Source organism: Stomoxys calcitrans, chromosome 1, assembly GCF_963082655.1.
Source record: "Stomoxys calcitrans chromosome 1, idStoCalc2.1, whole genome shotgun sequence".
NCBI lineage: Eukaryota > Metazoa > Arthropoda > Insecta > Diptera > Muscidae > Stomoxys > Stomoxys calcitrans.
The window spans coordinates 109550148-109622236 of record NC_081552.1 but is presented as its reverse complement, the minus strand read 5'-3'; positions in this window follow the sequence as shown (position 1 = coordinate 109622236).

The following is a 72089-nucleotide window of genomic DNA, read 5'->3' as shown; positions in this document are numbered from 1 at the left end:
TTGCAAGCGTTGCTCGTTAGTAAGTCTATTCAAGATGAAATGTCAAAGCATACTGAACATCTTTCTCTTTGACACCATGTCTGAAATCCCACGTGATCTGTCAAATACTAATGCATGAAAATCCTAACCTCAAAAAAATCACCCTTTACAATCGTTTTTAACTCTTTGGTCATTCAACATCTTAACCGAAACTTTTCATGTTTTTATTTAATTTTTTAAAACACAATTCTCTTTCTCCACTGCTTCAATTTTTTTTTTATTATCAGCCACACTTCGTAAAAGTTCATCGAATTTATTTGACATAAACATCATAGAGACTTGCAATAGATGCGACGCTTTTTATTAGTCATACTTCAATGTGCCGATGTAAAAATATTCTTTCGTTTTTAGTTGTAGAGATTTTTAAGATATATAACTCGAATTATATCGAATTATTTTAATTTTTAAAAGGCCGTAAAGCGGACGAGGTGTTTTATTATTACTTCCAGCAACTGTACTGAGTATGGTTGAAATCGGTCCATAACCTGATGTTGCTGCCATATAAATCGATCTGGGGTCTTGACTTCTTGAGCCGCTAGAGGGCACAACTCTTATCCGATTTGGCTGAAATTTTGGCATGCAATGTTTATTGCATGATATATTTTGTTATGACTTCCAACAACTGTATTAACAATGGTTCATAACCCGATATAGCTGCCATATAAACCGATCTGGGATCTTGATTCCTTGAGCCGCTAGAGGGCACAATTCTTATCCGATTTGGCTGAAATTTTGCATGAGGTGTTTTGCTATGGCTTCCAACAACTGTGCTGAGTATGGTTGAAATCGGTCTATAACCTGATATAGCTGCCATATAAACCGATCAGGGGTCTGGGCTTCTTGAGCCTCTACAGGTAGAAATTCTTATCCGATTTGGCTGAAATATTGCATTATGTGTTTTGTTATGACTTCCAACAACTGTATTGAAAATAGTTTAAATTGGCCCATAACCTGATATAGCTGCCATATAAACCGATCTGGGGTCTTGACTTCTTGAGCCACTAGAGGGCGCAATTATTATCCGATTTAGCTGATAATTTGCATGAGGTGTTTTGTTATGACTTTTAACAACCGTGCTACGAATAGTTCAAATCGGTCTATAACCTGATATAGCTGCCATATAAACCGATCTGGGGTCTGGACTTCTAACACCTTTACAGGTAGAAATTCTTATCCGATTTGGCTGAAATATTGCATGATGTGTTTTGTTATGACTTTCAATAACTGTGCTAAAAATAGTTCAAATCGGTCCATGAACTGATATAGCTGCCATATAAACCGCTCTCGGTCTTGACTTCTTGAGCAACTAGAGGGCGCAAGTATTACCCGATTTGGCTAAAATTTTGTACAACGGCTTCTGTCATGACCTTTAACATACGTGTCGAATATGACATGGATCGGTTTGTAGCCTCATACAGCTCCCCTATAAACCGATCTCCCTATTTTACTTTTTCAGCCCCTAAAGTGCCCAATTCTTGCTAGATTTGGCTGAAAATTTGCACAATGGTTTCTACTATGGTCTCCAATATTCAGTGCATATATATATCTTATATATAAAAATCAATTTGTGTTTGTTTCTTTGTTTGTATGTTTGTGTGTTCCTTATAGACTCAGAAACGGCTGAACCGAACCCGTGGTGAAAATAGGGTACTACATTTTTTGATATCTGAAGGGGGGGACGGACCCTCCCCCTTACCCTAATTTTCAGAAACGCCAGATCTAGGAGATGGGTGGTGCGACTTAAGCGAAGTGTTGTGTGCTTTCATATAGTACCAAATTTTTTTTTCTATTTTTCTACCATGCCAATATGTGGCTCAAATAAAAGGTATTTGAGGTTAGAAAACGAATTTGATAACCTATTTTGGGGCCATGTATTTGGGGGACGCCTCATTCTGTAAACTCCTCTTAAGCCAATGGCAATATGGGAGTTAAAAAATGGTATTTGAGAGAAGAGCACGATGCTGATCTTTTTTCAGGGCCAAGTATCTGGGTGATCACCTCTCCCCCGAAAACACCACTAAATCAGATATCATGAGAATATCGGTCTGAAATGAAGTATTTTAAGAATGGAGTACACCTTACATCCAAACTTAAATTCGTAGGCCAATAAAGATCATATGGGATTCAGATAAAGCCACTTATATTGTCAAACTGTTAGTCAAGTTAGCATGGTATTTCACTAAAAGATCTTTAATTGTCGAAAATAAATATTCCAAGGAAACTTTTGTTCCATATAAAGTAAAAGAAGGCGCAGCGGAGCGGGCCCGGGTCAGCTAGTATATATATAGAAATTTCTTTATCCAATTTTTAAAAATAATCTAAACATATATATATATATATATATATATATATATATATATATATATATATATATATATATATATATATATGTTGGGTTGCCCAAAAAGTAATTGCGGATTTTTTAAAAGAAAGTAAATGCATTTGTAATAAAACTTAGAATGAACTTTAATCAAATATACTATTTTTACACTTTTTTTCTAAAGCAAGCTTAAAGCTAGAATGCAATTACAGAGTCACAAGCTGTGAAAAAATTTGTCAACGCCGACTATATGAAAAATCCTTTTTGGTCTCCAATATTCAGTGCATATATATATCTTATATATAAAAATCAATTTGTGTTTGTTTGTTTGTTTGTATGTTTGTGTGTTCCTTATAGACTCAGAAAAGACTGAACCGATTTTCTTGAAATTTTCACAGATGGTGCATAATGACCCCGTGGTGAAAATAGGGTACTACATTTTTTGATATCTGAAGGGGGGGACGGACCCTCCCCCTTACCCTAATTTTCAGAAACGCCAGATCTCGGAGATGGATGGTGCGACTTAAGGGAAGTGTTGTGTGCTTTCATATAGTACCCTAAAAATAAAAATTTGGTATCCAAATTTTGGAAGGGTGGGGCAGACCTAGGGGGGCCTACCAAACATATATTTAGACTAATCACGACAATATGGAACTCAAATGAATGGTATTTAGAAAAAGAAAGGGTATCTGATGTCCAATTGTCGGACCAACTGCTAGAGGGACCACCCCAAGCCCCAAAACACCCCTAAATCGGACATATTTACCGACCATGGCAATATGGGACTCAAATGAAAGGTATTTGCGAGTAGAATACGATTCTGATATCCAAATTAGGGACAAAGTTTCTGGGGGCTTACCGCCTTCCCAAAACAACTCCCAAACTGGACTTATTTAGTGACCATGGGGCTTAAATAAAAGGTATTTGAATGTAGAATACGAATGTGATATCCAAATATGGGATCAAGTGCTTTGGGGGCCGCCTCTCACCAAAAACATCCCCCAAACAAATTTACGTCCATAGAAATATGGGGCTTAAATGAAAGGTCTTTGAGAGTAAAGCACGAATTTGATATCAATATTCAGGAAAAGTGTCTATGAGGTCACGCCATCCCCACAACGCCATCCAAATAGTAAGTATTATCTGACTATTGCAATATGAGGCTCAAATAAGAGGGTCTTTAAAGTGGAACACGAATCCGATATATATTTTCAAGGCCAACTCACTGAGTGGCCGCCCATTCCCCAAACCACCACACAAGCCGTTCATTTTTGCCGACTGTGGAAATATGAGGCTCAAATTAAAGGTATGTGGGAGTACACCACGTATCTGATATCAAAATTAGGGGTCAACTGTCTAGCGGACGTCCCACCACCATAACAACCCCCAAACAAGAAGTATTTGCTCACCAACACAATTTGGGTCTAAAAGAGAGTGGAACTAAATATTCATAGTTTTTGTGGCTAATACCCCAAACCGGACATATTTTCTGACTTTTGCAATAAGGAGTTTAAATGAGATTAGAAAACGAATTTAATATCTAATTTTGAGGGCAATGGGGTTCAAATAAATGATATATGAGAATAGAGCACGTTGCTGATATATTTTCCGGGCTTAGTGTTTGGGGAGACCACTCCAATCCCCAAAACACCCCTAAATCGGGCATATTTACCGACCATGTTAATGTGGAGCTTAAACTAAAGGTATTGGGGGGTAGAGCAAGAATTGATACCCATTTTCGGGACTAATTTTCTGGGGGTCTACTCCTTTCCCAAAATACCCCACAAACTGCAATTTTTTAGTGACCATCGCAATATGGAATATCAAATTTGATATCCAAATGTAGGACCATGTACTTAGGGCATCACCCCTTTTCCAAAACACCCGCAAAGGGAAAAAATTTTTCTACCATGCCAATATGTGGCTCAAATAAAAGGTATTTGAGGTTAGAAAACGAATTTGATAACCTATTTTGGGGCCATGTATTTGGGGGACGCCTCATTCTGTAAACTCCTCTTAAGCCAATGGCAATATGAGATTTAAATAAATGGTATTTGAGAGAAGAGCACGATGCTGATCTTTTTTAGGGCCAAGTATCTGGGTGATCACCTCTCCCCCGAAAACACCACTAAATCAGATATTATGAGAATATCGGGCTGAAATGAAGTATTTTAAGAATGGAGTACACCTTACATCCAAACTTAAATTCGTAGACCAAAAAAGATCATTTGGGATTCAGATAAGGGCACTTACATTGTTAAACTGTTAGTCAAGTTAGCATGGTATTTCACTAAAAGATCTTTAATTGTCGAAAATAAATATTCCAAGGAAACTTTTGTTCCATATAAAGTAAAAGAAGGCGCAGCGGAGCGGGCCCGGGTCAGCTAGTATATATATAGAAATTTCTTTATCCAATTTTTAAAAATAATCTAAACATATATATATATATATATATATATATATATATATATATATATATATATATATATATATATATATATATATATATATATGTTGGGTTGCCCAAAAAGTAATTGCGGATTTTTTAAAAGAAAGTAAATGCATTTTTAATAAAACTTATAATGAACTTTAATCAAATATACTTTTTTTACACTTTTTTTCTAAAGCAAGCTAAAAGCTATAATGCAATTACAGAGTCACAAGCTGTGAAAAAATTTATATATATATATATTTATATTTATATATATATTTATAAATATAAAGATAATATACAAACATTAATTTATAAATAATTTATATATTAATAGATAAATATATAAATATTACGATATTTTTAAATAGAGAGATATAGGGACATTAAAGAATTCTCCGGACTAATAACCTTAACATAATTGTTGTAATTTTTTTTTGCTCTCGATTAATAGATAAATGTTGATTAATTAAATATTTATATATATATATATATATATATATCTCTATTAATTATATATTGGTATATCTATTTAAGTTTGCAAAATTGGATACCCCTAATTTTTGTAAAATTCTATATATTTTTAATATAAAAAAATTACTAAAATTAATGTAATTAAAAAAAAATCCAGGATATTTCAAATTTTTATTAATTTATGGTCCGAAATTAACTATTACTTGATATTGTTCCAATAACATAGCAATGCTTTTCTTTTATCCTTCGTTTGCCTAAAAGAGATACCGTGGCAAGAGCTCGACAATTGCGATTCATGGTGGAGGGCATATAAGATTCGGCCCGCCGAACTTAGCACGCTTTTACTTGTTTCAATATAAATTTATTTTTATAGCCTCCACCATAAGATAGGAGTATACTGCCAACATAGGATAGGGGAATACCTTTAATTATTCGTCTAAGAACCCATAAATTATATATTTTCTTGCTCATCATGATCAAGCCATGTCTGCCCGTCTGTTTGTTGAAAGCACGCTAACTTTCGAAGGAGTAAAGCTAGCTGCTTGAAATTTTGTACAACTACTTCCTAGGCATATTAATATACATCTTTATGAGTCAATTAACTGTCATTGAATTTCGCAACATATTGAGGTATTTCATTTCTCACCCCACAAATTGTACATTCACAAAGTTTGTACATATATGGTCATAAAATTCTAAAACAACAATCTTTAAAAAATAAGCTCTCGAGTAGAAACATTGCATAGAACAGTATTTTATTGATAGACATGTGAACGCAGAATAGTATAAGCACCCTCCAATTCTAAACACTGCGTTGCACAATGAGATGGAATCGCAGCGAGACAGCTACATATGCTCTGATGGAAAAAATATGCAAGGGCAAGATTCATATCGCCATAATTCAGGAGTCAAAGCCTCTGGACCGAACCATATCAACAACCAATTATTCTATGCTGTAACTGGTGCTCGGCCGAGGACCTGCGTTATTTGTCATAAAAATTTAAATTATATATTGTCAACGTCGGATGCAACAGTCATGAGACATTTTTTCGAAGACTTATCATTGCAGAATTTATGGTAAAGGAAGCCTTGAAGAGCTTTTAACCATTTAAGTCACCCGGACCAGATGGATTATTTCCGGCGTTACAACAGTAGGAGCCCGGCTATCTGTCGGTCCATCTGTCCACTATTTTCACAGCGTGCCTGCCAAAAGCCTGGCAGGAGTCAGGGGTGGTATTTATATTCAAGCAAAGCAAGGCAAGTTATGCGACACCAAAGGCCTAAAAACCTATTAGCCTTACGTTCACTCTACTCAAATCCATGGACCGTATTGTGGATACCAAGATAAATAGTAGTAGGATAATTGGAAGGAATGGAAGAGGATTCCAATCGGATACCTGAGAAGAGGTCGGGTGCGAGGCACTGCGGCACCTTTCGATTGAGTCCCATATTATCATTATTGGTTTATATTCCATTTGGCTGGTTGCTTTGGAGTTGGGGCGGCCCCCTAGATATCCCACCCATCTTTGCCACTACCGAAAATCACATTGGAGCTACATATTACTATAGTCGGTATATATGTGTGGGTTAGGGGGAGTTTATGAGGTGAGGCGACCCTGAAATACTTGGCCATGGAACAGATTCAGATTTGAGCCCCTTTTTGCCAAAATTCACAAATCTGTGAGGTTATGAGGGGTACGCAGGTGGGGCGGCCAACCACGTACTAACAAACAAACAACAAATTTCGCCCATGAACATTCCACTAAGGAAAAGGGGCAAACTTCTCACATATCAATGAGTGCAGTGGGTTGAAGTTTTAAGCTCAATGATAAGGGGCCACCTTTTTATAGCCGAGTCCGAACGGCGTGCCGAAGTGTGACACCTCTTTGGAGAGAAGTTTTACATGGCATAGTATCTCACAAATGTTGCCAGCATTAGCCCGTACTTAGCCCTCAAAAAAAATCAGGATCGTGCTCTACTCTCAAATTTCTTTAATTTGAGCCCCAATTGCAATTGGTTTAGGGGGAATTCATGGGTTGGCACGACCCCCAAACATTTGGCCTCACACTTGGATATCAAATTCGTTTTCTACTACCAAATACCTATTGGGTTGCCCAAAAAGTAATTGCGGATTTTTATACTTTTTTTCTAAAGCAAGCTAAAAGTAACAGCTGATAACTGACAGAAGAAAGAATGCAATTACAGAGTCACAAGCTGTGTAAAAATTTGTCAACGACGACAATATGAAAAATCCGCAATTACTTTTTGGGCAACCCAATATTATATATCGCCATAGTGGGCAATCATGACCGGTTTGAAGGGAGTTTAGAATCGGACTCTGAAGAAATTTCACACTAATTAATTTTTTTGTATTGGTTATCTACATTTAAAATCATATTTCAAAGCCACGACTTGGGATACTACATTCTTAAAGATCCGCAGGTCCTCCTGTGTCCATCCCAATTTGAGGGTAAAATGTGTACTCTACTACCAGACACCTTTTATTTCTGTCCTATTCTATCCTGATCAGCCTTCATATATTTTTTCTTATTCCTTGTATATTATTTTTATACCCTCAACCATAAGATGGGGGGTATACTTATTTCGTCATTCTGTTTGTAACTACTCGAAATGTTCGTCTGAGACCCCATAAAGTATATATATTCTTGATCGTCGTGACATTTTATGTCGATCTAGCCATGTCCGTCCGTCTGTCCGTCCGTCCGTCTGTCTGTTGAAAGCACGCTAACTTCCGAAGGAGTAGAGCTAGCCGCTTGAAATTTTGCACAAATACTTCGTATTAGTGTAGGTCGGTTGGTATTGTAAATGGGCCATATCGGTCCATGTTTTGATATAGCTGTCATATAAACCGATCTCGGGTCTTGACTTCTTGAGCCTCTAGAGTACGCAATTCTTATCCGATTGGAATGAAATTTCGCACGACGTGTTTTGTCATGATATCCAACAACTGTGCCAAGAATAGTTCAAATCGGTCTATAACCTGATATAGCTGTCATATAAACCGATCTTGGGTCTTGACTTCTTGAGCCTCTAGAGGGCGCAGTTCTTGTCCGATTTAAATGAATTTTGGCAGGACGTGTTTTGTTATGATATCCAACAACTGTGCCAAGTATGGTTCAAATCGGTTCATAACCTGATATAGCTGTCATATAAACCGATCTGAGATCTTGACTTCTTGAGCCTCTAGAGGTCGCAATTATTATCCGATTTGCCTGAAATTTTGTACAACGGATCCTCTCATGACCATCAACATACGTGTTTATTATGGTCTGAATCGGTCTATAGCCCGATACAGCTTCCATATAAATCGATCTCTCTATTTTACTTCTTGAGCCCCCAAAGGGCGCAATTCTTATTCGAATTGGCTGACATTTTACACAGGTCTCCAACATATAATTTAATTGTGGTCCAAACCGGACCATATCTTGATACCGCTCTAATAGCAGAGCAAATCTTTTCTTATATCCTGTTTTGCCAAAGAGGAGATGCCGGGAAAAGAACTCGACAAGTGCGATTCATGGTGGAGGGTATACAAGATTCGGCCCGGCCGCACTTAGCACGCTCTTACTTGTTATTTTTTTTTTTTTTTTTGGTAGGATTGGGGGAGGGGATTGCCCTCTGACATGTCCTTTCATTTGAGTACAATAAATTCTCGCTCATCCTACAAGACAGTTTGTCGTTGCATTTATGCTAAAAACCAAATGATGATAAGAACAATACGACAATTAATTTGAATCTTTAATTGTCGCGATATACTCTTCTACCGAACGGTAGGACGTGACCCAGATACTTGAATCCTTATACCAACATTACATTCGAAATATACTGTCTTAGACCTTTCTGTTAATTGACATATTATCCCGATCGAACTATTGAAGGGTATTTGGTAGATGGGTCGGTCCCAGACTCTGTCCTAATTGTGCATCCCCGATTCGTATTCAAGTCTCAAAGACCTTTCACTCGATATCCATTTTGTGACTTTGCACATTTATGCCCGTTTTGGGTTTTTATACCCGCCACCATAAGATGGGGGGTATACTAATTTCGTCATTCTGTTTGTAACTACTCGAAATATTCGTCTGAGACCCCATAAAGTATATATATTCTTGATCGTCGTGACATTTTATGTCGATCTAGCCATGTCCGTCCGTCTGTCCGTCCGTCCGTCCGTCCGTCCGTCTGTCTGTCGAAAGCACGCTAACTTCCGAAGGAGTAAAGCTAGCCGCTTGAAATTTTGCACAAATACTTCTTATTAGTGTAGGTCGGTTGGTATTGTAAATGGGCCATATCGGTCCATGTTTTGATATAGCTGTCATATAAACCGATCTCGGGTCTTGACTTCTTGAGCCTCTAGAGTGCGCAATTCTTATCCGATTGGAATGAAATTTTGCACGACGTGTTTTGCTATGATATCCAACAACTGTGCCAAGTATGGTTCAAATCGATTCATAACCTGATATAGCTGCCATATAAACCGATCTTGGGTCTTGACTTCTTGAGCCTCTATAGTGCGCAATTGTTATCCGCTTGGAATGAAATTTTGCACGACGTGTTTTGTTATGATATCCAACAACTATGCCATGTATGGTTCAAATCGGTCCATAACCTGATGTAGCTGTCATATAAACCGATCTTGGGTCTTGACTTCTTGAGCCTCTAGAGGGCACAATTCTTATCCGATGTGAATGAATTTTTGCACGAAGTATTTCGTTATGATATCCAACAACTGTGCCAAGTATGGTTGAAATCGGTCCATAACCTGATATAGCTGTCATATAAACATATCTGGGAATATGACTTCTTGAGCTTCTAGAGGGAGCAATTCCTATCCGATTTGGCTGAAATTTTTCATGACATATTTTTTTTTTACTTTCAACAACTGTGCCACCTGCCATATAAACCGATCTTGGGTCTTGACTTCTTGAGCCTCTAGAGACCGCAATTCTTATCCGATTGGAATGAAATTTTGCACGACGTGTTTTGCTATGATATCCAACAACTGTGCCAAGTATGGTTCAAATCGATTCATAACCTGATATAGCTGCCATATAAACCGATCTTGGGTCTTGACTTCTTGAGCCTCTATAGTGCGCAATTGTTATCCGCTTGGAATGAAATTTTGCACGACGTGTTTTGTTATGATATCCAACAACTATGCTATGTATGGTTCAAATCGGTCCATAACCTGATGTAGCTGTCATATAAACCGATCTTGGGTCTTGACTTCTTGAGCCTCTAGAGGGCACAATTCTTATCCGATGTGAATGAATTTTTGCACGAAGTATTTCGTTATGATATCCAACAACTGTGCCAAGTATGGTTGAAATCGGTCCATAACCTGATATAGCTGTCATATAAACATATCTGGGGATTTGACTTCTTGAGCTTCTAGAGGGAGCAATTCCTATCCGATTTGGCTGAAATTTTGCATGACATATTTTTTTTTTACTTTCAACAACTGTGTCAAATAAGATTCAAATCGGTTCATAACCTGATATAGCTGCCATATAAACCGATCTGGGATCTTGACTTCTTGACCCCTAGAGGTCGCACTTATTATCCGATATGCCTAAAACTTTGTACGACGGATCCTCTCATGACCATCAACAAACGTGTTTATTATGGTCTGAATCGGTCTATAGCCCGATACAGTTCCCACATAAATCGTTCTCTCTATTTTACTTCGTGAGCCCCCAATGGGCGCAATTCTTATACGAATTGGCTGAAATTTTACACAGGTCTCCAACATATAATTTAATTGTAGTCCGAACCGGACCATATCTTGATATCGTTTTAATAGCAGATCAACTCTTTTCTTATATCCTTTTTTGCCTAAGAAGAGATGCCGGGAAAAGAACTCGACAAATGCGATCCATGGTGGAGGGTATATAAGATTCGGCCCGGCCGAACTTAGCACGCTTTTACTTGTTTTTTTTGGATTGGGAAGGCCCCGTAGACACCTTGGACAAAATTCTTATAACAGATGTGCATTCAGTTTCCAAATATCTTTCGTTTGAAACCCATATTGCCCCAATCGGTAAATTTGTCCTGCTGGGGGGTTTTGGCTGGTGGGGTGGGCCCTCAGACACCAAAATATAATTTTTTGTCTCTACTTTTGAATACATTTTATTTGATACCCATATTACACATAGTGGTTAAAGTGTCCTGTTAGGTGGTGTTTTTGGGGGTGGGGGCCTCCCGACACTTAGGGTAACATTTGAATGCCAAGTTCGTACTCTTTTGTCAAATACCTTTCTTTTGATACCCATGTTGCCCAAAGCGGTGAAAGTGTCCTCTTGGGGCTTTTTTGGGGGTGGATTACCTTCCATTTGATATCCATATTGACCCAATCAGTGCCCATGTACGTTCGGGTGGGTTTTGTGATGGAGCGTCCCCCCACATTATTTGACCCCAGAATGATTTTGGGGAGAGGTGTACAAAACACTTTGTCCAATATTTGGATATCAGATTAGAATTCTACACTCAAATACCTTTTATTTAAGCCCCATATTCCCATGGTCAGTAAATAAGTCCTGTTTAGGGTTTTTTTTGGGAATTTGGTCCCACATTTGGATATTAGATTCGTATTCAACTCGCAAATACCTTCCATTTGAGTCCTATATTGCCATGGTCGGTAAATATGTCCGATTTAGGGATGTTTTTAGGATTGGGGTGGTCCCCCTAACACTTGGTCAGACAATTGGATATCAGATTCGTTTTCTTATTCTTAATACCTCTCAGTTGCGTCCTATGTTATCGTGATTGGTCTAAATATATGTTTGGTAGGTTTTAGGGTGGGGCAGCCCTAGGGGGGCTGCCCCCTTGGGTACCATATGGGAGCACAAAAAATTTCGCTTAAATCGCACCACCCATCTCCGGGATCTGGCGTTTCTGAAAATTAGGGTAAGGTTGAGTGTCCGCCCTGCCTTCAGATATCAAAAAATTTAGTACCCTATTTCCACCACGGGATCATTATGCACCATCTGTGAAAATTTCAAGAAAATCGGTTCAGCCGTTTCTGAGTCTAGTAGGAACACACAAACTAACAAGCCTACACACAAACACAAATTGATTTTTATATATAAGATACTAGCTGAGCCCGGCCTGCTCTGCTGCGCCCGATAATGCTTTGCTGGAAAGGAGTACTCTAAATTTGGAAATGTCTGCTTAATTTCAGTTAAAAATGTACTAAAATTTTCCTGTGGATTTTTGTATTCTATTCTCAAATACCTGTAATTTAAGCCCCATATTGAAATGGTAAATAAATATGTCCGATCTGAAGGGTTTTATAGGGGTGAGGTGACCACGAAACACTTAGTATTACAATTGGATATCAGGTTCGCTTTCTACGCTCAAATATTTAATTTGATGCCCATATTGTAGTGATTAGTCTATAAATTCGTTTGGCGGGTTTAGGGAGTGGGTTATCCTCCTAGACACCCCACTTCAGATTCTAATAGGTTAATATAAATGTGCCAACAAAAATTCGCTTAAATCGCCTCACCGTACATAGCTCTCAAAAAAAATCAGGATCGTGCTCTACTCTCAAATTTCTTTAATTTGAGCCCCAATTGCAATTGGTTTAGGGGGAGTTCATGGGTTGGCACGACCCCCAAACATTTGGCCTCACATTTGGATATCAAATTCGTTTTCTACTACCAAATACCTATTGGGTTGCCCAAAAAGTAATTGCGGATTTTTTAAAAGAAAGTAAATGCATTTTTAATAAAACTTAGAATGAACTTTAATCAAATGAACTTTTTTTATACTTTTTTTCTAAAGCAAGCTAAAAGTAACAGCTGATAACTGACAGAAGAAAGAATGCAATTACAGAGTCACAAGCTGTGAAAAAATTTGTCAACGCCGACAATATGAAAAATCCGCAATTACTTTTTGGGCAACCCAATATTATCTATCGCCATAGTGGGCAATCATGACCGGTTTGAAGGGAGTTTATAATCGGACTCTGAAGAAATTTCAGACTAATTAATTTTTTTGTATTGGTTATCTACATTTAAAATCATATTTCAAAGCCACGACTTGGTATACTACATTCTTAAAGATCCCCAGGTCCTCCTGTGTCCATCCCAATTTGAGGGTAAAATGTGTACTCTACTACCAAAGACCTTTTATTTCTGTCCTATTCTATCCTGATCAGCCTTCATATATTTTTTCTTATTCCTCATATATTATTTTTATACCCTCCACCATAAGATGGGGGGTATACTTATTTCGTCATTCTGTTTGTAACTACTCGAAATATTCGTCTGAGACCCCATAAAGTATATATATTCTTGATCGTCGTGACATTTTATGTCGATCTAGCCATGTCCGTCCGTCTGTCCGTCCGTCCGTCCGTCTGTCTGTTGAAAGCACGCTAACTTCCGAAGGAGTTTAGCTAGCCGCTTGAAATTTTGCACAAATACTTCTTATGAGTGTAGGTCGGTTGGTATTGTAAATGGGCCATATCGGTCCATGTTTTGATATAGCTGTCATATAAACCGATCTTGGGTCTTGACTTCTTGAGCCTCTAGAGGGTGCAGTTCTTATCCGATTTAAATGAATTATGGCAGGACGTGTTTTGTTACGATATCCAACAACTGTGCCAAGTATGGTTCAAATCGGTTAATAACCTGATATAGCTGCCATATAAACCGATCTGGGATCTTGATTTCTTGAGCCTCTAGAGGTGGCAATTATTATCCGATTTGCCTGAAATTTTGTACGACTGATTTTTATTACGGTCTGAATCGGTCTATAGCCTGATACAGTTGCCATATAAATCGATCTCTCTATTGTAATTCTTAAGCCCCCAAAGGGCGCAATTCTTATTCGAATTGGCTGACAAGTTACACTGGTCTCCAACATATAATTTAATTGTGGTCCAAACCGGACCATATCTTGATATCGTTCTAACATCAGAGCAAATCTTTTCTTATATCCTTTTTTGCCTAAGAAGAGATGCCGGGAAAAGAACTCGACAAATGTGGAGAGTATATAAGATTCACGCTTTTACTTGTATAGTATTATCTTCGTCTGTCTAGAGGTGGCCTTGTTTCTAAACTGCTTACTTAGTCCAAAGTAGCATCTATTTGCCAGTATTATTCTTCGCTTAAACTCAAAACTGGAGTCATTCGTCGCGGTTACGGCGGTGCCAAGGTAGATAAAGTTACTGACTATCTCAAAGTTGTGGTTTTCAACTTTCTCCATTTTCTTTATCTGCTCGGTTGTGCAAGGCTTTTTGGGAGTTGAAACCAATATAATATAATATAATAATAATAATGAAACCAATATAATATAATAATCTATTGGAGGCGATTTTTGGAGGTAAAGCTCCACTTAGATTATTGGTCACAAAGTTTAATGTCATATTCGTAATCAACTCCCCAATACCTTTCATTTGAGTCTTATATAGATACGATCGAGTAAAATTCCCTTTTGGGGGTCGGGCGACCCGCAAATACTTACACATCATTTTTTATGTCATACTAGCTGAACCGGGCCCGCTCCGGTGCGCCTTCTTTTACTTTATATGGAACAAAAGTTTCCTTGGAATATTTATTTTCGAAAATTAAAGATCTTTTAGTGAAATACCATGCTAACTTGACTAACAGTTTAACAATATAAGTGCCTTTATCTGAATCCCATATGATCTTTATTGGCCTACGAATTTAAGTTTGGATGTAAGGTGTACTCCATTCTTAAAATACTTCATTTCAGCCCGATATTCTCATAATATCTGATTTAGTGGTGTTTTCGGGGGAGAGGTGGTCCCCCAGATACTTGGCCCTGAAAAAAGATCAGCATCGTGCTCTTCTCTCAAATACCATTTATTTAAATCCCATAATGGCATTGGCTTAAGAGGAGTTTACAGAATGAGGCGTTCCCCAAATACATGGCCCCAAAATAGGTTATCAAATTCGTTTTCTAACCTCAAATACCTTTCATTTGAGCCACATATTGGCATGGTCGAAAAATGTTTTCCCTTTGGGGGTGTTTTGGAAAAGGGGTGATGCCCTAAGTACATGGTCCTACATTTGGACATCAAATTCGTATTCTACTCCCAAATACCTTTATTTGAGCCCCATATTGCGATGGTCACTAAAAAATTGCTCTTGGTGGGGTATTTTGGGAAAGGAGTAGACCCCCAGAAAGTTGGTCATTTAAGCTCCACATTGACATGGTCGGTAAATATGCCCGATTTAGGGGTGTTTTGGGGATTGGAGTGGTCTCCCAAAACGCTAAGCCCAGAAAATATATCAGCAACGTGCTCTATTCTCATATTTCATTTATTTGAACCCCATTGGCCTCAAAATTGCATATCAAATTCGTTTTCTAATCTCATTTAAACTCCTAATTGCAAAAGTCAGCAAATATGTCCGGTTTGGTGTATTAGCCACAAAAGCTATGAATATTTAGTTCCACTCTCTTAATTGTCTTGTTGAGCAAATACTTCCTATTTGGGGGTTGTTATGGTGGTGGGACGTCCGCTAGACAGTTGGCCCCTAATTTTGATATCAGAAACGTGGTCTACTCCCACATACTTTTAATTTGAGCCCCATATTTCCACAGTCGGCAAACATGAACGGCTTGAGGGGTGGTTTGGAGAATGGGCGGCCACTCAGTGAGTTGGCCTTGAAAATATATATCGGATTCGTGTTCCACTTTAAGACCCTCTTATTTGAGCAATAGTCAGGAAATACTTACTATTTGGGTGGCGTTGTGGGGGTGGTTCCCCTAGCAGTTGGTCCGACAATTGGATATCAGATACGTTTTCTTATTCTAAATACCATTCATTTGAGTCCCATTTTGTCGTGATTAGTCTAAATATATGTTTGGTAGGTTTTAGGGTGGGGCAGCCCCCCTAGGAACCCCTTCCGAAATTTGGATACCAAATTTTTATTTTTAGGGTACTATATGAAAGCACACAAAATTTCGCTTAAATCGCACCACCCATCTCCGAGATCTGGCGTTTCTGAACATTAGGGTAAGGGGGAGGGTCCGCCCCCCTATCATATCAAAAAATGAAGTACCCTTTTTTCACCACGGGGTCATTATGCACCATCTGTGAAAATTTCAAGAAAATCGGTTCAGCCGTTTCTGAGTCTATAAGGAACACAAACAGTGTTCTGTTATCAGTTCCAACAACTGCGCTAAGTCTGGTTTAAGTCGGTCCATATTTTGATATAGCTGCCATATAACCGATCTGGGGTCTTGACTTCTTGAGCCTCTAGAGGGCGCAATTCTCATCCGATTTGGCTGAAATTTTGCATGTGGTGTTTTGTTATGACTTTCAATAACTGTGCTAAGTATGGCGTAAATCGATATAGAACCTGATATAGCTGCCATATAAACTGATCTGGGATCTTGAACCTCTAGAGGGCGCAATTCTCATCCGATTTGGCTGAAATTTTGTACAACAGTTTCCCCCATGACCTTCAACATACGTGTCTTGTATGCTCTGAATCGATCAATAGCTTGATACAGCTCCCATATAAACCTATCTCCCGATTTTGCTTTAGAGCCTCTACAAGGCGCAATTCATATTCGAATGAACTGAAATAATACACAATGACTTCTACAATGTTCAGCATTCATTTATGGTCCGAATCGGACTATAACTTGTTTGATATCACAAGGGGCGCACTTTACCCCTTAGCCCAAAAGTACCACCCAAAATTAAAAGTGGACCGATCGGGACTATATGGGACTTCAATAAAAGGTATTCAGGAGTAGAGTACGAATTTCCCAGATCGCCTCCAATAGGATATTTGACCCATTAAAACAAAGGGGAATCAAGTGATAGACTTTTTTGAGTAGAGTGCGTCATTAAAATTTTTGCTCAAGTTGCAGATGGGGTGCACAACCCTCATATAGCACCCTCCACCAAACGGCTGTATACACCAATCATGACAATATGGGGTTAAATAAAAGGTATAGAGTTGTGGACTGTGAATGTGATAATTTTATTCTGCTCATTTATCTAGCGGACCACCTCACCCCAAAACAGTAGATCAATCATAATGACCTAACAGGCCACTGTGCGATTTAGGCCGCCGTACCCCCAAAATTATTACGTTCATCGTGTAGCAGGAGTTGCAAACCTTAACATTAAGGTTGCAATCGTTTTTAGCTCATAAATAGACAAGACCAAACGACGGAAACACTTATTTGTTCGAAAGTTTAACTTGGTTATATAGTGAGGACTTTCGCCACCGCACCAAGTATATAGACTGGCAAATTAGTTCTTTACCACAGAAAAACATTTAATATGGCAATTTAATTTGATTTAGTCATATTGTCATTAATAGACAACCACCATATGATGATCCACTCAAAGCGAGTAGCACTAACATTTAGATTAGCGACATCTCGATGACTCTAATTTGGAGAACCCACCATGAACAGAGAGAGGGCAGAGTGGTAGAAATTACTCATGCAGCATTTATCTTTGTTATGACAACCTATCGGTCCTTTGAATAAAGAACAAGTAAAAGCGTGCTAAGTTCGGCCGGGCCGAATCTTATATACCCTCCACCATGGATCGCATTTGTCGAGTTGTTTTCCCGGCATCTCTTCTTAGGCTAAAAAGGTCCGGTTCGGACCACAATTAAATTATATGTTGGAGACCTGTGTAAAATTTCAGCCAATTCGTATAAGAATTGCGCCCATTGGGGCTCACGAAGTAAAATAGAGAGAACGATTTATATGGGATCTGTATCGGGCTATAGACCGATTCAGAATATAATAAACACGTTTGTTGATGGTCATGAGAGGATCCGTCGTACAAAATTTCAGGCATATCGGATAATAATTGCGACCTCTAGGGGTCAAGAAGTCATGATCCCAGATCGGTTTATATGGCAGCTATATCAGGTTATGAACCGATTTGAACCTTAATTGACACAGTTGTTGAAAGTAAAAAATCGATTTCAACCATACTTGGCACAGCTGTTGGATATCATGACGAAATACTTCGTGCAAAAACTCATTCAAATCGGATAAGAATTGTACCCTCTAGAGGCTCAAGAAGTCAAGACCCAAGATCGGTTTATATGGCAGCTATATCAAAACATGGACCGATTTGAACCATACTTGGCACAGTTCTTGGGTATCATAACAAAACACGTCGTACGAAATTCCATTCCAATCGGATAAGAATTGCGCCCTCTAGAGGCTCAAAAAGTCAAGACCCAAGATCGGTTTATATGGCAGCTATAGCAGGTTATGGACCGATTTGAACCATATTTGGAACAGTTGTTGGATATTATAACAAAACACGTCGTGCAAAATTTCATTTCAATCGGATAAGAATTGCGCACTCTAGAGGCTCAAGAAGTCAAGACCCAAGATCGGTTGATATGGCAGCTATATCAGGTTATGGACCTATTTAAACCATACTTGGCACAAATGTTGGATATCATAAGAAAACACGTCGTGCAAAATTTCATTCCAATCGGATAAGAATTGCGCACTCTAGAGGCTCAAGAAGTCAAGACCCAAGATCGGTTTATATGGCAGCTATATCAACACATCGACCGATATGGCCCATTTACAAACCGACCTACGCTAATAAGAAGTATTTGTACAAAATTTCAAGCGGCTAGCTTTACTCCTTCGGAAGTTAGCGTGCTGTCGACAGACAGACGGACGGACGGACGGACAGACGGACGGACATGGCTAGATCGACATAAAATGTCACGACGATCAAGAATATATATACTTTATGGGGTCTCAGACGAATATTTCGAGTAGTTACAAACAGAATGACGAAATTAGTATGCCCCCCATCTTATGGTGGAGGGTATAAAAATAAAATATAGGAATTTCATTGCGGTATTTCTTTTTAACGTTCCTTCCAAGACGGTGTTTAAGGTAGTTTAATATTTTTCGCGTGGTGAAAATGAAGATGCAGCGATAAAAATGGACTTTTGTTTGTTTGTTTGTCTATTAATTTGTTTGGTTAAGTGCTCCATATAGGCTCAAAAACGACAGGACCGATTTTCCTGAAATTTTAATAGAGCCGTAGTGAAAATAGGGTACTTCGTTTTCTGATATGTGAAGGGAGGGGGACCCTCCCCCTTACCATAATTGTCAAAAATACCAGATCTCGGAGATGGGTAAGGCCATTTAAGCCAAATTTTATTTGTACACTTACAGTAAGCTTAAACAAATTGGTATCAAAATCTGGAGTGGGGTGCCTAGGAGGGACGCCCACCCCCAAAACCCGCCAAGCGGATTTTCACTACAATATGGGATTCAAATAAAAGGTATTTGAGAGTAGAAAACGAACCTGATATCCAATTGTGGGACCAAGTGTTTCGTGAGTCACCCAATCCCCCAAAAACCTCTCAAATCGGACATATTTACCGACCATGGCAATAAGGACAGGTCTTTGGGAGTAGAGCACGAAATTGACTTTAACATTTGGGACAAGACGGTGGGGGTCCAACACACCCCAAGAAGGACTTTTACTATCCATTACAATGTGAGGTTTAAAATGAGCGATATTAGAGAACTCCCTTCCAACATTGCATTATCGGGCGCAGCAAAAATTTGGACTTTACGGGTAATCGCTTGTGTCAAGTTCCAAGTTCAACAGCCATATGGTAAAACTATATTAGAAAACTTGAAATGCCTTAAAGGGATGACAGTTCCCTGCGTGCATACTAAGGCACTGCTCTCCCTCTTGGTATGATTTTCAACAACTCTTAAGGTTATGGGTGTATTCCAAAGAAGCGGAAGGAATCTTACGTTGTTCCCTTATTCAAATCCGGCAATAGAATTTATGTTTCCAACTATAGAGGTATCTTAAAGCTATACCTAAACTAGTTAAGAAAATAATTACAGACACATTGTCATTCCAAATATCTTCATTATTATCGAGTGTCGCTGTTGTGCAGCACAACAGGTGGTAGTACGACGCACCTTTTTGCAATGGTTCAATTCAGCAAAATTACATCTTAAACTAAAATGGGCGCCCATTATATTACTTGAATAAAAAGTTTGCCATTGCTTAACGAATTAATTTGTGGTCTTTATTGCTAAATAATTCAATTAAATTTAGATGAGGGTTATAATGTAGGTTATTTTGGGTTAAATTGTTAAACACGCTACAACACGCCGCCCCTCTTGCTAGGTTGCAACAGTATTAAAGGTGGCACGCTCCGGATATCGTCCATCCAAAGATGGTGCTTTGTGCAATAGGCATAGATGACAAAGTCTGAATGAGGCCAGCGCGAACAATCAATGGATGTGATCATTGGCGAACAGTATTTCAATGGAGATCGGGTTGAAAAAATGCGGATCGGCCAGGTCAGGTACATGATTATATATAGTCACTAGTAGATTCTGGAAAGGTGGTATCTAGCTGGCTTCGAACTTTCCCAGTAATATGACCTTGGCCGTTTTGTCGTGATACGACAACAGATTGAGATTGCAAAAATGTCTATTTCTGTTTCTAGAGGTTGGCAGAGGTAGTCTCTTCAATAGATTGGCTAAAATGACCATCTGAGCTACTCCAGAGCTCATAATGATTATTGTCTTCACTTGATCTTCATAGGTCAACATTTTGACAAGCGCGGTGGGTATAAATACATACAGCGGTCAAAAAAAGTATTCATCATTAGCAAAATTGATAATAAATTCACTTATTTTGGGTAATTGAAGAAAATTTAAAGTAAACAAATAATGCAGTTTTATGCAATAGTTTATTTTTCGTAATATGTTTTAAAATAAATTAAAAAAATAAATTTAATTAGCGCAAAAAATGCAATTTTATATAATAACACCAAAAACAGAACAAAAAAAGTATTCATCATTGATGTGCTATCATCAAAGTCAAATTCAAATATTATTTGGGAATCCCCCTTTTCTGTTTTATTTAGTAAAGGAGGCTTTGCCCTTGACAGCAAATATTTAATTTCATTGAAAATATAGTTTTTGTCAAAATGGGTCGTAAGCAAAACGAGGTTTCTGATGAGGTAAAAGTTTTGATAATAAAACATCACAGGAATGGTTTAACTCAAAAAACTATCAGTGAAATATTAAATAGACCACGATCTACTATACAATCCATCATCAGAAAGTGGACAGAAACGAAAACTGTTGACAATAAACCAAGATCTGGTCGACCAAAAGCACTTTCAGTTGGAGATGTGCGTTGGCTAGTGCGGCAAGTTCAGAAAACTCCGAAGACAAATGCGACCATTCTTCGTAAAAACACTATGGAATATTTAGGGAAGGAAGTTACTACACAAACAATTCGAAATACACTCAAAAGGCATAGTTACAGAGGAAGAACTGCACGTAAGAAGCCCTTTATAAATAAAATAAACCGAGTGAAAAGGCTAAACTTCGCAAAAATGTATGTAAAACAGCCCGAATCATTTTGGAAAACAGTCATTTTTGCAGACGAGAGCAAGTTTAATCTTTTTGGGTGCGATGGAAAGGTCATAGTGTACAGAAAACCAAATACAGAGCTTGAAGAACGAAACACAGTTGCTACTGTAAAACATGGTGGAGGTGGTTTAATGGTTTGGGGGTGTATGGCGGCTTCAGGAGCGGGAAATCTTGAAATTATTAATGGAGTAATGGATCATAAGTATTACATTGACATTTTAAAGAGGAATTTAAAAGATAGTGCTGTAAAACTTGGGCTTGGTAATAACTTTCAATATTATCAAGATAATGACCCCAAACATTCTGCTTTAAATACCAAGATGTGGATGCTGTATAACTGCCCCAAAGTCATTAAAACTCCTCCTCAAAGTCCCGACTTGAACCCAATTGATCATCTTTGGGAACATCTCGAACGCAAATTGAGAACGCGCAATTTTTCGAGCAAGAGTCATTTTTTTGTTTTTTTGCAATGATGAATACTTTTTTTGTTTAATTTTTTGTGTTCAGCTGTAAAATGGCCCTTTTTGTTCCAATAAATACTATTTTTTTCTTTAAAAACAATGAAATTGTGTACATATATATCACACAAGCACTACTGCATCATTAGTTTAATATGTTTTTATTCCAATTGTCTTTTGTAGACTTATTAAAAAAACAACATTGAATGATGAATACTTTTTTTGACCGCTGTAGGTTCGGTTACGTGAACTCAGACGGTCGTTAACAAACTTGGGTTGCTTATTTTTACTATGGGATTTTACTCCTCGTGTTATCTCACTTCGTCGAATCTCTGTTCGTTGGATGCCACTGCGATTTGTCTTCGCGTTGCGACCTGTGGATTGAGACCGACAGCTTCTCGTGCGCTTCTTCGGGGAACGGCCGCTCGCCACCATCTGTATGTAGCATAGTGTGGTGATTGCGGTTCCACACCACGCTTGTCCTCTGGGATGGACACCATTCTCGCATGTGAGAGGCACACAAACACTTGAAGCAGCAGCCCTTAGCTCTAGTAACTTCCCTTCGTTATCCAACCATTATCGCTGCAAATTTTACCCAATCCTTCAGGAAATGTCGTTCTTGACACACCATGCATATAGGTAGACTGGAAGCAATGTTGAAAGGAAAACTTTATATGGAAGGAGTGAACAATGAACAAATGGTTAATTATTGGGTAAAATACACAGTTTTACTAATGGTCAAATGAGAACCCCGTTTTGGGTTCGGATTTCAGCAATACCAACTTGCGAGTCGTTGCCTTAAATACTCGTATAACGCGACCAAGACGCCATGCGGTAGGCGGCAAATTATCCTCCTTAACGACTCAAAATCATCTTGTTGCAAATTCTTCTGCCAAGTTCGCAAATATATATTATATAACACTCGTATAACGCGGCCAAGACGCCATGCGGTAGGCGGCAAAACATCCTCCTTAACGACTCAAAATAATCTTGTTGCAAATTCTTCTGCCAAGTTCGCAAATATATTCATTTTTCCATCGTCTGGCCAAATGTAACTGAATAAGTTTAAGTCTTTGCCACCGATTAATCAAAGATAGATTGTCAGATACTTCTTCAGGTGTAGCTGTCAAAGGAACTAGTTCAGACGGGTCTTCACTGATTGAAGAAAAGGGTCGGGACTTCAGAATGCTTTCGATTCTGACAAATAATGTTGAGAATTCCTCAAATGTGAATTTATAGCCTCCAGCGACTTTTTAAGGTGAACCTTCATGCTCTTCACTCCGGCCTCCATTATGCGGAGCATGTGGTGGAATAAAATGCCAAGTGTATCCATGGAGGATATATTTATTCACCAACAATTGTTCAGCAGGAATCGTTTGAAGTCCTGGGTAAGAACTCGGTTAGCGGCAACGAAGTTGGTACCATTATCAGAAAAAACTTTTCTCGGAAAGCCTACGAATCGATTGAAAGTGGCAAGGAAAGCCTCGGTTGATAGATCTAAGAATACCTTCAAATGAATAGCTTGCGTCTACAAGCAGACTAATATAGCAGCGAAACCCTTCTGATGTTTCGCATTCCGAAGTCGGGAAGTATTTAGCTCGTAAGGCCCAGCAAAGTCAAAACCTGTCTTCGTGAACGGTAACGATAAAGTACAACTCTCGACAGAGTGAGCAGCCATTAATTGCAATTGTTTTGCACTTCCGATTGCAATGTCGAACTGCGCTCTTCAATCGAATAACTTAAAATTCTTGGCGTATTGGACGTAGCATTACTTCGTCCTCAGCATTCAAAGAAATTTTATGCGTGAAGTCTAGTAGTAGTAGCTGATATCCCAATTAGCCAAACGACCATGCAGTCGAAGCAGTTAATCTCCATCAAGAAACGGATTCAGCATCAATAATCGACTTTTATGACCGACTAGCTGACCCGGGCCCGCTCCGCTGCGCTTTCTTTTACTTTATATGGAACAAAAGTTTCCTTGGAATATTTATTTTCGACAATTAAAGATCTTTTAGTGAAATACCATGCTACGAAAATAGTATATCTCTTGACTAACAGTTTAACAATATAAATGCCTTTATCTGAATCCCATATGATATTTATTGGTCTACGAATTTAAGTTTAGATGTAAGGTGTACTCCATTCTTAAAATTCTTCAAAATACTGGGGTGGTCCCCCAGATACTTGGTCCTGAAAAAATATCAGCATAGTGCTCTTCTCTCAAATACCATTTATTTAAACCCCATATTGCCATTGGCTGAAGAAGAGTTTATAGGATGAGGCATCCCCCAAACACATGGCCCCAAAATAGGTTATGAAATTCGTTTTCTAATCTCAAATACCTTTCATTTGAGCCACATTTTGGCATGGTCGCAAAATTTTTTTCTTTGGGGGTGTTTTCGGAAAGGGGTGATGCCCTAAATATATGGTCCTTCATTTGTATTCGTATTCGTATTCTACTCCCAAATACCTTTATTTGAGCCTCATACTGCGATGGTCACTAAAAAATTGCTCTTGGTGGGGTATTTTGGGAAAGTGGTAGACCCCCAGAAAATTGGTCCCGAAAATGGGTATCAATTCTTGCTCTGCCCCCCAATATCTTTCATTTAAGCTCCACATTGACATGGTCGGTAAATATGCCCGATTTTGGGGTGTTTTGGGGATTGGAGTGGTCTCCCTAAACACTAAGCCCGGAAAATATATCAGCAACGTGCTCAATTCTTATATATCGATATATCATTTATTTGAACCCCATATTGCCATTGCCCTCAAAATTGGATATCAAATTCGTTTTCTAATCTCATTTAAACTCCTAATTGCAAAAGTCAGCAAATATGTCCGGTTTGGTGTATTAGCCACAAAAGCTATGAATATTTAGTTTCACTCTCTTAAGACCCAAATTGTCTTGTTGAGCAAATACTTCCTATTTGGAGGTTGTTATGGTGGTGGGACATTCGCTAGACAGTTGGCCCCTAATGTTGATATCAGATACGTGGTCTTCTCCCACATACCTTTAATTTGAGCCCCATATTTCCATAGTCGGCAAACTTGACCGGCTTGGGGGGTGTTTTGGTGGATGGACGGCCACTCAGTGAGTTGGCCTTGCAAATATATATCGGATTCGTGTTCTACTCTAAAAACCTTCTTATTGGGTGGTGTTGTGGGGGTGGTGTGACCCCATAGACTTTTTTCCCGAATATTGATATCAAATTCGTGCTTTACTCCCAAAAACCTTTCATTTGAGCCCCATATTGCCATGGTCGTAAATTTGTCCCCTTTGGGGGATGTTTTTGGTGAGAGGCGGCCCACCATACACTTGATCCCATATTTGGATATCACATTCGTATTCTACATTCAAATACCTTTTATTTAAGCCCCATATTCCCATGGTCAGTAAATAAGTCCTGTTTGGGGGGTGTTTTGGGGAAGGGGTGGACCCCCCAGAAACGTGGTCCCACATTTGGATATCAGATTCGTATTCCACTCGCAAATACCTTTCATTTGCGTCCGATATTGCCATGGTTGGTAAATATGTCCGATTTAGGGGTGCTTTGGGGCGTGGGGTTGTTCCCCTCGCAGTTGGTCCGACAATTCGATATCAGATACGTTTTCTTATTCTAAATACCATTCATTTGAGTCCCATATTGTCGTGATTAGCCTAAATATATGTTTGGTAGGTTTTAGGGTTGAGCAGCCCCCCTAGGTACCCCTTCCGAAATTTGGATACCAAATTTTTAATTTTTCTGTACTATATGAAAGCACACATAATTTCGCTTAAATCGCACCACTCATCTCCGAAATCTGGTGTTTCTGAAAATTAGGGTAAGGGGGAGGGTCCGCCCCCCTTCAGATATCAAATACGCGTAAGCAGATAATAGTATAGACTTATCTTATATATAAAAATCAATTTGTGTTTGTTTGTTTGTATGTTTGTGTGTTCCTTATAGACTCAGAAACGGCTGAACCGATTTTCTTGAAATTTTCACAGATAGTGCATAATATTCCCGTGGTGAAAATAGGGTACTACATTTTTTGATATCTGAAGGGGGGGGGGCGGACCCTCCCCCTTACCCTAATTTTCAGAAACGCCAGATCTCGGAGATGGGTGGTGCGATTTAAGCGAAATGTTGTGCGCTTTTATATAGTACAGTAAAAATAAAAATTTGGTATCCAAATTTCGGAAGGGGTACCTAGGGGGGCTGCTCCACCCTAAAACCTACCAAACATATATTTAGACTAATCACGACAATATGGGACTCAAATGGATGGTATTTAGAATAAGAAAGCGTATCTGATATCGAATTGTCGGACCAACTGCTAGGGGAACCACCCCAAGCCCCAAAACACCCCTAAATCGGACATATTTACCGACCATGGCAATATGGGACTCAAATGAAAGGTATTTGCGAGTGGAATACGAATCTGATATCCAAATGTGGGACCACGTTTCTGGGGGTCCACCCCATCCCCAAAACACCCCCCAAACCTGGACTTATTTAGTGACCATGGGAATATGGGGCTTAAATAAAAGGTATTTGAATGTAGAATACGAATGTGATATCCAAATATGGGACCATGTGTATGGTGGGCCGCCTCTCACCAAAAACATCCCCCAAATGGGACAAATTTACGACCATAGCAATATGGGGCTCAAATGAAAGGTCTTTGGGAGTAAAGCACGAATTTGATATCAATATTCGGGAAAAGTGTCTATGAGGTCACACCACCCCCAAAACTCCACCCAAATAGTAAGTTTTTTCTGACTATTGCAATATGAGGCTCAAATAAGAGGGTCTTTAAAGTGGAACACGAATCCGATATATATTTTCAAGGCCAACACACTGAGTGGCCGCCCATTCCCCAAACCACCCCCCAAGCCGATCATGTTTGCCGACTGTGGAAATATGGGGATCAAATTAAAGGTATGTGGGAGTACACCACGTATCTGATATCACAATTAGGGGCCAACTGTCTAGCGGACGTCCCACCACCATAACAACCCCCAAATAGGAAGTATTTGCTCTCCAGGACAATTTGGATCTTAAAGAGAGTGGAACTAAATATTCATAGTTTTTGTGGCTAATACCCCAAACCAGACATATTTTCTAACTTTTGCAATAAGGAGTTTAAATGAGATTAGAAAACTAATTTGATATCCAATTTTGAGGGCAATGGGGTTCAAATAAATGATATATGAGAATAGAGCACGTTGCTGATATATTTTCCTGGCTTAGTGTTTGGGGAGACCACTCCAATCCCCAAAACACCCCTAAATCGGGCATATTTACCGATCATGTCAATGTGGAGCTTAAATGAAAGGTATTGGGGGGTAGAGCAAGAATTGATACCCATTTTCGGGACCAATTTTCTGGGGGTCTACTCCTTTCCCAAAATACCCCACAAACAGCAATTTTTTAGTGACCATCGCAATATGGGGCTCAAATAAAGGTATTTGGGAGTAGAATACGAATTTGATGTCCAAATGTAGGACCATGTACTTAGGGCATCACCCCTTTTCCAAAACACCCCCAAAGGGAAAACATTTTTCGACCATGCCAATATGTGGCTCAAATGAAAGGTATTTGAGGTTAGAAAACGAATTTGATAACCTATTTTGGGACCATATATTTGGGGACGCCTCATTCTGTAAACTCCTCTTAAGCCAATGGCAATATGGGATTTAAATAAATGGTATTTGAGAGAAGAGCACGATGCTGATATATTTTCAGGGCCAAGTATCTGAGGGACCACCTCTCCCCCGAAAACACCACTAAATTAGATATCATGAGAATATTGGGCTGAATTCGTAGACCAATATAGATCATATGGGATTCAGATAAAGGCACTTATATTGTTAAACTGTTAGTCAAGTTAGCATGGTATTTCACTAAAAGATCTTTAATTTTCGAAAATAAATATTCCAAGGAAACTGTTGTTCCATATAAAGTAAAAGAAGGCGCAACGGAGCGGGCCCGGGTCAGCTTGTACGTTCATAAAAGAAAGACTTATTTCATTAAGTTAGGCTTTCTATGAGGTCATCCATTTTTAGCTTCAAACATGTTGCAATCATCTGGATTGTATGAATGTAAATATTTATTTTGCCATTTTGCTTTGATATTTACATGGGTTTAAAACATAAGATTTTTGAAAAGAATTGAAGGTCTGTTTGAGTCTATGAGATCTGCATTTTATTTTAAACTATTTTTCGTGTCTAAGAACAAAAAAATAAATTTGTGCCACCGTGGTACATTTCACTTTGTCGATCGATATTTCTATATACATTCATAAATGTTCGAAGAATTGCCCAGGAATTATTACCTTCAATCTTTTTTTCTGAAAAAGATAATTGTATGTTGTTATTTTGATACCATTTGCTGGTCTGTGCCTTAGGAGGTCTCTCTGCTTTTTCAACAGGGACTTTGGGATTTGGCTTTTTATACCTGTAAGTATGTCGAGACCCCAGTAATGTCGAGAGTCGAAAAAAAAATCCTAAAAACCATTAACAAATGACCATTTTATTGCATTATTACTGAAAATCGGACGAATATGGGAGCCATATCCAGATCTGAACCGATTTTTTCCAATTTCAATAGGCTTCTTCTCTAGGCCGAAAAACATGCCGATTTCTTTCATATTTTCACAGATTGTGGGTAGTGGTCCGGAAGGAGCAATAGGCTACATAATTTTTTGATATCTCAAGGCGGACGGGCCCTCCTCCTTACCCCAAAAGTACCACCCACAAATAAAAGTGGACCAATCAGGGCAATATGGACGGACCCTCCCCCGTTACCCCAATAACACCATCCATAATCAAGGTTGACCGGGACAATATGGGTATCAAATGAAAGTTATTCGAGAGTAGAATATGAATGTATTAAAAGTTGGGTCAAAGAAACTCAGGGGCCACTCCAACCCCAAAAGTTCCCCATACAATCATATTGGCCATGCATATCAATATGGGATTCAAATGAAAGGTTTTCCGGAGATGATTACGAATATGACATAAAAAATTATGCCTAATAATTTACAGGTCGCCCCAGCCCCAAAAGGCCCCACAAATGGAAATTTTACTCGATCATAGCTATATGAAACTCAAATGAAAGGTAGTTAGGAGTTGATTACGAATATGATATTAAAATTTGAGTCCAAGAATCTGAGTGGCGCTTTACCTCCAAAAATCGCCTCCAAACGATAAATATTTTTGAGTAAAATGCGTCATTTACGCATGTGCTCAAGTGGCAGATGGAGTGTGGCGCATAACCCTCATATAGACGCCCTCCACCAAACGGATGTATACACCACACCAATCATGACAATATTGGGTTAAATTAAAGATATAAGGTTGTGAACAGCGAATCTGATATTTCAATTCAGTACCCAAAAGCAGTCGATCAATCATAATGACCAAACAGAACACTATGTGATTTATTTAATGTGTGTGGACACAAATAAATGTTGGCTGCCATACCCCAAAAATTATGACGTTCAGAGTGATAGGAGGAGTTGCAAACATTAACGTTAAGAATGCAACCTTTTTAGCTCATCGATAGAAAAGTCCAAACGACGGGCTTCTGGGCAACACTTTTTTGTTTAAAAGTTTTATATGCCACCGCACCAAATATATAGACTGGCAATTTAGTTCATTATCACAGAAAATCGTTTAATATGGCAATTTGATTCGATTTAAAAAAAGACTAAATGCTGACTATTTAATAGAAAGTCATACAGTCATTTATAGACAACTACCAGATGATGATCAATGTTATAGGCGTTAAGATACTCCAAGCGAGCAACAGCACTAACAGTTAAGTTAGCGCCATCTCTTAGATGTTTTCAAAATAATACCGTGGTTGTCTAAGGCGGGCCTTAACAATAACTTTCAAAAGCACCAGATTTCGAAAATGGGTAGGGCGATTTAAGCGAAATTTTGTTGGCACACTTACATTAACCTAAAATCAAGAATTTGGTATCAGAATTTAAGGCGGGGTGCATAGGAGTCCCGCCCACACCCAAAACCAGCCAAACGGATTAACAGACCAATCACTACAATATGGGAATCAAATTAAAGTTATTTGAGAGTAGAAAAGGAATCTGATATCCAATTGTGGGACTAAGTGTTTCGTGAGTGACTCAACACAAAAAAAAAAAACCCAAATCGGCCATATTTACTGACCATGGCAGTATGGATCTCATATGAAAGGTCTTTGGGAGTAGAGCACGAAATTGACTTCCACTTTTGAGACCAAGTCTCTGGGGATCCTCCATACCATTAAACAGGACTTTTACTTATTGGGGTTTTTGGGTATTTGACAGTAGAAAAATCCACTGGATAATTGGAATATATTTTCAACTGAAATTAGGCAGACATTTCCAAATTTAGAGTACTCCTTTCCAACATATCGTTATCGGGCGAAGCAGATCGGGCCGGGCTAGTCTTCTTCTTTTTTTTCTGTTATATAAAAATTAAATTGTTGCGCTTTTCTTGTTTGTTTATTTGTTTGTTTGTTAGTTTGTTTGTTTGTCTGTTCCGTATAGACTCAAAAACGGCTGAACCGATTTGCATGAAATTTTCACAGATGGTGGAGTTTGGGCCTCCGGTGAAATTAGGGTACTAAATTTTTTGATATCCGAAGGAGTGGGGGGGTCGGACTTCCCCTATACCCCAACTTTCAAAAACGCCCGATCTCGGAAATGCGTGCACCGATGTAAGCGACATTTTATACGACACCTTATGGTACCTCAAAAACACGAAATTGGTAAAAAATTCTAGGGGACGCCCCATCCTAAAACCCACCCGAATGGACATGTGTAGCAAATGAAAGATAATTAACAGTAGAGTACGAATTTAGTACACACATGTCACATTTAGTGTCGGGGGGTCCTCCACCCCCAATAAAACCCCAAGAGGACACTTTCACCGCTTCCGGCAATATGGGTATCAAATGAAAGGTTTTTGAAAATAGAGTACGAAATTGGCATTAAAATGTTATACTAAATGTCGCGGCGCCCCCACTCCCAAAAACACCACCCAACAGGACACTTTAACCGCTTTGAGTAATATGGGGTATAAAAGGTATTGAAAATTAGAATACAAATCTGAAACAAAAAATTATTTTTTTGGGGTCTGAGGGCCCACCCCACCAGCCAAAACCACCCAGCAGGATAAATTTACCGATTGGGACAATATGAATATCAAACGAAAGATATTTGGAAGCTGAGTACACATCTATTATAAGAATTTTGTTCAAGGTGTCTAGGGGGCCTTCCCAATCCAAAAAAAAAAAAAAAAAACCAAAACGGGCATAAATATCCGACGTCACAAAATGGGTATCGAATGAAAGGTCTTTGGGACTTGACTACGAATCTGCGATGCACAATTAGGACAGAAACTGCGACCGGCCCACTGACTAAATACCCTTCAATAGTTCGATCGGGATAATATGTCAAAATTAAAAGAAAAATCCATGGTAGTATGTTTCGAATGTAATGTTGGTATAAGGATTCAGGTATCTAGGCCGACCCTCTCCTCCCAATAAATGCAACGCCAAACTGTCATGTAGGATGACCGAGAATATATTGTACTCAAATTATAGGACATGTTAGAGGGCAACCCCCCTCCCCCAATCCTACTACAAAAAAAGGAATTAAGAATAATATATGAATAATATATGAATAATATATGAAGGCCAATCAGGATAGAATAGGACAGAAATAAAAGGTCTTTGGTAGTAGAGTACACATTTTACCCTCAAATTGGGATGGACAGAGGAGGACCTGCGGATCTTTAAGAATGTAGTATCCCAAGTGGTCGCTTTGAAATATGATTTTAAATGTAGATAACCAATACAAAAAAATTAATTAGTGTGAATCTGAATATTTCGATAGCCTCTTTCAAAATGCTTGACAAAATCGTGCTCTAGCACGATGCTGATATTACTTCAGAGTCCGCCTCTAAACTCCCTTCAAACCTTCAAATGGTTATGATTGCCTACTATGGCGATAAATAATAGGTATTTGATAGTAGAAAACGAATATGATATCCAAGTTTGAAGCCAAATGTTTGGGGGTCGTGCCAACCCATAAACTCTCCCTCAACCAATGGCAATTGGGGCTCAAATTAAAGAAATTTGAGAGTAGAGCACAAAGCTGATATTTTTTCAGGGCTAAGTACGGGCTAATGCTGGCAACATTTGTGAGATACTATGCCATCTAAAACTTCTCTCCAAAGAGGTGTCGCACTGCAGCACGCCGTTCGGACTCGGCTATAAAAAGGCGGCCCATATCAATGAGCTAAAAACTTGAAACCACTGCACTCATTGATATGTGAGAAGTTTGCCCCTTTTCCTTAGTGGAATGTTCATGGGCGAAGTTTGTTATTTGTAAGTAAGTGGGTGGCCGCCCCACCCTGCGTACCCCTCAAAACTGGACATATTTGTGAATTTTGACCAAAAGGGGCTCAAATCTGAATCTGTTTCATGGCCAAGTATTTCAGGGTCGCCTCATCTCATGAACACCCCCTAAACCACACATATATACCGACTATAGCAATATGTAGCTCCAATGTGATTTTCAGAAGTGGCAAAGATGGCTGGGATATCTAGGGGGCCGCCTCACCTCCAAAGCCACCAGCCAAATGGAATATGGGACTCAATCGGTATTTCAGAACAGAGCACGAATCTGATATATGGGGATCCGCCTCACTCTCAAAACCACTCCCATACCGGGCGTTTTTACCGACCATAGCAATATGAAAGGTATTTGGGAGAAGAGCACCAATATAATATCAACATTGGCGCCAGAAGAGGTTGTCACTGATATACATTCGTCGAATTTTATGGGGGAAATTGTGTCTGAATCTTAACTCCATTGGGCGATAAGTCGCTAGGTCCTGATGGTTGAATTACAAGCTGTGCCCGGCAGCCTGGCCTCTTGGCTTGGGGAGTTTTACTCTGCTTGTATCAGCATGTGGTATTTACCTGGGGAATGCAGGGATACAAAGGTAATTTTCATTCCAAAATCAGGAAAACCTTATCACACAAAGACGAAAGATTTATGTCCAGTATGCCATTCTTTATGAAGAAGACTCTAGAGAGGTTGATAGAAATATATTTTAGACCAAAGATTCCAGGATATCACCTATCTCGGCAACACATTGCAGATAGTAAGAACAAGTCCACTGAAACAGTCCTTCACGACCTAAATAGCTGATAAAGAATACACATTGGTAGCATTTCTTGACATTGAAGAAGCTTTCAAAAACGTAAAACCGATTATTGTCGTCGGAGCTTGAGTTACTAGGTATCAACACTACCGCAAGAAAGTTTGTAAATAATTTACCTACTAAAAGACGAATTACGGCAGGCTTGGGATCTAAAAAGATGGGTCACCAGAGGATCCAAAGCATGGCTTGTTTGTGCCTCACAGCCGCACTGAGGGCGACACCATCTAATGCACTGAATTTATTGCAACACCTTATGGCCCTGGGCATTGCTGCGACCAATACTGTGAGGCAAAGGAAGATTTCTCTTTTGTCAAGTGGCGGCTACGGACTCTGTGGTATCCTTGATACAATGTGCGACATCCCAGGCAGTGTGAAATACGCACTTTTGATAAAAAGTACTGTACCACTTTTCCGTAAAAGAACGTTTTGAAACTATTGGGTTGCCTAAAAAGTAATTGCGGATTTTTCAAAAGAAAGTAAATGCATTTTTAATAAAACTTAGAATGAACTTTAATCAAATATATATTTGCCATTTTGTTCGATAACCTTTTGCCATCTTCCTGGCAAATTTAGTATTCCACGCTCATAGAACTTCTGGCCTTTATCTGCAAAAAACTGAACCAAGTACGATTTTATAGCCTCATCATTGCCGAAAGTTTTACCATTTAAGGAGTTCTGCAAAGATCGAAATAAATGGCACTCTGATGGTGAAAGGTCAGGGCTATATGGTGGATGCATCAAAAGTTCCCAGCCAAGCTCACTCAGTTGTTGGCGAGTGACCAAAGATGTGTGCTGTCTAGCGTTGTCCTGGTGGAATATGACACCTTTACGATTAACCAATTCTGGTCGCTTCTCTTTGATGGCTGTATTCAATTTGTCCAACTGTTGACAGTAATCATCCGAATTAATCGTTTGGTTCCTTGGAAGCAGCTCAAAATATACCACACCCTTCCAATCCCACCAAACAGACAGCATAACCTTCTTTTGGTGGATATCAGCCTTTGAAGTGGTTTGAGCTGGTTCACTATGCTTGGACCATGATCATTTTCGACTAACGTTGTTGTAAACAATCCATTTTTCATCTCCAGTTATGATTCGTTTTAAAAACGGATCGAATTCATTGCGTTTAAGGTGCATATCACAAGCGTTGATTCGATTTGTTAAATGAATTTCTTTCAATACATGTGGTACCCATATTAAAATTGACGCCAAACAAACAAATGTAAACAAAATTTCGCGCACTTTTTTTCTAAAGCAAGCTAAAAGTGACAGCTGATAACTGACAGAAGAAAGAATGCAATTATAGAGTCACAAGCCGTTGAAAAAATTTGTCAACGCCGACTATATTACCGACAATTACTTTTTGGGCAACCCAATATGATATTCCTGATAATAGAAGTAACATAGACTTCTATACGAATGGTTCTAAACTGAACGACCAGGTGGGCTTTGGGGTGTACTCTAAAGATCTAGAACTGGTCATATCGAAAAGGATACCTGACCACTGAAGTGCGTATCAAGCAAAGATCCGTGCAATTTAGAAAGTGGTTGCATCGCTAAGATACGATTGGCATCAATATCTTCTCAGACAGTCAGACAGCCATTAAATCTCTGAAAACGTATATCTGAACACAAAAACCGCCCTCGACTGTCATAGATCTCTCAACGAAATGGCTGAACAATCCAAAATTCACCTGTTCTGGGTGCCGGGCCACAGAGATATCCCAGGGAATTATAAAGCGGATGAGCTTGCGAGACTACGAACTACCCTACACTTTCCAGCGATACTGGAATCTATGGGAATGCCTCTAGCGACATGTATGCTAAGTTTCCAGGATCAGGCCCGAAGGACAGCGAATGATAGATGGTCACAAAGAGGGGGCTGAGGGCATTCCAAAACTCTAGATTTGCAGATGTCTACCGCTTTGCTATCAGTGATGTTCTTGCCACTGACAGACTAGACATTGTATATTTGAATGGCCAATAAACAAATAAAATGAAAGCTGAAAATAAGCAATAAGCAAAATTGGCTCAATCCAAAAACCAGATTATGACAAATATATATTATTACATTTAAGTTTATTCATAGCAAAAATTTCAATCATTTTATTTCAACAAATAATTTAATATGAGTTCAAATTGTCGATCTCGACACTTTAACCAAATGTACAGAATGAAGGCAACATTAATTTGATCAAATTATTGTAATTTTTACCAGAAGTTCTTATGAATTCGCTATTTTTAACAACCATATAAACTAAAATCGAATAATAATGTCTTAAGTGCTATACGAAGTTCAATTTTATTGCTAACTAGCTGAACCGGGCCCGCTCCGCTGCGTCTTTTTTACTTTATATGGAACAAAATGATCCTTTTAATATTTATTTTCGACAATTAAAGCGCTTTTAGTGAAATACCATGCTACGAAAATAATATATGTATATCGCAAATGCATAGCAATATAAATGTTTTTATCTGAATCCCATATGAACTTTACTGGTCTATGAATTCGCTCGTAGGGTTTAGGATCATTTATGTTTGGGTATTAAAAATACTTCATTATTAAAAGTCTTTATTTCAGCTCGATATTGTCATGATGTCCGATTTAGGGGTGTTTTCGGGGGTGAGGTGGTCCCTTAGACTCTTGGCTCAGAAAAAAATATCAGCATCGTGCTGTTCTCTCAAATACCATTTATTTACACCTCATATTGTCATTGGTTTAAGGGGAGTTTATGGGATGAGGCGTCCTCATACATTTGGCCCCAACATTTTTACTCTTTGGGGGGTGTTTTAGGAAAGGGGAGGCACCGCCATTAGGATATCAGATTCGTATTCAACTCCCAAATACCTTTATTTGAGCCCCATATTGCGATGGTCAGCAAATAAGTCCTGTTTGGGGTTGTTTGGCGGATGGGGTGCACCCCCAGAAACTTGGTCTCACAGTTGAATACCAAATTCGTATTCTACTCGCAAATACCTCTGATTTGAATCCCTTTTGCTAAAGTCGGTAAATATGTCCGATTTAGGAGTGTTTAGGGGGTTGGGGTGGTTCTCTGGTTTTCTACTCTTAAATGCCTTTCATTTGGTTCCCATATATTCATGATTGATCTATATATATATTTGGTAGGTTTTGGGGATGGGGCTGCCCTCCCAGGCAAACCATCCGCAATTTGGATATAAAATTTTTATTTTTAGGTTACTTTAAGAGAGCACACAATATTTCGCTTAAATCGCACCACCTATCACCGAGATCTGGCGTTTCTGAAAATTAGGGTAAGGGGGGTCGGCCCTCTTCAGATATCAAAAAATGTAGTACCCTTTTTCCACCACGGGATCATTATGCACCATCTGTGAAAACTTCAAGAAAATCAGTTCAGCCGTTTCTGAGTCTATAATGAACACACAAACATACATACAAACAAACACAAATTGATTTTTTTATGTAAGATAGCTGAGCCCGGCCCCCTCTGCTGCACCCGATTATGCTATGTTGGAGAGGAGTACTCTGAATTTGAAAATTTCTGCGTAATTGTAGTTGAAAATTTATTCGAATTTTCTACACTCAAGTACCTCTTATTTAAACCCCACATTGCAATGGTTAGTAAAAGTCCTTCTTGGGGTATGGTGGACCCCCAGAGACTTGGTTTCAAAAGTGAAAGTAAATTTCGTGCTCTACTCCCAAAGACCTTTCATTTAAGATCCATACCGCCACGCCACGGTCAGTAAATATGTCCGATTTGGGTTTTTTTTTTTGTGTTGGGTCACCCACGAAACACTTAGTCCCACAATTGGTTATCAGATACGTTTTCTACTTTCAAATACCTTTAATTTGAGTACCATATTTTAGTGGTTGGTCTATAAATCCGTTTCACAGGGTTTTTGGGGGTGGGCGGCCCTGTAGGCCACTGTAAGTGTGCAAACAAAATTTCGCTTAAATCGCCCTACCCATCTCCGAGTTCAGTAATTTTTGAAAATTAGAGTAAGGGGAAGGGTACCACTCCCAACCCCGTCCCCACCGTCACATATCAAAAATATAAGTTCCCTACCGGGTCCATAATGCACCATCTGTGATAAAATGTTAAGAAAATTGGTTCAACCGTTTTTTGACAAAGAAATAGACAAACAAACATAAATTTATTTTTATATAAAGGGTGATTTTTTTGAGGTTAGGATTTTCATGCATTAGTATTTGACAGATCGCGTGGGATTTCAGACATGGTGTCAAAGAGAAAGATGCTCAGTATGCTTTGACATTTCATCATGAATGGACTTACTAACGAGCAACGCTTGCAAATCATTGAATTTTATTACCAAAATCAGTGTTCGGTTCGAAATGTGTTCATTCACCGTTCAGCGATGAGGCTCATTTCTGGTTGAATGGCTACGTAAATAAGCAAAATTGCCGCATTTGGAGTGAAGAGCAACCAGAAGCCGTTCAAGAACTGCCCATGCATCCCGAAAAATGCACTGTTTGGTGTGGTTTGTACGCTGGTGGAATCATTGGACCGTATTTTTTCAAAGATGCTGTTGGACGCAACGTTACGGTGAATGAACACATTTCGAACCGAACACTGATTTTGGTAATAAAATTCAATGATTTGCAAGCGTTGCTCGTTAGTAAGTCTATTCATGATGAAATGTCAAAGCATACTGAGCATCTTTCTCTTTGACACCATGTCTGAAATCCCACGTGATCTGTCAAATACTAATGCATGAAAATCCTAACCTCAAAAAAATCACCCTTTATATAGATAGCATAGCCTTCATTTTCACCACGTGGAAAATTTGTTCCTTATTCTTACTTAAAACTTTTGACAACATTTTAACTAATAAGATTTTTCTTCCAATTTTTATACCCTCCACCATAAGATGGGGGGTATACTAATTTCGTCATTCTGTTTGTAACTACTCGAAATATTCGTCTAAGACCCCATAAAGTATATATATTCTTGATCGTCGTGAAATTTTATGTCGATCTAGCCATGTCCGTCCGTCTGTCCGTCCGTCCGTCCGTCCGTCTGTCTGTCGAAAGCACGCTAACTTCCGAAGGAGTAAAGCTAGCCGCTTGAAATTTTGCACAAATACTTCTTATTAGTGTAGGTCGGTTGGTATTGTAAATGGGCCATATCGGTCCATGTTTTGATATAGCTGCCATATAAACCGATCTTGGGTCTTGACTTCTTGAGCCTCTAGAGTGCGCAATTCTTATCCGATTGGAATGAAATTTTGCATGACGTGTTTTCTTATGATATCCAACAACTGTGCAAAGTATGGTTCAAATCGGTCCATAACCTGATATAGCTGCCATATAAACCGATCTTGGGTCTTGACTTCTTGAGCCTCTAGCGTGTGCAATTCTTATCCGATTGGAATGAAATTTTGCACGACGTGTTTTGTTATGATATCCAACAACTGTGCCAAGTATGGTTCAAATCGGTCCATAACCTGATATAGCTGCCATATAAACCGATCTTGGGTCTTGACTTCTTGAGCCTCTAGAGTGCGCAATTCTTATCCGATTGAAATGAAATTTTGCACGACGTATTTTCTTATTATATCCAACAACAATGCCAAGTATGGTTCAAATCGGTCCATAACCTGATATAGCTACCATATAAACCGATCTTGGGTCTTGACTTCTTGACCCTCTAGAGGGCGCAATTCTTATCCGATTGGAATGGAATATCGCACGACGTGTTTTGTTATGATATCCAACAACTGTGCCAAGTATGGTTCAAATCGGTTTATAACCTGATATAGCTGTCATATAAACAGATCTGGGGATTTGATTTCTTGAGCTTCTAGAGGGCGCAATTCCTATCCGATTTAGCTGAAATTTTGCATGACGTATTTTATTTTTACTTTCAACAACTGTGTCAAATAAGGTTCAAATCGGTTCATAACCTGATATAGCTGCCATATAAACCGATCTGGGATCTTGACTTCTTGACCCCTAGAGGTCGCAATTATTATCCGATATGCCTGAAATTTTGTACGATGGATCCTCTCATGACCATCAACTAACGTGTTTATTATGGTCTGAATCGGTTTATAGCCCGATACAGATCCCATATAAATCGTTCTCTCTATTTTACTTCGTGAGCCCCAATGGGCGCAATTCTTATACGAATTGGCTGAAATTTTACACAGGTCTCCAACATATAATTTAATTGTGGTCCGAACCGGACCATGTCTTGATATCGTTTTAATAGCAGAGCAACTCTTTTCTTATATCCTTTTTTGCCTAAGAAGAGATGCCGGGAAAAGAACTCGACAAATGCGATCCATGGTGGAGGGTATATAAGATTCGGCCCGGCCGAACTTAGCACGCTTTTACTTGTTTTTTCTATTTATATCTATTTTTCCTATGGCAAAGATTGGCTATTAAACTACCCTAAACACCGTCTGGGTGGGAAAGTTAAAAAATAATACCGCAAACGACCGCAACGAAATTCCTACATATATTTTATTTTTCTTTATTCAAAAGACCGATAGGTTGTCATAACAACCATACATGCTGATGATTAATTTTTACCACTCTGCCCTCTCTCAGTTCATGTTGGCATGTTTTTAAATGGATCAGACAAATCCAATTGGATGAAACAAATTCAATTGAAGACTGCCAGATGACGCAAATTTAAATGTTAGTGCGACTCGCTTAATGTGGTGGTTGTCTATGAATAGTCATCCATAGACAACCACCATATCATATGACTAATTATTAAATGGTCATAAGTTGGTCTCTTTTTTTTTTGGAATCGTATTAAATTGCCATATTAAACGATTTTCTGTGGTAAAAATCTAATTTGCCAGTCTGTATATTTGGTGCGGTGGCGATAGTTCTTACCATGTAAAACTCTTGAACAAAAAAGTGTTGCCCAGCAACACGTTGTTTGGTCTCGATGAGCTAAAAATGGTTGCAACTTTAACATTATGGTTTGCAACTCTTGCTGAACGTTATAATTTCGGAGCTATGGCTGCCTACACATTAATTAAATAACACAGTGCGCCGTTAGGTTATTATAATTGATCGACTGTTTTGGGGTGAGGTGGTCCCCTAGATATATGAACGGAATAATGATATCAGATTCGCAATTCACTACCCTATACCTTTAATTCAACATCATATTGGTATATACAGCTTTTGGTGGAGGGCGTCTATATGAGGGTTGTGCTCCACACTGCCTCTTGAGCACAAATTTGAATGACGCACTCAACTCAAAAAATCTATCACTTGATTCCACATTGTTTTGATAGGTCAAATAACATATTGGAGGCGATTTTAGAAGGTAAAATACCACCTAGATTCTTGGACACAAAGTTTAATGTCATATTCGTAATCTGCTCTCAAATGCCTATCATTTGGTTTCATCATGCTATGATTGAGTAGTATTTCCATTTGGGGAGTTTATCGGGGATGGGGCAACTATCAATTACTTAGACCTCGTTTCTTATGTCATATTCGTAGTCTACTCCCGAATACCTTTCATTTGAGTCCTATATTGATATATACGTCCAATATGTCTATTTGGTTCAGTTTTTGGGGTTGGACGACCCCTTGGATACTTGAACCCAAGTTTTTATACCACATTCGCTTTCTACTCTCCAATATCTTTAGATTTTGGGTGGCGTTTTTGTGTTAACGAGGGAGGGTCCGCCCCCTTCCAACATCAACAAATTACAAAGCCTATACCTGCTTCCTGACTATATTCGTAATCAACTCTCGAATATCTTTCATTCTAGCCCCATATTGTCATTATCGTCCAATAAACCAATTTGGGGGGTTTTGGCGTCGGGGCGGCCCCCAAATACTTGGACTCAATTTGTAATATGGAGTTCGTACTCTACTCTTGAATATCTTTCATTTAAATCGCATATTGTCCCAATCGGTCCACTTTTATTTTTGGCTGGTACTTTTGGGTTTAGGGGGAGAGTCCGCCCCCAATGCGATATCAAAATATTATAGGGCCTATTGCTCCTTCCGGACCACTCCCCACAATCTGTGAAAATTTCAAAGAAATCGGTTTAGCCGTTTTTGAGTCTATACGGAACAAACAAATTTACAAACCCACAAACAAACATACTAACAAACACAAATTTATATTTATATATATTAGTTCATTTTAACTGTACCATGAGGTATTTTTTTAGTGTGAAGACATTTGTGGGATGGATAGCTCTTTTTAACCTTTTTTTCTGTTAGCTAACATGCAGGGAATGTCCCCTATGAATGCAGTGCATTGCGTTGGCGAGAGGAAATTAGGAATTGGAGAGGGGGGGAAAAGAATGTAGTGCTTATTGACATTTGTCTCTGGATGTTAAAGTGGGTGGGAAAAACATTAGCCGGAAGTCGATTCCACATACAAACGGTTCGAACGAATTAAGAATTCTCTCTACAATTCATTGTGCGGTCCGCTGGCCAATCAATTGCAATTGGGTGTGAGTTCCTGGAATGTCTAGTATCCCTGATATACATCCTTACATCAGGAATAAGAAGACGAATATCAGATGCACACATACCATGAAAGTACCGATAGAACAGCGCCAAACAACCCACATTGCGACGGTGATGAAGGGAGGCAATAGAGTTGGATACCCCACTGTCCCCAATCAACGCCATCGCTCTCCTCTGTACATGGTCCAGTAGCTCCAGGGATGATTTTGAAGCTCCAGCCCATACATGTGAGTTGTACTCCATTTTCAGTCTTATGAAAGTGGTGTTGATGTTAAGAAGATCAGACGGAGTGAAGTAATTCTTACACCGTTTAAGGAAGCCTAAACACTTGAATGCTTCTTACACCGTTTAAGGAAGCCTAAACACTTGAATGCTTCTTTAGACATTTCAAATACATGTTTAGCCCAACGGACATCACTCTGTATTTTCGTGCCCAGAACATCAAGAGCTTCTGATTGCTCAACATCTACACCGTTGATAGACAAAGATGATCGTAATGGGTCAGCGAATCGTTTGTGCGACAACAAGCAGCGCTGAGACTTCCGCGCATTAAAATCTACTCGATTCATTCGACCCCGCTCAGAAAAGGACAGCAAATCCTGGCAGAGTGTATCGTCCATAACCCGCCTCTTGTCCTCAATCTCTCGAAGACTCGGCCTATGGTCAAATGGGTACGAATGACAGAGATTACTGTCATCCGCAAATGAGTGGATTGGCTTCGATGTCTGACCCAACAGATCGTTGATGAAAATAAGAAAAAGAGAAGGAGAAAGAACAGAGCCCTGGGGTACACCTGCGGTCAATTTGTGCTCATTGAATGAGAACCCATCTATAAAGACTCGAATAGTGTGATATCTGTAAAAGCTCGAAATAAATCGAATGAAGCCATTGCCGACACCAAATGCGACAAGCTTTGATAGTAGTGCACCGTGCCAGACCCTATCAAATGCCTTGGAGATATCCAGAGCAGCAACCTTACTCTCAGCAAACTGGTGGATTGAGCGACTCCAACGTTCCGACAGAAGTGCCATGAGGTTGCCCGTAGAGCGATTTCTGCGGAACCCATACTGTTGGTCGCTAAGAAGGCCATTAGACTCTACATACCTCAGAAGATGATGATTAACCATGCTCTCCATGACCTTGAAGAGAGCGGAGCATATCGCAATTGGGGTTGTTTGCCTCACCTTTCTTTGGTATTGGCTGAACGTTCGCAACCTTCCAACGCGCCGGGATGACTCCCGCACGGTAGGCAATGTTGAAGAGGTTGCATAATTGACGAGCGAGCGTCGAAAAACACTTAAGACAAGTGTTGATATTCCATCGGGGCCCGGGGATTTATTTACGTCTTTTAACTCCACGAGTTCGAAAAAATATTTGGGGCATGACGCCAGATACATTTTCGATTGAGGGGAGTGGTTGATTGCTAAACCTTACCAAATACTTTAGGTTATTTAGCAACCATTGCCATTTTGAGTGCTAAATACCCCATCGTGTCTTGATTCGATTTCTTGAGGCCTTAGAAGAGTCAATGATTATCAGATTTGATTTCTTCCAACTTTACCATAATCAAACTGAGTTAATGTGTGTAAATTTTTAAGAATTTCTGATGGATTGAGAATGGCCGAGATTCGCTTTAGGGGCACCCATTGAAACTTGTGTATAAGAGTTTTATCCGAAAATTAACCCACTCTATTACCACATTATTCATTACTTTAATTTGCTACGGCAACCCCTTTCTCTACAAGATTTAACAAATGTGATCCATGGCTGTAATTGTTAGAAATTGTTAGTCTAATAGCTCACATTAAACTAAATTGAATATCTGACTACTTTTGAATAAAATTCTCATCGACGATTGTGTAAATTAAGAATTTATAGTGGAATCAAAATTGTTCTGTTCCAAGTTGACACCATTTTCTTTGCTTGAATTCTTGTGAGAAAATAAAGAAATTACATCTTCATTTAAGCATCTCCATTTTCCCTATTAACATCTGCAAAATTAGCTGTTCTGCTGCTGGGCAATAATGGGCCTTTTATCAAGGCAATCTTCCTAAATCCTCTGTAATATGATGACCTTTTCAGCAACACTATCCGGTCGAATGTGATATCATCCTTCTATGGAATTTAAAATTTCCAATTAGATTTGGTCTGCATATGCTATTCCGCTATGGACTCGGATATGTATGAAGTTTTTTTTTTGCTCTCCGTTGAGGAAAAACTGACAATATCCTCTTACTCCCACTCTAAATATGTCCATTTTAATTTCGTATATCCATGGTCGTGTTACATCCCCCATGAATTGCTTGTGTAGTCACTTGGGACCTTTTTGAGAGTGTTTGGGTTGGGAGAAGTTTAAGCCAAATAAAAATTCCTGTTTGCCGTTTTTGTTTTGTTTTGTTTTTGGGGGGTGGGTGTTTCCATTCGAAATTGGATGGCATACAGTACTCGAATTGGATGGTTGGTTGTTAGTACTCGAATGTCGATTGAAATTGATGGTTTCGCTCCTTTAGACGTTCTTATGGACGATGTACCAGCTCCCTCCACATGTACACTCGGCCCTCTCTGCTTTTGCTGATATTGCTGCTCAAATGGATGTACATATGACACCGTAGTAGCACTAGTGATATTTAGTGCCACTTCAGGCGTTTTCTTCCTTTCTTTTGTGGACCTGATGGTATACGACACGAAATCGTAAGAGTTTTAATGTCTCTGTTCCTTTTTTTCGTCCACTTCTTTCTATTTTTTGGTAAAGTCGTATACAGGCAAGCTGCCAGGCCACTGATACGATGATGTGGCAAACGGATGGTGGGATCTGGCAGTGGCGGTGATGGTATTGGCGTTTGTATTATTGGCTTTTTATTTTGCATCAGTTAACATTTTTCGGATATTACATTAAAATTTATTACCACTTGTAGAGAGGAAAGCAAACAGGACACGATTTGTTTTGGTAAAGAATAATAAGTGCTGGGATGTTGTTTCATCCAAGTAGGAGGCAAGCCATTTAAAAACCAGCTGCTCGTATATAGCAGACAACAGTACAAGCAAAATCCGAAAATCCAATATAAACAGGAAGAAGAATTTCGAAATTGAAAAATAGAGAATTAGCCAGTAATAAAAATGCAATATTGCTTTCCATGACCACCCACTATCGGAAGACATGGACAATGAAATAGCTGCGCCAGCTCTAGGATTCCATATGGCACATACGATTTGGCCCTTGCTAGTGCAGTAGTTTAACACAAATCTGAAATTTAGCAAAAAAAGTTAAACTTCAGATTACAAACCATAAGAAAATACTCATTTGCATTCATATTGCATACATCAAAGCTCAGAAAGCAATATCTTTAAAAAACATTGTTTCAATAATAGCAAATACGTACACCGAACGAAAAATTGGTACCAATAGCATTTATTTATTTACTTCATCTACCGAGCTATGCTCTTACAGATTACATTAATTACATTGTCAAGCGAAATTCTAACCATTCTCTTGAAAATGTGTCGTTCTATGTGATAGTTTGTTTGGTTAGAAATGGAGTTAAACAGGCACAGACATCGCGTTAAGGGTTCATTCAATCCTTAATTGGTTCTATGGAAAGGAATGTCAAACAAATTATGTTCTCTTAAAGATCAATTAGGAACACTGAATGGCAAGAAATTCAACAACTCTGAGCAGCCAATATTTGCGGATTTTTCATATAGTCGGCGTTGAAAAATTTTTCAACGGCTTGTGACTCTGTAATTGCATTCTATCTTCTGTCAGTTATCAGCTGTTACTTTTAGCTTGCTTTAGAAAAAAAGTGCGCGAAATTTTATTTACATTTGTTTGTTTGGCGTCAATTTAATATGGAGCCCACAAAGGAGCATTTTCGTCATATTTTACTTTATTATTTCCGTAAAGGAAAAACGCGGAGCAGGTTGCTAAAAAGTTACGAGATGTGTATGTTGATAAAGCCTTAAAAGGAAGACAGTGTCAAAATTGGTTTCGCAAATTCCGTTCTGGAGATTTTTCACTTAAAGATGAGCCACGTTCTGGTCGGCCAAATGAAGTGGATGATGACCAAGTCAAAGCATTAATCGAATTGGATCGTCATGTAACTGAGCGTGAGATAGGAGAGAAGTTATATATACCAAAATCAACCGTTCATTATCACATAAAAAGTCTTGGACTGGTGAAAAAGCTTGATATTTGGGTACCACATGTACTGAAAGAAATTCATTTAACAAACCGAATCAACGCTTGTGATATGCACCTTAAATGCAATGAATTCGATCCGTTTTTAAAACGAATCATAACTGGAGATGAAAAATGGATTGTTTAAAACAACGTTAGTTGAAAACGATCATGGTCCAAGCATGGTGAACCAGCTCAAACCACTTCAAAGACTGATATCCACCTGTCTGTTTGGTGGGATTGGAAGAGTGTGGTATATTTTAAGCTGCTTCCAAGGAACCAAACGATTAATTAATTAATTAATGTCAACAATTGGACAAATTGAATACAGCCATCAAGAAGAAGCGACCAGAATTGGTCAATCGTAAAGGTGTCATATTCCACCAGGACAACGCTAGACCGCACACATCTTTGGTCACTCGCCAAAAACTGAGTGAGCTTGGCTGGGAACTTTTGATGCATCCACCATATAGCCCTGAACTTGTACCATCAGACTACCATTTATTTCGATCTTTGCAGAACTCCTTAAATGGTAAAACTTTCGGCAATGATGAGGCTATAAAATCGCACTTAGTTCAGTTTTTTGCAGATAAAGGCCAGAAGTTCTATGAGCGTGGAATACTAAATTTGCCAGGAAGATGGCAAAAGGTTATCGAACAAAATGGCAATTATATATTTGATTAAAGTTCATTCTAAGTTTTATTAAAAATGCATTTACTTTCTTTTAAAAAATCCGCAATTACTTTTGGGCAACCAATATATATAAAAATGAATTTGTGTTTGTTTGTATGTTTGTTTGTTTGTATGTTTGTTTGTTTGTTTGTATGTTTGTTTGTTTGTATGTTTGTTTGTTTGTGGGTTTGTAAATTGGTTTGTCCCGTATAGACTCAAAAACGGCTAAACCGATTTCTTTGAAATTTTCACAGATTGTGGGGAGTGGTCCGGAAGGAGCAATAGGCTATATAATTTTTTGATATCGCAAGGGGGAGGGTCTCCCTTACCCCAAAAGTACCAGCCAAAAATAAAAGTGAACCGATTGGGACAATATGGGGCTTAAATTAAAGGTATTCAAAAGTATTGTACGATTTCCATATTAAAAATTGAGTCTAAGTAATTAGGGGGCCGCCTCGACACCAAAACCTCCAAAATTGGATTATTGGACGACAATGACAATATGGGGCTCGAGTGAAAGGTATTCGGGAGTAGATAACGAGGTATAGGCTATGTAATTTGCTGGAAGGGGAGGGCTCGTTACCACAAAAACATGTGATTGATTTTTTTGTGTTGAGTGCGTCATTCAAATTTATGCTCAAGGGGTAGTGTGGCGCACAACCCTCATATAGACGCCACCCACCACACGGCTGTATACACCAATCATGACGATATGAGGTTAAATTAAAGGTATAAGGATGTGTGCTGCGAATCTGATATCATTATTCTGCTCATATATCTAGCGGACCACCTCACCCCAAAACAGTCGATCAATTATAATTACCTAACGAGACACTGTGTGATTTAGTTATTGTGTAGGCTGGCAAATTAGTTTTTTACCACAGAAAGTCGTTTAATATGGTTTAAAAATAAGTAAAAAAGCGTTAAGTTCGGCCGGGCCGAACTTTGGATATTCACCACTTCGGGTATATATGTAAACCACCTTTCATTAAAATTCGGTGAAAATTTCATACCTTGTGTCCCATAGCAATTATATCGAAATATGTTCCGATTTGGACCAAATACTCATAAGAATAATTCAATTGTTCAATTGTGCATAATAAAATAGTGATCTTTTTAGTAGCTACATATATTTAAAAATAAACCGATCTGAACCATATACGCCACGGATGTCGAAAAGCCTAACATAAGTCACTGTGTCAAATTTCAGTGAAATGGAACAATAAATGCGCCTTTTATGGGGCCGAGACTTTAAATCGAGATATCGGTCTACATGGGAGCTATATCCAAATCTGGACGGATTTGGGCCAAGTTGCAGAAAAATGTCGAAGAGTCTAACACAAAGCACTGTTCCAAATTTCGGCGAAATCGGACAATAAATGCGCCGTTTATTGGCTCAAAACCTTAAAGCCAGAGATCAATCTATATGGCAGCTATATTCAAATCTGAACCGAACCGAGCCAAATTGAAGAATGACGTCGAAGAGCCTAACATAACTCACTGTCTCAAATTTCAGCGACATCAGATAATAAATGCGCTTTTATGGACCCAAACCCTAAAACCGAGATACCGGTCTATATGTCAGCCTCCAAATCTGGACCGATCTGTGCGATATTGCAGAAGTATGTCAAGGGGCTTAACTTAACTCACTGTCCCAAATTTCAACGACATCGGACAATAAATGCGCCTTTTATGAGCCCAAAACCTTAAATCGAGAAATTGTTGTATATGGCAGCTATATCCAAAACCGAACCGATCTGGGCCTGGAAGACAGATGTCGAAGGGCCTAAGACAACTCACTGTCCCAAATTTCATCAAAATCGGATAATAAATGTGTCTTTTATGGTCCTAAGACCCTAAATCGGCGGGTCGGTCTATACGGCAGCTATATCCAAATCTGGACCGATCTAAGCCGAATTTACGAAGGATGTCAAAGGCCCTAAGACAACTCACTGTCCCAAATTTTAGCAAAATCGGGTAATAAATGTGGCTTTTATGGGCCTAAGACCCTAAAACGGCTGATCGGTCTATATGGGGGCTATATCACGATATAGTCCGATATAGCCCATCTTCGAACTTAACCTGCTTATGGACAAAAAAGAATCTGTGCAAAATTTCAGCTCAATATCTCTATTTTTAAAGATTGTAGCATGATTTCAACAGACGGACGGACATGTCTAGATCGTCTTAGATTTTTACGCTGATCAAGAATATATATACTTTATAGGGTCGGAAATGGATATTTCGATATTTTGCAAACGGAATGACAAATTGAATATACCCCCATCCTTCGGTGGTGGTTATAAAAAAAGACTAAATGATGACTATTTAATAGGCAGTCATATGGTATTGTGGTTGTCTGTGAATGACTATTCATAGACAAAAGCTCAAGAAGTCAAGTCCCCAGTCTGTTTATATGACAGCTATATCAGGTTATTAACCGATTTGAAACATATTTGGCACAGTTGTTGGATATCATAACAAAATACTACGTGCCAAAATTCATTCAAATTGGTTAAGAATTGCGCCCTCTAGAGGCTCAAGAATTCAAGACCCAAGATCGGTTTATTTGACAGCTATACAAGGTTATGGACTGATTTGAACCATACCTGGCACAGTTGTTGGATATAATAACAAAACACGTCGTGCAAAATTTCATTCCAATCGGATAAGAATTGCGCACTCTAGAGGCTCAAGAAGTCAAGACCCTAGATCGGTTTATATGACAGCTATATAAGGTTATGGACCGATTTGAACCATACCAGGCACAGTTGTTGGATATCATAACGAAACACGTCGTGCAAATTTTCATTCCAATCGGATAAGAATTGCGCACTCTAGAGGCTCAAGAAGTCAAGACTCAAGATCGGTTTATATGGCAGCTATATCAAAACATGGACCGATATGGCCCATTTACAATACCAACCGACCTACACTAATAAGAAGTATTTGTGCAAAATATCAAGCGGCAAGCTTTACTCCTTCGGAAATTAGCGTGCTTTCGACAGACAGACGGACGTACAGACGGATGGACAGACGGACGGACATGGCTAGATCGACATAAAATTTCACGACGATCAAGAATATGTATACTTTATGGGGTCTCAGACGAATATTTCGAGTAGTTACAATCAGAATGACGAAATTAGTATACCCCCCATCTTATGGTGGAGGGTATAAAAATTAATTAGGGTAAATCTGAACGAGACCCCCTAGCCCTGAATATCTTTATAGCCTCCTTCAAAATGCTTGACATTATGGGGCTCAAACAAAATCGTACTCTAGCACGACGCTGATCTTACTTCAGAGTCCGCATCTAAACTCCCTTCAAATCGGTTATGGTTGCCTACTATGGCGATAAATAATAGCTATTTGATGTAGAAAACGTATTTGATATCCAAGTTTGAGGACAAATGTTTGGGGGTCGCGCCAACCCATAAACTACCCCTAAACCAATGGCAATTGGGGCTCAAATTAGAGAAATTTGAGAGTAGAGCACGATGCTGATATTTTTTCAGGGCTAAGTACGGGCTGCTGGCAACATTTGTGAGATACTATGCCATGTAAAACTTCACTCCAAAGAGGTGTCGCACTGCGGCACGCCGTTCGGACTCGGCTATAAAAAGGTGGCCCCTTATCATTGAGCTTAAAACTTGAACCCGCTGAACTCATTGATATGTGAGAAGTTTGCCCCTTTTCCTTAGTGGAATGTTCATGGGCGAAATTTGTTGTTTGTTTGTAAGTACGTGGACTCTCTTCCTGACGTGACCGTATAGGGCTCAGATAAAATAAGAGAGTGAAAGAAGGTACAGCGGAGCGCGCCCTGCCCAGCAAATCTTTTATATAAAAATCAATTTGTGTTTGTTTGTGGGTTCCTTATAGACTCAAAAATGACTGAACCAATTTTCTTGAAATTGTTACAGATGGAGCATAATTATCCAGTGGTAAAAATAGGGTACTACATCTTTTGATATCTGAAGGGGGATCGGACCCTCCCCCTTATCAAAATTTTCTGAAACGCCAGATCTCAGTGATGGTGGTGTGAATTCAGGGAAACTTTGTGTGCTCTCTTAAAGTAACCTAAAAATAACAAGTAAAAACGTGCTAAGTTCGGCCGGGCCGAATCTTATATACCCTTCACCATAGATCGCATTTGTCGAGTTCTTTACCCTATATCTCTCTTTAGGCAAACAAAGAATAGAAGTAAAGAATTGCTGTGTTATAGGAACAATATAAAATTATGGTTCATTTCGGACCATAATTGAACTGAATATTGGAAACCATAGTAGAAGTCATTGTGTGAAATTTCAGCCAAATCTAGTAGGAATTGCGAACTTTAGGGGCTGAAGAAGTAAAATAGGGAGATCGGTTTATAGGGGAGCTGCATTAGGCTATAAGCCGATTCATGCCCTTTTTCAACACGTATGTTAAAGGTCATAAGAGAAGCCGTTGTGCAAAATTTCACCTAAATCGGATAATAATTGCGACCTATAGTGGCTCAAGAAATCAAGACCCCAGATCGGTTTATATGGAAGCTATATCAGGTTATGGACCGATTTGAACTATTCTTAGCACATTTGTTGAAAGTCATAACAAAACACGTCATGCAAAATGTCAGCCAAATCGGATAATAATTGCGTCCTCTATAGGCTCAAGAAGTCAAAACCCCAGATCGGTTTATATGGCAGCTACATCAGGTTATCGACCGATTTGAACTATTCTTAATATAGTTGTTGGAAGTCATAACGAAACACCTCATGCAAAATTTCAGCCAAATCGGATAATAATTGTGTCCTCTAGTGGCTCAAGAAGTCAAGACCACCAAGTTTAATTCCAAAAGTTGCAACGGTGAGTATCATTCACTTCTTCATAGGGAGAAGAGTGGACAGAAAAGCACAGTGGTGAATGACAAAATTGTTAAATATGATACATGCGTATTGTTGTTCATGGTGGTTGGTTAGGTAAAGAATGGAGATGGACAGTGGATAGACTGCCGTATTCTGCTGGATAGTGGGTCACAGGTGTGATTTATGACCAAAGCATTTAGAAGCAAATTGAATTTATCTGGTGAAAGTATCAGAAAGTAAATATATGGTTTGGCGAATCACAAATCCGTGATTGATGAAATGGTAGGAGTCAATCTTCGATCGCGAACATCGGATTATAGCGCCAGTGTAGATGTGTTAGTGATATGGATATTCTGTCGAATGTTCCGGAGACGAGGGTGAAGGCTAAAAAATTTTCGCAAAAAGTGGTACTGGGAAATCCCCAGTATATAATAGTCCATGGGGTTATGATATGCTAGTAGGAGCGGAAATATATTTTGATGTTTTGACTAGTGGTCAATTGAGCAATCAAAGGCGTAGAATAAGAGTGCAGGAGACTCTTTTAGGGTGAGTAGTAAGTGGCCCTGCAATAATGGACCATTCAGATACAAGCCCTAAAATTGTGGCAACGATTCACAAAGGTGATGAAGTGCTGAGGATGTTTTGGGAAATAGAAGAGGTTCCACAAATGAGGAGGTTGACAGCGGTGGAGAAGGAGTGTGAACATGACATAACTACCAGGTAGTGTCCCGTAAACAGCTGAGTACAATTTTAATACCCTCCACCATAAGATGGGGGGTATACCAATTGTCCGTCCGTCCGTCCGTCTGTCTGTCGAAAGCACGCTAACTTCCGAAGGAGTTTAGCTAGCCGCTTGAAATTTTGCACAAATACTTCTTATTAGTGTAGGTCGGTTGGTATTGTAAATGGGCCATATCGGTCCATGTTTTGATATAGCTGCCATATAAACCGATCTTGGGTCTTGACTTCTTGAGCCTCTAGAGTGCGCAATTCTTATCCGATTGGAATGAAATTTTGCACGACGTGTTTTGTTATGATATCCAACAACTGTTCCAAGTATAGTTCAAATCGGCCCCTAGCCTGATATAGCTGCCATATAAACCGATCTTGGGTCTTGACTTCTTGAGCCTCTAGAGGGCGCAATTCTTATCCGAATGCAATGGAATTTCGCACGACGTGTTTTGTTATGATACCCAACAACTTTGCCTAGTATGGTTTAAATCGGTCCATAACCTGATATAGCTGCCATATAAACCGATCTTGGGTCTTGACTTCTTGAGCCTCTAGAGTGCGCAGTTCTTATCCGATTGAAATGAAATTTTGCACGACGTGTTTTGTTGTGATATAGAACAACTGTGCTAAGTATGGTTTAAATCGGTCTATAACCTGATATAGCTGCCATATAAACCGATCTGATATCTTGAATTCTTGAGCCTATAGAGTGCGCAATTCTTATCCGAATGCAATGGAATATCGCACGACGTGTTTTGTTATGATATCCAACAACTGTGCCAAGTATGGTTCAAATCGGTTTATAACCTGATATAGCTGTCATATAAACAGATCTGGGGATTTGACTTCTTGAGCCTCTAGAGGGCGCAATTCTTATCCGAATGCAATGGAATATCGCACGACGTGTTTTGTTATGATATCCAACAACTGTGCCAAGTATGGTTCAAATCGGTTTATAACCTGATATAGCTGTCATATAAACAGATCTGGGGATTTGACTTCTTGTGCTTCTAGAGGGCGCAATTCCTATCCGATTTGGCTGAAATTTTGCATGACGTATTTTATTTTTACTTTCAACAACTGTGAAAAAAGGAAAAGGAATAAGATATTGCTCACGCTAGAGGCTCAAGAAGTCAAGACCCAAGATCGGTTTATATGGCAGCTATATCAGGTTATGGACCGATTTAAACTATACTTGGCACAGTTGTTGGATATCGTAACAAAATACTACGTGCCAAAATTCATTCAAATTGGGTAAGAATTGCGCACTCTAGAGGCTCAAGAAGTCAAGACCCAAGATCGGTTTATATGGCAGCTATATCAAAACATGGACTGATATGGCCCATTTACAATACCAACCGACCTACACTAATAAGAAGTATTTGTGCAAAATTTCAAGCGGCTAGCTAAACTCCTTCGGAAGTTAGCGTGCTTTCGACAGACAGACGGACGGAGGAACGGACGGAAGTATGGTTCAAATCGGTTCATAACCTGATATAGCTGTCATATAAACAGATCTGGGGATTTGACTTCTTGTGCTTCTAGAGGGCGCAATTCCTATCCGATTTGGCTGAAATTTTGCATGACGTATTTTTACTTCGTGAGCCCCAATGGGCGCAATTCTTATACGAAGTGGCCGAAATTTTACACAGGTCTCCAACATATAATTTAATTGTGGTCCGAACCGGACCATATCTTGATATCGTTTTAATAGCAGAGCAGCTCTTTTCTTTTATCCTTTTTAGCCTAAGAAGAGATGCCGGGAAACAACTCGACAAATGCGATCCATGGTGGAGGGTATATAAGATTCGGCCCGGCCGAACTTAGCACGCTTTTACTTGTTTCTCTCGATGTGCACTATTTATCAACGAGTTTTGGTTGTGTGTGTATTATAGTTAAGAACTATAGCATACACACACAACATAAAATGGCGCGAACTAGTACATACAAAAAACCAGCAAGGAAGGTCAAAAGTCGGCTATATAATACCCTACACCACCGAGTCTACGTAATACTTTTAATATTTAGCACTTATGTCAAAATTTAGTCAGACTTTAATTTTGCATACCTATTGAAATATCGAATCTTCTACGATTTTCTTAAGATTGTACGAAAATTGTGGTTTCTAAAGCCTTAAAAGTCGAAACGCATATATTATATATAAAAATCAATTTGTGTTTGTTTGTAGGTTTGTTTGTATGTTTGTGTGTTCTTTATAGACTCAGAAACGGCTGAACCGATTTTCTTGAAATTTTCACAGATGGTGCATAATGATCCCGTGGTGAAAAAAGGGTACAACCTCCCCCTTACCCAAATTTTCAGAAACGCCAGATCTCGGAGATGGGTTGTGCGATTTTAGCGAAATTTTGTATACTCTGATATAGTACCCTAAAAATAAAAATTTGGTATGCAAATTTCGGATGGGGTACCTAGGGGGGCCGCCCCACCCTAAAACCTACCAAACATATATTTAGACCAATCACGACAATATGGGACTCAAATGAAAGGTATTTAGGATAAGAAAACGTATCTAATATCCATTTGTCGAACCAAGTGCTAGGGGGACCACCCCAACCCCCAAAACACCGCTAAATCGGACATATTTACCGATCATGGCCATATGGGACTCAAATGAAAGGTATTTGCGAGTAGAATACGAATCGTATATCCAAATGTGGGACCACCCCACCCCTTCCCCAAAACACCCCCCAATTAGGACTTATTTACTGACCATGGGAATATGGGGCTTAAAAAAAAGGTATTTAAGTGTAGTATTCGATTCTGATATCCAAATATGGGACCAAGTGTTTTGGGGGCCGCCTCTCCCCAAAAACCTCCCCCAAAGGGGACACATTTACAACCATAGCCACATGGGGCTCAAATGAAAGGTATTTGGGAGTAAAGCACAAATCTGATATCAATATTCGGGAAAAGTGTCAATGGGACCACCCCACCCCCACAACACCACCCAAATAGTAAGTATTTGCTGAATTTTGCAATATGAGGCTCAAATAAGAGGGTCTTTAAAGTGGAACACGAATCCGATATATATTTTCAAAGCCAACTCATTGAGTGGCCGCCCATCCCTCAAAACACCCCCAAAGCCGGTCAAGTTTGCCGACTATGGAAATTGGGGCTCAAATTAAAGGTATTTGGGAGTAGACCACGTATCTGGTATCAACATTAGGGACCAACTGTCTAGGGGACGTCCTACCACCATAACAACCCCCAAATAGGAAGTATTTGCTCACCAAGACAATTTGGGTCGTAAAGAGAGTGGAACTAAATATTCATAGCTTTTAGGGCCAATACCCCAAACCGGACATATTTGCTGACTTTTGCAGTAAGGAGTTTAAATGGGATTAGAAAACGAATTTGATATCTAATTTTGGGCCATGTGTATGGGGAACGCCTCATCGTGTAAACTCCCCTAAACCAATGGCAATTTTCGACCATGCCAATATGTAGTATTTAAGATTAGAAAACCAATTTGATTACCTATTTTGGGCCATGTGTTTGGGGGACGCCTCATCGTGTAAACTCCCCTAAACCAATGGCAATATGGGGATTAAATAAATGGTTTTTGAAAGAAGACCACGATGGTGATATTCTTTCACAGCCAAGTGCCTGGGGGACCACCTCACCCCCGAAAACACCCCTAAATCAGATATCATGAGAGTAGCGGGCTGAAATAAAGTATTTTAAGAATGGAGTACACCTTACATCCGAACTTAAATTCGTAGACCAGTAAAGATCATATGGGATTCGGACAAAGACACTTATATTGTTAAATTGTTAGTCAAGCGATATACTATTTTCGTAGCATGGTATTTCACTAAAAGCCAAATTGTCTTGTTGAGCAAATACGTCCTATTTGGGGGTTGTTATGGTGGTGGGACGTCCCCTAGACAGTTGGTCCCTAATGATGATATCGCAAATACCTTTCATTTGAGTCCCATATTGGCATGTTCAGTAAATATGTCCGATTTAGGGGTGTTTTGGGGGTTGGGGTGGTCCCCCTAGCACTTGCTTCGACAAATGGACATTAGATACGTTTTCTTATCCCAAATACCTTTCATTTGAGTCCCATATTGTCGTGATTGGTCTATATATATGATTGGTATGTTTTGTTATGTCAGAAAGAGCTTTTGATGTTGGTTAGATTAGGTTAGGCTGAAAAGAGGGTGCTGATTTTAATCCGCCCCATGCCACTATGGACATACACCTAAGCGGCTCTCTAAAAACCTCTAAAAAGAAAATTGAAGGTTAGGAATTCCGTGCTACTTACAAAATCCGTAATTGTTTTCAATACCATTCCCCTAAGTTGGTTCGTGTCTGGTATTGTGTCTGCACCTAAGTGCCAGTATCTGTTAGACGCGAAAGCCGGGCAATAAAAAAGGAAATGCTCCAACGTCTCATCATCTACACATGCTATCACTTGCCGCACCGATTTTACATAAGTGAGCTCGTAGTCCTATGTGTCCTGCTATGATACCAATAGCTATTCTGAGCTCCTTCTTGCTGCCTTTCAGTAATAGCCTCGTCTTCTCACGATCTTGATCCCCCCCATTGGATTTTCGCCGTCCTACCGACCCTTTCGCTGTTCCACAATGTTGCATGTGCATTTGTCGCCCACTTTCTTAACTCTGGCTGCGTCGTCCCGAAAGGCTTCGAGTTTATTGACGGCAATCCTCTGGCCTTCGCCGCCAGATCGTCTGCCCCTTCATTTCCCCTTACTCCGTTATGGCCCGGCACCCAAACGATGCGGATTTTGGCATTCTCAGAGAAGGCGTTTATCTCCTTCTTACACTGCAAAACTGTTCGTGACCTTACCGTCCTGATTGTTATTGCCCTTATGGCAATTTTACTGTTTTCAAAAGTGTTCACACTCGACGTCCTCGCGTTAGCACCACACCACTTCACGCATTCCGTGATCGCCCGAATCTCCGCCTGCAGGACCGTATTATGCTCAGGCAGTCAAAAACAGATCTCAGTCTCTGGGTTCTCAATGTATACCCCCAGGCCCACTCTGTCCTCTAGCTTTGATCCATCCGTGTAACATGACCTTCCAGATGCAATACTAGGTTTACGTTAATCCAAGACTGTGCCGATGGCAGCAGTGCCTCGCACTCGACTTCAAGGTTCATCTCAGGTTTCGGATCGAAAACCTCTTCCCTTCCTTTCAGGTTTCCTATCGTCGCCTCGAGTATACCGCGATCTTATGAGCCGCTCCCATCCTCAATCCATTCTCCCATCGCCTTAAGTCTCATTGCCGTAGTGGCTGCCTCACACTTAATCTGTATGTCAATGGGTCGGATAGTCTCCAGTCCCCTATTGGGGGACCATAAATTCCGTTATTATAAACCTTCGATCAACGTCATTATTCCAATATTCCGGTGTCTCCGTGAGTCCCGCCATATCCTGTGGAAAATGGGTTTTCATCATAAGCCTCAACATGTCCTCCGTTGTCTTTGCTCTCACTCCCATGTCGTCTACTAAAGTTTCAGTTTGAACATGGGTTTTTGAGAGAAACTTTTTTATCTTGGCAGCGCCATTGACGCTATCGACCTGTTCGCAGAAAAGCTTCCAGGAGGCATGTTTTGCCGCTTTGGTAATATTATTGTATTCCTTGAGCCGTGTGTAATACACATCCCAATAAACTTCAGCTTTTTTACGACGTGCTCTGGTAAAAAGTCTGCAAACCTCTTTCCCAGTATTGCGAATCTCCCCGGTCATCCAGGGCTTTTCTTGGGCTGATTTCCTTTCCCCAAGAGGACAACTATCTTCGAAGGACCCTACCAGTGCAATCGTAATCCTGTTGACATTTTTGTCAATCTCTTCTATGCTTGGACAATCCAAATTATCTTGCCCAAGTCTTTTTCTGAGTAGCCTTCCGAATTTTGTCCAGTTGGTTTTCAACTTATTCCGAAAGCTTATCGGATTCGGCGCTGGCCGTGCTATTCTAAACCTAATAAAGCGATGGTCAGAGAAAGAGTGTTCATGGAGACCCTTCAATCCTGAACCTCATCGATTAGATTTTCCGAACATATCGTCCCATCTAATACCTCCTCCCTAATCCTATTAACAAAGGTAGCGGTGTTACCAATATTAAATATTATTAGGTCGTTAGTACCCAAGAACTCTGCCAGGGTTTGGTCCCCCTTATTAGTGTTGGTAATACCCAACGAAATGTGGTGAGAATTCGCATTGCACCCTATTATTACCTCGTTTCCTGTCTGGTTTGCTTTCCTCACCAGCCGTTGCAGCTCCGACGTGGGTGGCGATGTCGGAGAGTCAAAAGGCAGATAAAGTGATGCCAGGTATGCTCCGTCTCCCTGTCTCACCACCTTTGCATCTGACGTTAACAACTCAGGGGAAAATATGTAATTCAAATTTTTATGACACATAACGCAGGTCCTCGGCCGAATAATTGTTAGTTGATATGGTTCAGTTCAGAAACTTTGTTCCGCGTCTTCCATGGCTCCTGAATCAAGGCAATATGAATCTTGCTCTTGCTGATTTTCTCCAACAGAGCGTGTGTAGCAGTCTAGCTCGGGTGGAGGTTTATCTGGAATACCTCAATCATTGGTCCTCCAGTAAATGGGCATCTTGAGAGTAGGTGCTCCCTGTTCTTTAGACTGCATTGACTTTCCTGTCACTGCCCTGCCTGATGTCATTGTTTTAGGTTCTTTGCCTAGTCTAGTCTTCCGATAAAGTCGGCAATGGTTTCATCGTTGGGTTCCTTTTCGTTAAGCTGTATTGCGTTTCCATTCCCTGTACTGCCTGATGTTCCAATACTAGTATCTTTGCCTATCTTAACCTTCTAAGAAATAAGTAAATGTGCTTCTTGGGAGTAGGTGATGGTACCATCATCGGCTCCCTGTTCGTTGGTTGCACTGAGTCTTTTGTCGCTGCGCTGCCTAATGTTTCAATATAAGGATCTTTAGGAAATGCGAATCTTTCAGTCGGCGATGGTTCAGTCGTCGAGTTACTGTTTGTTGACTGTTTGGGTCTCTCGCCACTACACTGCCTGATATTTTTATACCCTCCACCATAAGATGGGGGGTATACTAATTTCGTCATTCTGTTTGTAACTACTCGAAATATTCGTCTAAGACCCCATAAAGTATATATATTCTTGATCGTCGTGAAATTTTATGTCGATCTAGCCATGTCCGTCCGTCTGTCCGTCCGTCCGTCCGTCCGTCTGTCTGTCCGTCTGTCTGTCGAAAGCACGCTAACTTCCGAAGGAGTAAAGCTAGCCGCTTGAAATTTTGCACAAATACTTCTTATTAGTGTAGGTCGGTTGGTATTGTAAATGGGCCATATCGGTCCATGTTTTGATATAGCTGCCATATAAACCGATCTTGGGTCTTGACTTCTTGAGCCTCTAGCGTGCGCAATTCTTATCCGATTGGAATGAAATTTTGCATGACGTGTTTTCTTATGATATCCAACAACTGTGCAAAGTATGGTTCAAATCGGTCCATAACCTGATATAGCTGCCATATAAACCGATCTTGGGTCTTGACTTCTTGAGCCTCTAGCGTGTGCAATTGTTATCCGCTTGGAATGAAATTTTGCACGACGTGTTTTGTTATGATATCCAACAACTGTGCCAAGTATGGTTCAAATCGGTCCATAACCTGATATAGCTGCCATATAAACCGATCTTGGGTCTTGACTTCTTGAGCCTCTAGAGTGCGCAATTCTTATCCGATTGAAATGAAATTTTGCACGACGTATTTTCTTATTATATCCAACAACAATGCCAAGTATGGTTCAAATCGGTCCATAACCTGATATAGCTACCATATAAACCGATCTTGGGTCTTGACTTCTTGACCCTCTAGAGGGCGCAATTCTTATCCGATTGGAATGGAATATCGCACGACGTGTTTTGTTATGATATCCAACAACTGTGCCAAGTATGGTTCAAATCGGTTTATAACCTGATATAGCTGTCATATAAACAGATCTGGGGATTTGATTTCTTGAGCTTCTAGAGGGCGCAATTCCTATCCGATTTAGCTGAAATTTTGCATGACGTATTTTATTTTTACTTTCAACAACTGTGTCAAATAAGGTTCAAATCGGTTCATAACCTGATATAGCTGCCATATAAACCGATCTGGGATCTTGACTTCTTGACCCCTAGAGGTCGCAATTATTATCCGATATGCCTGAAATTTTGTACGATGGATCCTCTCATGACCATCAACTAACGTGTTTATTATGGTCTGAATCGGTTTATAGCCCGATACAGATCCCATATAAATCGTTCTCTCTATTTTACTTCGTGAGCCCCAATGGGCGCAATTCTTATACGAATTGGCTGAAATTTTACACAGGTCTCCAACATATAATTTAATTGTGGTCCGAACCGGACCATGTCTTGATATCGTTTTAATAGCAGAGCAACTCTTTTCTTATATCCTTTTTTGCCTAAGAAGAGATGCCGGGAAAAGAACTCGACAAATGCGATCCATGGTGGAGGGTATATAAGATTCGGCCCGGCCGAACTTAGCACGCTTTTACTTGTTTTTGTATTAGGATATTTGCTTCTTCTAGTCTTTCCAATATTGAGAGATGCCGTGGTTGTCTCGTTGTCTCGTTGTCGGGCCCATGTTTGTTGGGCGGTGTTGAGTCACCTGCCGCTGCACTGCCAGATGTCACAGAATGAAAACTTCTGCCTATCATAGTCTTAACAATCTTGAAAAAGACATGTTTGCTCCCGTAGTGCGCCATGCCTTTAGTCTTAGTCAAACTAGTCACGGAGACTTGATCAATGCCAACCACAAAGAGAGTTCCTTCCTCCTTCTCCTCCCTGTGGAAGACCACCCACTTCTCTGCGACCAAACCGTCGTTTTACTTGCCCAAGAATCCCAACATGCGTTCTGTCGCAAATTTACTGCCCCATCCCTTGATGCAGACCGTAGCTTTTGTGACCTGGGAAGTCCATCTTTCTCACCAGGTTGAGCTTTGAGCCCTCCCAGGGAGCGTGAATACTTCTGACAATACATTCAATACAATCCGCCGACGCAAAACGCAGCTTAAAGATGTCCCCTGTAAACTCGCAGCTCATCATTTGTATAGGTGGATCCTCTACAGGGTATGATCGTTAACCAGATCCAGATATTAATAACTGCATAAGTCAGCTCATCTCTGTTGTGCTTCTTTGCCAAGGCACCCACACCTATAGGAGGGGAGGACAACACGCTACGGTCTGACGCCACCACCGCAGATGTTGAGTCTTTGGAGTAAATTTTTTGCCTACTCCAAAATGCTTTAAAATTTTCGTAATAGGTAGTACCTATTCCGAGATACGGATATATATATATATATATATTTTTTTTTTATACCCTCCACCATAAGATGGGGGGTATACTAATTTCGTCATTCTGTTTGTAACTACTCGAAATATTCGTCTGAGACCCCATAAAGTATATATATTCTTAATCGTCGTGACATTTTATGTCGATCTAGCCATGTCCGTCCGTCTGTCCGTCCGTCCGTCTGTCTGTCGAAAGCACGCTAACTTCCGAAGGAGTAAAGCTAGCCGGTTGAAATTTTGCACAAATACTTCTTATTAGTGTAGGTCGGTTGGTATTGTAAATGGGCCATATCGGTCCATATTTTGATATAGCTGCCATATAAACCGATCTTGGTTCTTGACTTCTTGAGCCTCTAGAGTGCGCAATTCTTATCCGATTGGAATGAAATTTTGCACGACTTGTTTTGCTATAATATCCAATAACTGTGCCAAGTATAGTTCAAATCGGTCCATAACCTGATATAGCTGCCATATAAACCGATCTTGGGTCTTGACTTCTTGAGCCTCTAGCGTGCGCAATTCCTATCCGATTTGGCTGAAATTTTGCATGACGTATTTTATTTTTACTTTTAACAACTGTGTCAAATAAGGTTCAAATCGGTTCATAACCTGAAATAGCTGCCATATAAACCGATTTGGGATCTTGACTTCTTGACCCCTAGAGGTCGCAATTATTATCCGATATGCCTGAAATTTTGTACGACGGATCCTCTCATGACCACCAACAAACGTGTTTATTATGGTCTGAATCGGTCTATAGCCCGATACAGATCCCATATAAATCGTTCTCTCTATTTTACTTCGTGAACCCCAATGGGCGCAATTCTTAATTGTGTTCCGAACCGGACCATATCATGATATCGTTTTAATAGCAGAGCAACTCTTTTCTTATATCCTTTTTTGCCTAAGAAGAGATGCCGGGAAAAGAACTCGACAAATGCGATCGATGGTGGAGGGTATATAAGATTCGGCCCGGCCGAACTTAGCACGCTTTTACTTGTTTTGTTTTCTTTGAGGAACGAAATAAAAACAAGTCCGCTTCACTAAACGGCTACAATCAGAATCTTTCGATGTAAAATGAATTATTAAATGGCACTAGCATTTGATCCGAAGCACTGAAATTCCACATAATACTTCCTAAGAGGGAGTCATCAAGAATGCATGGCATTTGACCACCAACTGGGGTTTATATTACGAAATGCAGATTGTAAAATTAAAATTTACTGTTTGGAGGAATATAACTCACGACAAATACGGTTTCATACTTACTTTGTTGAACCGTATCAGAATAGCTAATGGCCACAAAAATTTGTTCAATATGGGCTTGTTTATAAGGAAAGTCCATTCGCCTGCTAATAAATTTAGAAGCACCTGCCAAAAAGATTCCACCTGCTTTAGTTATGTATCTAGAATAAACGATATCTCTCAATGCATTGTGTAAAAATTGTCTAAAATCTAATTAGATAAAAGGTGTGACTTCAGCCGTGTCTCCACAATAATATAACATTGTAATCATTAGAACATCCAGATAAAAATATATCGTTGGTTTTTGTGCGAAGTCCACCAGCGTTATGAAAGTATATTGATAAATGAGTAGGGGTTTTGAAATAATTTATGACGTTTCTCTTCGCCATTCCTGGCTTAGAGTCTTTTTTGCTTATGTATGAAGGGTTTTAATTTCACTGACAATGGCCAGAAATCTTTATTAAACACTTTTTTATTGGTTCTGGAACTCCAAGCTTGGAATTGACGAAATAGAGTTTAGATAGTTCAGCGTCTATTTTAACGACCACAACGCATGATAAGACAGGTAAATTAACTTCCAATTTGTCGGCAATGTATTTGGTAATCTTCTCAGGTTAAGTTGTTGTCATGCATTTAGACACATGGAGAAATTTCATGCTGTGCACTACTTCAAGTGTGTTACAACCAGAATTGGCACCAAAAGTCTCCTTTTTGTTTTGATGCTTCTTTTTGTCATTTTTGTTTTGTTTCTTCTTTCTTACAGTGATAAATAGTAAATCAGCACTAGCTGCAATCAACGCATCAACAAACTCCTCAATCCCCTCTGTCACATTTTTGAACTGAAGAACAGTGACGGGTGAGGGAGGGGGAGAAACATGTACATTCTTCTAGCAGTTTTTGTTTTTATTTGTAACTAGCTGAACCGGGCCCGCCCCGCTGCGCCTTCTTTTACTTTATATGAAATAAAAGTTTCCTTGGAATATTTATTTTCGACAATTAAAGATCCTTTAGTAAAATACAATGCAAACTTGACTAACAGTTTAACAATATAAGTGCCTTTATCTGAAACCCACATGATCTTTATTGGTCTACGAATTTAAGTTTGGATGTAAGGTGTACTCCGTTCTTAAAATACTTCATTTCAGCCCGATATTCTCATGATGTCTGAATTAGGAGTGTTTCGGGGGAGAGGTGGTCCCCCAGATACTTGGCCCTGAAAAAATATCAGCATCGTGCTCTTCTCTCAAATACCATTTATTTAAACCCCACATTGTCATTGGCTTAAGAGGAGTTTACAGAATGAGGCGCGTCCCAAACACAGCCCCAAAATAGGTTATGAAATTCGTTTTCTAATCTCAAATACCTTTCATTTGAGCCACATATTGGCATGGTCGAACAATTTTTTTCCTTTGGGGATGTTTTGGAAAAGGGGTGATGCCCTAGGTACATGGTCCTACATTTGGACATTAAATTCTTATTCTACCCCAAATACTTTTATTTTAGCCCCATATTGCGATGGTCAGCAAAAAATGGCTGTTTGTGAGGTATTTTGGGAAAGGGGTAGACCCCCAGAAAATTGGTCTCGAAAATGGGTATCAATTCTTGCTCTATCCCCCATTTCCTTTCATTTAAGCTCCGAATTGACATGGTCGGTAAATATGCCCGATTTAGCGGTGTTTTGGGGATTGGGGTGGTCCCCCAAACACTAAGCCCGGAAAATATATCAGCAACGTGCTCTATTCTCGTATATCTATATATCATTTATTTGAACCCCATATTGCCATTGCCCTCAAAATTGGATATCAAATTTGTTTTCTAATCTCATTTACACTCCTTATTGCAAAAGTCAGCAAATATGTCCGGTTTGGGGTATTGGCCCTACAAACTATGAATATTTAGTCCCACTCTCTTTATGACCCAAATTGTCTTGGTGAACAAATTTGTCCTATTTGGGGGTTGTTATGGTGGTGGGACGTCCTCTAGACAGTTGGCCCCTAATGATGATATTAGATACGTGGACTACTCCCACATACCTGTAATTTGAGCCCCATATTTCCATAGTCCGGCTTGGGGGTTGTTTTGTGAGATGGGCGGCCACTCAGTGAGTTGGCCTTGAAAATATATATCGGATTCGTTTTCCACTTTAAAACCCCTCTTATTAGAGCCTCATATAGCAATAGTCAGCAAATACTTACTATTTGGGTGGTGTTGTGGGGGTGGCGTGGCCGTAAACACTTTTCCCGAATATTGATATCAAATTCGTGCTTTACTCCCAAATACCTTTCATTTGAGCGCCATATTGCTATGGTCGTAAATTTGTCCCCTTTGGGGGATGTTTTTGATGAGAGGCGGCCTCCCAAACATTTGGTCCTATATTTGAATATCAGATTCGTATTCTACATTAAAATACCTTTTATTTAAGCCCCATATTCCCATGGTCAATAAATAAGTCCAGTTTGGGGGGTGTTTTGTTAAAGGGGTGGACCCCCAGAAACGTGGTCCCACATTTGAATATCAGATTCGTATTCTACTCGGAAATACCTTTCATTTGAGTCCCATATTGCCATGGTCGGTAAATATGTCCGATTTAGGGGTGTTTTGGGGCTTGGGGTGGTCCCCCCAACACTTGGCCCAACAATTGGATATCAGATATGTTTTCTTATCCTAAATACCTTTCATTTGAGTCCCATATTGTCGTGATTGGTCTAACCATATGTTTGGTAGGTTTTAGGGTCGGCGGCCCCCCTAGGTACCCCATCCGAAATTTGTATACCAAATTTTAATTTTTAGGGTACTATATGAGAGCACACAAAATTTCGCTTAAATCGCATCACCCATCTCCGAGATCTGGCGTTTCTGAAAATTAGGGTCAGGGGGAGGGTCCGCCCCCCTTCAGATATCAAAAAATGTAGTGCCCTTTTTTCACCACGGGGTCATTATGCATCATCTGTGAAAATTTCAAGAAAATCGGTTCAGCCGTTTCTGAGCCTATAAGGAACACACAAACAAACAAACAAACCTACAAACAAACACAAATTGATTTTTATATATAAGATATTTGCAAGCAGGATTAACATCCCTACAATTTGTATTGCGTGTCATTTTATATGACAATACAGGAATCACAGCGCCATAGGAAGTTTGGATAGTTAATAACCATCTTTATATGATCAAGCACGTGACTTGTGGATGGGCAAGTCGACCACATAAAGATGCACATTGAATGAACTCGTACGGTTTCGTTCCACCGTCAATAGAAGTATTGTAGATAAGTTAGTTTTGCATTCGCCTCAGAACAGTATATTAATACTAAAACAATTCCGCATGGTATGGATGATGTAATCATAAAGCGTTATAGATACCATACGGTATCATTGTGGTACTAATTTACGGTATTGCTTTACTATCAATACCACTTGTATCATTCGTTCGTTCCCATGCCACTCACAACCACCCCTGCCAACCGAGGGTGCCACCTCCCATTACGTAGGGATGCGTACACTCCATAGTCCGAACTATGGAGGGTTAGTAGAGGGTTAAGGTAATACTGGCTACAGAAACTTCACAGCCAGTTAAACACTATAGTCAGATCAACATTTAAAGCAACATAGATATTATACAACAATGAAAGAAAAATAAGATGAACAGTCTTCTCTGGCAACTTCTTCAACAAACTACAGACGAAGGATAGAATTCTTTATTACATGAATAGGATCGTTGAAGGATATACTACTACACAATTTGTTACACACATCACACAAATACCACTTGTAGAAGGGGTTCCAACCCACACAACTGTATTCCAATGTAGGGCGGACTAAGCTTGTAAACAAACGCTTGCTCACATAAGGAGCATCAAACTCCTTGGACCACCGTTTGATAAAACCCAACAACGACTTTGCGTTTTAAATTGCATCTGTTTACAAAACCATCATATGCACGACACGTCAGATCTTATAGGTTGTTCAAAGTCCACCTCCCCATGTTGGTAGGGTAAAATAATTGGTGTGACAAAATGGGATATTCTACCAGAAACCAGCAGTTCAAACAGATTTGTATTGCACTTAATTTCACAATACCCTTATAATTTTCAATAATACATCTGCTACCATTTCAATTTAAAAGAATTATATTACTAGACCTCCAGGAATGAGGAAAATATCCTGAAGATAATGAATCATTGAAAATTGCCGTAAGTGGCCTATACAACTATAATAGTAGGCACAAGATTTAAGAATATTCGCCGGTACACCATCCGGCCTTGGTGTCTTGGAACTCACTAATGACTTTCAACCAATCAGCACCTCATCCTCAGTAAGAATAATCCGTCGGAAATAATTCAACCTATTACTATCATAAGCATATTTGGAACAGAAAGACAACTTGGTATAACTACTTTGGAAAAAGTCTGCAAACATATCGCATATCTCCGAATCATCAGACGTTTCCCCACAATCAAGCTTCATGCAACACGGGAATTCCTGAACTTTCCTCTTAGGATTCACAAACTTATAAAAGCTACTAATGCAAGTCACAATCAGAACCCCAACTAATCTTTATATATAACAAGTAAAAGCGTGCTTAGTTCGGCCGTGCCGAATCTTATATACCCTCCACCATGGATCGCACTTGTCTAGTTCTTTTCCTGGCATCTCTTCTTAGGCAAAATAGGATAAAAGAAAATATTTGCTTTGCTATTAGAGCGATATCAAGATATGGTCCGGTTCGGACCACAATTAAATTATATGTTGGAGACCAGTGTAAAATGTCAGCCAATTCGAATAAAAATTGCGCCCTTTGGGAGCTCAAAAAGTAAAATAGAGAGATCGATTTATATGGGAGCTGATTCAGACCATAATAAACACATTTGTTGATGGTCATGAGAGGATCCGTCGTTCAAAATTTCAGGCAAATCGGATAACAATTGCGACCCCTAGAGGCTCAAGAAGTCAAGATCCAAGATCGGTTTATATGGGAGCTATATCAGGTTATGAACCGATTTGAACCTTATTTGGCACAGTTGATGAAAGTAAGAATAAAATACGTCATGCAAAATTTCAGCCAAATCGGATAAAAATTGCGCCCTCGAGAAGCTCAAGAAGTCCCCAGATCGGTTTATATGACAGCTATATAAGGTTATGGACCGCAAAATTTCATTCCAATCGGTTAAGAATTGCGCCCTCTAGAGGCTCAGGAAGTCAAGTCCCAAGATCGGTTTATATGGCAGCTATATCAAAACATGGACCGATATGGCCCATTTGCAATACCAACCGACCTACACTAATAAAAAGTATTTGTGCAAAATTACAAGCGGCAAGCTTTACTCCTTCGGAAGTTAGCGTGCTTTCGACAGACAGACGGACGGACATGGCTAGATCGACATAAAATTTCGCGACGATCAAGAATATATATACTTTATGGGGTCTCATTCGAATATTTCAAGTAGTTACAAACAGAACGACGAAATTAGTATACCCCCCATCCTATGATGAAGGGTATAAAAATATGAATGTAAGTATGCAAGGGGTCGAATAAACCCAAAAACTCCCCCAAACAAACATATTGGACGTAAATATCTATATGGGATTCAAATGAAAGGTATTCGGGACTACACTACGAATCTATACATATATATTAATGAATTTGTGTTTGTTTGGTTGTTTGTATATTTGTTTGTGGGTTTCTAAATTTGTTTGTTCCGTATTGACTCAAAAACGGCTGAACCCATTTCTTTCAAATTTTCGCATATTGTGAGAAGTAGTCCGGAAGAAGCAATAGGCTATACAATTTATTGATATTGGTAGGGGGCGGACCCTCCACCTATCCCTAAAAGTACGACCCCAAAATAAAAGTGAACCGATCTGAACATTATGGGATTTAAATGAAAGGTATTCAAGAGTAGACTACGAATTTCATATTTAAAATTGGATCCAAGTATCTGGTGGGCTTCCCTGATCCCAAAACCCCTTAAAAAGGAAAGGTATTTGGGAGTATATTACGAAAATGGTCAGTAAGTAGGAAATGGCTTTTTAGTTTTTTTGATATTGGAAGGGGGCGGACCCTGCCCCGTTGCCCCAAAAACACCACCTAAAATACAAAGTGGACCAATAGGAACAATATGGGTATCAAATGAAAGGTATTGGGGAGTAGTATACGAAAAATTGGGACGAAGTAATGGAGGGGTCGTCCAACCTAAAAAACTCCCCCAAACAAACATTTTGGACATAAATATCAATATGAGACTCAAATGAAAGGTATTCGGGACTATACTACGAATATGACATAAAAAATGAGGACCAAGTAATTGGGGGTCTCCCCACCCTCAAATGGGATTACAATTCGATCCTACATAGATGAGCCTCAAATTAAAAGCATTTGGTAGCTGATTACGAATATGACATTAAACTTTGTGTCCAAGAATCTAGGTGGTGCTTTACCTCCCCATTAAAACAATGGGAGACCAAGTGATAAAGGGTGATTTTTTTGAGGTTAGGATTTTCATGCATTAGTATTTGACAGATCATGTGGGATTTCAGACATGGTGTCAAAGAAAAAGATGCTCAGTATGCTTTGACATTTCATCATGAATAGACTTACTAACGAGCAACGCTTGCAAATCATTGAATTTTATTACCAAAATCAGTGTTCGGTTCGAAATGTGTTTCGCGCTTTACGTCCGATTTATGGTCTACATAATCGACCAAGTGAGCAAACAATTAATGCGATTGTGACCAAGTTTCGCACTCAGTTTACTTTATTGGACATTAAACCAACCACACGAATGCGTACAGTGCGTACAGAAGAGAATATTGCGTCTGTTTCTGAGAGTGTTGCTGAAGACCGTGAAATGTCGATTCGTCGCCGTTCGCAGCAATTGGGTTTGTGTTATTCGACCACATGGAAGATTTTACGCAAAGATCTTGGTGTAAAACCGTATAAAATACAGCTCGTGCAAGAACTGAAGCCGAACGATCTGCCACAACGTCGAATTTTCAGTGAATGGGCCCTAGAAAAGTTGGCAGAAAATCCGCTTTTTTATCGACAAATTTTGTTCAGCGATGAGGCTCATTTCTGGTTGAATGGCTACGTAAATAAGCAAAATTGCCGCATTTGGAGTGAAGAGCAACCAGAAGCCGTTCAAGAACTGCCCATGCATCCCGAAAAATGCACTGTTTGGTGTGGTTTGTACGCTGGTGGAATCATTGGACCGTATTTTTTCAAAGATGCTGTTGGACGCAACGTTACGGTGAATGGCGATCGCTATCGTTCGATGCTAACAAACTTTTTGTTGCCAAAAATGGAAGAACTGAACTTGGTTGACATGTGGTTTCAACAAGAAGGCGCTACATGCCACACAGCTCGCGATTCTATGGCCATTTTGAGGGAAAACTTCGGAGAACAATTCATCTCAAGAAATGGACCGGTAAGTTGGCCACCAAGATCATGCGATTTGACGCCTTTAGACTATTTTTTGTGGGGCTACGTCAAGTCTAAAGTCTACAGAAATAAGCCAGCAACTATTCCAGCTTTGGAAGACAACATTTCCGAAGAAATTCGGGCTATTCCGGCCGAAATGCTCGAAAAAGTTGCCCAAAATTGGACTTTCCGAATGGACCACCTAAGACGCAGCCGCGGTCAACATTTAAATGAAATTATCTTCAAAAAGTAAATGTCATGGACCAATCTAACGTTTCAAATAAAGAACCGATGAGATTTTGCAAATTTTATACGTTTTTTTTAAAAAAAAAGTTATCAAGCTCTTAACAAATCACTCTTTAGATATTTTTAAATGGAGTGCGTCATTCAAATTTGTGCTCAAGTGGCTGATGGAGTGAGGCGTTCTCCACGAAACGGATGTGTGCACCAATTATGACAATATGGGGTTAAATTCAAAGTATAATGTTGTGGACTGCGAATATGATATCTTTATGCTGCTCATATATCTAGCGGACCACCTCACCTCGAAACAGTTGATCAATTATAATGACCTAACAGAACACTGCCGCCGTACCCCCAAAGTTATGGCGTTCAGTGTGATAGGAGCAGTTGCAAACCTTAACTCAAGGTAGCCGCCATTTTTTGCTCATTCACAAGGAGCCTTCTTTTCCTAGACAAGTCCAAACAATGTGCTACTGGGCAACACTTTCATGTTCAAAAGTTTTACATGGTTTAATTACTAAGAACTGTCACCACCGCACCTAATATAAAGACCGGCAAAGAGGGGGCAGATTGGTAAAAATTGATCATGCAGAATTTATCTTTATTATGGCAACCTATTGGTCTGTAAAATAAAGGAAAATAAAGTCTAGGAATTTCGTTGCGGTTGTTTGCTATGCTATTTTTTTTGCAAATTTCCCACCGTAAGATAGATAATTCAGGTAGTTTATGCCATAGATAAAAATTTATTTAGTAGAGTGCGAATATCCAAGTTTGTGTTATACTATTAGAAGGGAAGGCTCAACGAACGTACACAGAATTAGAGCTGTTGGAGAGTTGGTTTCGTTACAGAGGTGACACTTTTCTACATCTTGAATGAAAATTTAGTTGAAAGATAAGAAGCCTCCTTTTAATAGTCGAGCCCAAGTGGCATGCCGATGAACACACATTTTTTTCGTTTTGTCACTCGACTCGCTCGCCAAGTCATTGAAAACAGCTGATTTTATTAAGGGAAAATAGCTGTTTTCAATGATTTGGCGAACGAATCGAGTGACAACAGTAAAAGCGGGAAAAGTTCGGCCTAACCAAATCATACATACCCTCTACCATGGATCTTATTTATCATTTTTTGTCCGATATCTCTTTATAGGCAAACAAAGGATAAAGGATATAACTTGCAAAGCTATTAGCGCTATTTCAGGTTATTAACCATTTCGGTACATGCTTGGTTTGGCTGTTGCAGACCATAGTAGATGTCATTGCGCAAAATGTCAGCAAAAACTGGATTAGAATTGAGCCCTATAGCGGCTTAAGAATTAAAATCGGGAGATTGGTTCATATGGGAGCTATATCGGGTGATGGACCCATTCAGACCATATTTCGCACGTATGTGGAAGGTCATAGGAGAAGTCGGTAAAATAATGTTTAGTCAAATCGCATAAGAATTGCGCCCTCTAGAGGCTCAGAGGGCCATATTAGGAGATCGGTTTACATGGGAGCTACATCAAGTTTTAAACCGGTTTGAACCATACTTAGCACAGATGTTGAAAGTCATAACAAAATATCTTATACAAAATTAGATACAAATCGGATAAGAATTGCGGCGCAT